Here is a 70,405-nt window from a genome sequence, read left to right on the forward strand (position 1 = left end):
TTTCTGCTCCAACACAACTGGAACTTCCTTAGAAATGGATATGGAGTATGCCATGATCGAAAAGTTGACGTGCAGGCCAAGGTATGTGATCGTACACAACTGAACAGAGAGAGATGTAGAATTGAATCATATACCAAGAAAGATAGCCCTACAGCATTCGGTTGATGAGTTGTTTTTATTTCTCTATCAAGAGAGGGATGCAACTTTTTGTCAAGGTGATCAGATTATCGTTGCATTGCCTTCTAATACTTCCAACTAACTTCTGCTTTATATATCCGAAAGACATAGAACAAGATGCACGTGATGCACTCTGGACATATTTGCAAGCTAGAAGGTTTCCACGATCAATATTCCCAGAAGATATAAGGGACAGGAAGCGATGCCATTCCCAGAATTAAATCTCAAAACACCTCCAAATATTTCCATAAATATGCTCTACTGATTATCATTATCTGACACCAATCTGTACAAGTGCCTCCTCACCAAAACATATAATTTAAAGAAGAAAGAAAAAGAGCTGTATAGAGAAAACTAATGCTAATCAATCATCACTCTGAGACAAATGACTACGTATAGCAGTTGCCTACAGCATGCTTGTACTGAATCCTTTCTTATTCTTGGCTAACCTCAGCCTTTGCAAAGAGGGCCGATTCAACCGCAGCAAAACCACTTCTTCTGCGTTCAAATCCAGAATTGCAGGTGTCAACAAATTCGGCGTCTAAGGGGTTAACTTAAATGGGGCAAAGTGAAATAACAATGTGAGACAATACCTTAATGGAGTACTTGCGTTTATCGTTTTCCTTACAGGAACCACCGTACTTGCTCTGTGAAGTCACACTCTCAGCTGATCCTCCACCCTTCTTCTCCTCTCTAGCCTTGTTGAATATGACAGTGAATCCTTCGGCTGAGGCCGGATCATTCACGTCCCACTCCCCAAATTTTGGCAATGGCCGTCCCTCCTCCTGCTGCACATGACACAGAGAAAATCAACACTCCGCCTTTGCACATTACAAGAACTCACCAGGGGTTTGTGGAAAAAAAAAAAGAAACAGCTTTTTTGACAAAAGAGCATATTGAGGAAAATGTCTGCACTGTTTACAAGAAAATGAGCCCAAGAAATGTTCTCACTTGCATAATGCGCTATGGGTATCTGATGAGATCATTATATATTTTAAATATCCGCGATTCCATCATGTGCATCAAAACATCAGAATTCAGCTGAATCGAATAAATAACTCGATAAATTTTTAAACCCTGATCTTTCCGGTGCCTCCAAAACAAGTCGCAAGTGCTTAAAACTTACCCAGACAAGAGAAAGCCACGATTAAACACAGAGACACAGGCGTTTCCACTCTGAACTTAGAAATCGAAGAAATTGCAGAAAACAAATCGTAAAACGAGCCGCATTGCGAAACCCAATTTGCAATCCCAGCATCAACGAACCTATCCACCCCCGGCACACTCCGAAAACCCAAAAACACACGCGAAAATCGAAGAAACTGCAGAACCCAATTCGTTTCGGATCAAATGGCGACGCGGGCACGGATAAAAGAGAATCTTCGTACCGCAGACATGGCTGGAGATTCCTAGGCGAGTCGAGTACAGCACGGAAAAAGGACGCGAATGTGTACGGAATCGAATCGACCGACATGATCGAAGGGAGGGCGCGGAGGGAGTCGATATAAAGGCGAAAGCGGAGGGAGATTTCGCGTTCCCCCACGACCTGCACTCGTCTCCTACGCGGGGAAGGCTGGGAGCTCGCCCTCGCTTTTTCGGTTTCATCGTCTTCGTAAAAAATGGAAAACAGACAAAAGAAGGATGGGACGTTCACGAATGGGTTTTACGGAAAACTAGAAAGTAGAAACGATCCACGCGGTGATGGCACACGATGAAATAAAGATAAATCTTCTTCATAGGTGGAAATAAACGTAATTTAAAGAAGTGGTCCCTTGAATTAAAATCCATTTTAGTTTCGTTTCGTCAAGATATACAGATGATTTAATGAAGTATGTGGGTTGGGGTTTTGTTTTTGCATGTTGCGGAAAAGGAAATCCTCAAATAAATTCACGTATATGGACACTTCACATGTTACCCCTGATTATTACTACTCTGTAGGAAATGAAATCTAATGATACCCATCATCTGTGTTAATTTCCTTTTGACAAATAAGTATTTTAGGATGCTGGGCGGATCTACTTTTTTTGATATGAGGATCTACTCAAGAAAGTCATTTTAAATCGTTAAAATATTGTAGAATCGCATAAAGGTAGTGAAAACTAAAGTAGAAGGGTTTAAGGGTGCATTTATTTCATGAAAATAAATGAATTAAAATATATTCACCTAAAATGATTATTTATATTATTTATAAAAATATTTTATTATCCACCCAAATATTTAGATACAAATTATTATTGGTAATGAATATATTTCATATTTATTAACTATTTCAAGCAATATAGGTAATCAATTTTAGAAGAATATTTTACAAATCATTTATTTTTCACCAACAAATGGAACCAAGATTAAAATTAACAAGGCATGGGTAAAATTGCAAAAGTCACCCAGCCATCTTCATTTCATATTCTCCCTTCATTTGGGGTTAAAAATATACTGATTGTTAATTAAGTCACTTGAGAAATCAAGCATCATGTAAGTTCTTCTATGGGTTTGCTTCAAATACAACAGATCGTTTCCTCCGAAATTTGAGATGATAAAGACAATATTTTTGAAAATTTATTAACAAGTACGGATTATTTCTCGTGATAATATTTGTATATTGCTACATAAAGATCAAAGAACAGCTAAAAAGCTTCAGAAAAAATTAAAAATAGAAGTCAATCCAAATAGGTTAATTAAATGAAAGACAAAGCTAGTCTCAAAATGCTATGCGATATCAAGAAGTTTTGTTCCAAAGATTCTTGGGAAAAGTAATGCAACTCCAGACAGGAAGCCAGACCGTCCTTGCTCGACACAATCCCTCTTTTTCTTTTCATTCAAGCAATGTTTGGAGCAGGGACGAGAAATAACTGACTCTTTTTCTGTCTGCCAATTGCAATGCAATTGAATGAATCAAGGTGATTCAGTTTGAGGAACAAAAAAGTGACCGAAGAACAAGTGCGTAATTCTGTATAATGGTGTTAACATTATGGGCATGAATCTAAGGTACAAGAGTGGTGTCTAGAAACAGCAAGACAACCAAACTGATACAAATTTGCCAATAGCGAAGCGTATATTGCAGGCTCACGGCCATATCTTGCAGATATTCTACACTGTTCACTTGGACATCGTGATGACTGCCAGGATGTATCTTACCGCAGCGACTCTGACTTTGAGTAGCGCCATATCATCCCTCCTACCAGATTGTTCAATGAATGAGAAAGCATCGGCACGACAATGCTCGAAGAGACCACGGTTGCAGAACCGTACATCAGTCCGACAAAGGTTGCCCTACAACAAGTTGAAAAGCCAAACGTAAGCATATAGCCACGGGAAAGGACATTGTTCAAATCACATACCAAATTGCAAAGGAAAACTTGGTGTCCACTGCCCAAATGTAGTATCCCAAATAAGGCAGCAACAAGCAGGACACTGGTCCAGTTGTTTCCAGTCAGTGGGAGCAGTGTACCACGGAAAAGAAGTTCCTGGACAGACAAATTCCAAATACAACAATAAGCATGAAGCATGATTACTAATTCAATAGACTGAAGGACAAATAGATAACTAAGACATACGATTTGTGCAGTACCTCACTGATTCCAGGGAGAAATGAAACTACCAAATAATCCACAGGTTCAAGCGAGGTAAGAACCTGCACATTCAAGGAGAGATTGTACTGACTAAAAAGGTTGCACAGCTTAGATCACTAATTTGCAAGTACACATGATATGTGACACGAGGTTGAAAAGAAAAGCAGCAGTCCAAAGAACAATAGGCCACAAAAATACCCCTCCAACTATTTATGTATATCTCTTTTTTTCCTGTAAGTAACAATGTATGCATCAAGAAAGCCAATCATTCATGCATGTAAAGACCACTACATACAAGAGGTGAAGGGCATACTACCTGCCGATTCGCTGCTTCACTAGACTCTGCAAAGTCTGGCCAAGTCCTCAGTAGCAAGTACCGACAAGATGATATCAGAATAACCAGTCCTGTAACCAACTCAAGATGCCATGTCTCAAAACCAACTGTAAGCAAGGGGAAAGAATGATTCTCTTAAACACGTTTTATTTATCAAGCCCAATCATCATCAAGAGTAAGTGACCAGACACAATGGCAAGTCTAAAGTTTAATAAGGAGTCTATGGACTCTTAAATTGTCCAGTTCAGAAACAACAATTGGGAGAGATATCTTCATTATTCAGATTTAAGGGGGAAAAAGAATGCATTTAGGATATGTAGCATCTAGGCTAACAAGAAGTGTAACGGTGAACTTTCAACTAGTATCAAATGGCTATTGTAAAATAAAACCAATTCAATTGACACTGTTATCCATGCTTCTGTAAAAGAAGCCCTTAAAGAAAAAGGGGCAATTTGATTATGTACGTTATTAACATAATACAAGAAAAAGCTGTCAATGCAACACGTAGGATCAAACTCACTTAAATTATGCACAACCCAGTTGTCTAACCTTTTTATTGGATGTCAGTCTGGAAGTACGGTTTAGAAAAGGTATTAGACAAAAGAGAACTATAATCGAATTTGTGGCATCATTGTCTTATACGAAATAGCCATACACCCAGCCAACTTATGTTATGAAAGGGGTCATTCATATGGTTCTCATCAGTTCAGCTCTCCTTATTTTAAGTATGTTATCCCAGCATTAATACACGGGAAAGATTTCAAAAATGTATCACCCAGCAACCACCGCCATTTTTTAGTTGCGAATCCATACATGATATTTCCTTTGTACAGTCAATCACTGGCAATCCTTCCATGAAGGCAACGTGAGATGCCTGCAAAGTTTGGGTCGAGATTTAGAATCTGACAGGTGTAAAGTGGAAAGACAAATAGCTAAAATTCATACCAGTAAGGATAAAATATTACCACTTAAAGAAGGCAATTCAGTAAGAAATGTAATGATAAGAAAAGCAGATCAAAATTTGTGTTGGCATCATGATGACAATGGTCCTTGTATAACATCCAATGTGACCTTGGACATTACCCCGACACTAGAATATAAGTTCACAATAAGCAAACAATATGATGACCGAGCCAGTGATCCTGAAAGCAAGGACCCACCTCTCTAATTATAGCACCAAGAGCAACCATTAAGCCAGAAGTGACCGTACACGCCTGAAGGACAGTACTTCTGGAGGAAATGGATGTGGTAGAATTCATGGAAGAACTGTTGGAGGAAACGTCAATACTTGGAGCATTTTCAACTGTTGAAGAAGATCCATCAGTCACATTTGTATTGGATGAACTCTGGTCAACTTTCAGATCAAGATCAACACTTTTCTGCGGTCTTCTATATCTTGATCTCTTCACTGAGCATCGAACTGAACCACGACTCATGCTTACTCTACATGCCTGCAGAAGGAAGCAGAATCATGTTAGTTGAAAAAAATCAAAACCACACGTGCTTTATGACTTCATGGATATAAAGGGGGAATTCGAGAATCTTACCCTGCAACAGGTGGCATGAAAATGCTTCGTTGCATCATTGAGGCCAATAAACTCCTCACCTAATTGAACATGCACCATACAATTAAAAGCAGCCCCTTGTAAAGCATACGGTGTCAGCAGACCCAAAAAAGACTAAATATGATAGAACTGTCAACATGCCCACTAAAGTTGTATTCAACAGTCTTAGCTTAAAGTTTGCATTGTGAAGTGGGCCAAATTCTTGAGGTAAAGCAATGAATGAAGTCTAATAGCTAAAGCTCGCATTACGAAAGAGAGCAGTCACATGAGATCAGAACCTTCAATAATCAAAACAAAGAGACAGTCCCTAATGCCAGAAAGTTACCCACAATCAATCGACTTCCACAACATAACAACAAACCCCGGTGAACACATACCGGTATCGCAGCCAAAGGATACGTTCCATATCAACTTTCACAACTAGTAAGCAAAATCCGAGCAAAAATCATCACTTTCTTTTTTGTCAACTCCCGCAAACAATTAAGCAGTCACCGATCATTCCAAAACAGGGTATCCAAAAACTCCATCCTGACAGTGAAATCGCCGAACCCAGAAAAAACAAGAGACAAAACTCCGAGCTATTCATACAAAATCGAAACCAAATGCTTCGAACTAAAGAGAATGCAACCACGTGCCAAACAAACTGACCCTTGAAGACTGAAGCACCGATGAAGCGAGTCGGAGAGGTACCGCCAGCTTGAGCCCAGCAAGCATCGAGGGTGAGCAGAGGCATGGCCGACGAATGACGACAGCCTTCGAAGCGTCAGGCCGTGGCAAACTTCGAACTAGAGAAAGCAAAAAACACACGGGGGCTTCGAGACAGAATCTGCCGAGCTTCGCTCTAGGCCGTACGCATTTTTCTTTTTTATTTGCGGCGGCCGGAGCTTCGATTTTTGCTTGGATTTTCAGAAGATTTATTTTGACGCAAGACATATCTTTCTGTTCGGCCGAAATTAGAAGATTTTTGAGTTTGACTATTGTAGTGCGTGTAGGCCTTAATTTCTACTTATGGACTGAAGTTCGACTCCATGTGTCGGTATTAACATGCTTTGAAGACTTTGGTTTATAAAAAAATAAAATAAGAATTAAATTATAAGAGCCAAAATGGTAATAGATAAAATACTCCGGATATGGCACGTGGCATGTTTGGGAAGGTGGAAGAAATTACTTACTAGCGGTGATACATATCATACCTATAAGGCCTCCGCTGCGACTTTTTCACGCGATCAGGATGATCTTCCTTTAGACGATCCATGTCCGTTATCATTGATTTGAATAGCCGATCAATTTTTCCAATCATAACTACCCAAGTGAACAATGATGTGTAAGGATTGCGTAACGAACAGATTACCCAATGGGTCCGAGGTATTAATTTCATTAGGATGGACCAATTCAGATGCGTGTATAAGCTATCTTTAACAAAATATATAAGGTGAAACATATATACCCACATAGCTGGTGAAATGTTCTTTTCATGAGGATTCGGTGTATGACCTAATGTCAAGGGAGGAAAAAAGGAGGAGAGAGATGATGAGCCTCACACCAAGTAAACCGCTCAGCAAGAAAACCCCTAGCCATTTCCTAGCATATGCCTAGTACTTTACTGCTGTGACTGTTCTCTTACCTCTCCAATGTAGTATTCAAACCTGACTGTTTCCCTTTACAAAATTTTGTTAGAATCGTTATACAGAGTTGTAAGACAAATTTCAAAAGCTCTCTACACTCTCCATATTGGATCATCGGTATGCAAGCTACAAGAGTCGCCCGGCCAATTTCCAGAAAGTATTTGCTTGCTTGTCATCATCTGGCAGATGGGACTATGCAGCCATTCGACAACTCGGGGCTTTCGATTTCGAGAAAGCTTGTCAGCAATGTCTTGCGAGAGGATTGAGCCTCGAACTGCTAGGAGAGTTTTTCAGGCGGCTCTCTGCGTCTTTTCTCGATCTTGGTAGCATCTTGTATGGCCAATATGATCTCCTGCATCCTAGGGCGGGAGACTCCATACTGCTCGACGCATTGGAGAGCTACTTCCGCGACTCTCCACACTGACTCAATCTTGAAGCTCCCTATGAGTATCGGATCGACTATGCTCATCACATCCCCTTTGCGAATCAATGATCTTGCCTGCAAAAAGGAGTGTAAGCAACATGGAGACGATTGTCCAAACAAACACTGCTCCTAGATGTTCATGTTGGTGTAAGGCTGACAGCACATTGAGAAACAGAATAATTTTCCAATTATATGTCTGAAAGTGCTGTTATAACTCCCTCCCTCCCTCTTTTAATCACCGGATTCTGAACATGGTGCAGTACATATTACCAATAGATGAGGACAGGCGGAATCGGGCTCTCATCGTTCAAAATCCATCAAGTTCATCAATCATTCCACCTAAGTATTCATGATCAATGTAAACACCCATTTCATGTCTCGTCATTAGTGAATCTACAGGTACATCGATAACTCTGCATCCTCTGGATGTGCCGCATGCAGGGTAAGCACAATAATCTTATGTCTCAGGAACATACAAAAATTACCTTTTACTCCACCTTCGAATCACATTTATTGTACGTTAAAGAATGCTCTTACGACATCAGTTGACTTTTCCTAAAAGCACATATGGTACTTTCTGACAGAAGTACATGATGCTTCTATTGACCAAAATACGATGCCTTAGCACCTGTCTTGTCTCAACTAAGTTATCTTTCTCTATATATCTTGCATGACTTCTGAATCTTTCATTGGCCTCCTAATCTCTCATTATGCAGCACGTATTTTTTCTTAGTGTTTTAGGTGAGAATCCAGAGGAAGGTAATCTTGGCAGTCTCAAAAACATTGCCTAAAGCTTTTAGCAAGTAAAATAATGGAAGAAGTAAATCTCATACCCAATGGACAATGTTCCAGTCAGAACCATAATCTTCTTCTGGCGACACAGGCTTTCTTCCAGAAATCAGTTCCAAAAGGACAACTCCAAAACTGTACACATCGCTCTTCTCTGTTAATTGTTGATTTCCATAATACCTGTGGGACAAAATATCAAGCTATCTGATCGTGTCCAGGAGAACAAGAATGACAGACAGATTGTTAGCACATGCTTATGTATGGCTTACTCTGGATCAAGATACCCTACAGTTCCCCGGGCTACACTGGACACATGGGTCAAATCCTCTTCAGCTTGCCTTGAAAGCCCGAAATCCGATACTTTTGCTCTCATGTGCATGTCTAGCAGAATGTTACTCGCCTTCACATCTCGATGAATGATGCCTGGGTTACACCCCGTATGCAAGTAATCAAGACCTGTGTACACCTAATTAGTCTTTTATGCTAATTGCACTTGAAATACTTCCTTGAAAAGCTGCGTTGCATGTGAACAATAAGATTAGTTTGCAATTTAAACCTTTCGCTGCATCTTCTGCTATACTGAGACGAGTAAGCCAGTCTAGCTCCTTTTGCTTGACAGAATCTGCTACAAAATCAATGATTAACCTGCCTCTTAGCCAACTCTCAGATTTGAGGAAAGCAGGAAAAACAAAAAGAACATTTGATGAGATCAAACCATGTATGTGATCACGCAAGGTTCCATTGTGCATGTACTCGTATACTAAGATGCGTTGGTGCTCTTCTTCACAGTACCCAACTAAAGGAACTAAATTCCTATGATGGATTCTTGACAAGAGTGCAACCTGCAGGCCCAGTACACTGGTTAGTAAACACTAAGCCATAGTGACCATCTGTCAAATATTCTCACTTCTTGAAAACGTTGTGATACGGTAAGATGGACTTTTGAAAATCCAGTCAAATACTTTCACAATGTCACTCTTCCGCCAAGACTCCTTCGGCCAATGCTGGAGATAAACAAATTTGCAGGCAAGACTTCTAGCCTAACCAATTACAACAAATGACGGAAGTCTGTGATACAGTTTTCTTACTCATGTTGGTCATCCATAACCAACAATGACTACATTCCATGAGCTGTAGGCTCTACACCATGATCATTTGGGAGCACTCTACTGGTCCATTAAATTAATGGGAATGAGATCAGGTTTGAAACCCTATGACTGCAAGTTTACACAACCAGAAAGAGGAAGAGAGAAAAGATCAAATAAGACACAGAAAGCAAGAGGATGTTGCCAATCAACAATGCTCTGTTATTATGTTCTGCACTGGTCATTCTGAAGATGAGCTTCAGCAAGTTTGACACTTAATAGCCACTTCTACAAGAACCCGACTGCCTGACAGTCAAGATCTCTTTTTCCATGAGAAAAAGAAATTGTACTTTCTGCATGTCCAAGGTTTACACTTTAAATGGCTGGTTTAAACGATGATTCAAGTGAAATTTATGAACCCTTGTTACATTAACCTATGGCACATTAGTTCCTCAACTACACGTATTAATGCTTCCCACAACACATCTAACAAGTGAAAGCTGACTGTGTGTTCACAATAACAATACGTCTCGAAAGGCTTAAAGTGAAAGTACCTCAGTCACAAATTGCTGGTCCCCATCGTTAGATATCTCAGCCATGATCTTTACAGCCACCTCTTTTCCATCTTTCATTCTTCCATAGTACACTGACCCGAAGCTACCTTTACCTATTTTCTTTGAAAACCTATCGGTAGCTGATTCCAAATCAGAAAGCGCTATATAATGTGAGCCTTCTTCCCTTAAATGGCCATCTCGAACAATTGAATATGCAGCTGAAGTCTTTGTGCTAGTACGCAATGAACCACCTGAATGGCACAATGCAAATATTTAAGGAACACAAACCCAATCAAATCAATATGAAATGCAGCTAAATGAACCTATTGATGTGAACACCTTTGTCATTGCTTTTCTGGCGGGACTTCCTTCTCCGAAGATTATGCAAGAGTAGCAGACTGCCTAGAAGCAACAATATCAAAACTGCAAATACTCCAATTGAAGCTCCAAGTATCCACCTGAACTGCATCTTTTTCCTTGAGTGTCCATGCAATCCAATGTTATTCCCATATCTGCAATACCACATAGCCATCAGATAATTTCAGATACTTCAGCATTTTTCATAGCTTCCACCGATGTATAAATAGTGAATAGTATTGCAGATAAGTGAGTGGTCGGCATGAAATGGTGCTCTTTGTATATGATATGTGCTCCAATCACATCTGCAAATCTTTCAAGAGCTTATTCTGGCATTATTATTTAAGTTGAATTGCCGTTTACAAGTTTATAGAAACTCCCATTACTTGTGTCTTTGACGATACTTCAAATTAGTTTTCCATGTACAAGATTAAGCCGATTCGAATTGCTTTTGTCTTTGAGGATATTAATTCAAATATCGCATTGATGCACAGTGTGGACAAAGATTCATGTGCACATAGAGATGCACCATCTGCCAAACCAAAAGTCGACCACATGCTATGGGATGTAAGAGTTTCTAATCACCTACTTCAGGTTCCTTTTTGCAGATATGAAGTCTTAGCAGCAACCAGCAACCAATTCACACTACATCAAATTGTACGTTTTAATTTTGGAAGTGAGCAAGGGAACAGGAAAATTTCAAGCTTTGTACCAAAGAAGTCACCAGCTGAACAATATTCGTGACAACCTCTTGTTGTCAGCACTGGCAAAAGAAGAAGTCTACTCACTTGAATTTAATTTTTGCACTTAACAGTTGGGGAGGAATTTCACCAGTGAAAGAGTTGTTTTCGATATTCCTGTCACATGTAGAATCATACTGTTACAACATGATTCATAGCATCTAGGAAACAAATTGGTACCTAATTTTTCACCTCAACAACTAGAACTTTGTCACATCTAAACCAAATGTCAATGAACAAATAGTGAAGAGCGGCTAGTTGCCACGTACAGTTCAATTAAATTTGGCAAAGTACCAAGGTAAGGAGGCAAGGGACCCGTCAATTGGTTGTTCTCTAAATGCCTGCAAGTTCACCCAAAAAAAAGGCAGGAAATGGTTATTTCAGATATAAAAAGAAGCATCACTCAGGTCATATCATGTACAGAGAATGCACGTGAGCTTAAATCTTGAGATCATGAAAAAATAGCTTACACAATCTGTAAGCTGGTGAGGCCGCTCATATCAGGGAGTTTGCCAGAAAATGAATTTCCATCCAGCCATCTGATAAATAGGAAAGAAACTAACTGAACAAAACTGGGTATTCAAAATGAAAAGAAAGATTTTTGCAATTGTTAATGCACTTACAATTCCGTCAACTGCACCAAATTATTAAGCTCAGAGGGGATCATGCCCTTTATGCCTCTTCCTGACAGGCATCTGCTCAACAGATCAGTCCATTGTATTAGCTATGAAACATTAAAAATCTTAAAATTGAGAGTACTAGATTTGTTTGTGGATTAGGTCCGAGGAGCAAATGAGTGAGCCTTCTGCGTGCCTGTTCATGCCCGAAAAGAAATAGGCAATTTTATGGAAATAGCTGGACTAATTTGAGAGCAAAGTTAAGCCTGATCTCAGGCCTGGGCCCAGCCATTTGGGCATCTCTATTGAGCTACCGTATAAAGTAGAACAATCTTTAGATTATAAGCTCTAATAGTTCAATATAACACCAGTTGGATCAGCCTTCTCAGCCATGAATTGTCCAGAACTTTGAATATTATCGATATCGTTAGTGCCTCTCATATTCTATAAATAAAACCGTCAATGCACCACTTTATCAAGTTATTGAGTAAAGATATAACCTTTGAGTATTTTCCCTCTTCCTCTCTCTTGAAGATCCTAAATACATTGAAAATTCCTATAGTCTGACTAGCACAATCAGTAGGTATTACTTAAGGGACAAGCTCATATAATACCCCACATCACGAGACACACTAAAGTCAGAATACACAGCAGAACCCAATAAAGAGTTGCATAGATGATTAACAACATGAGGAGCTCACATTTTTGTGATCCTTGGTGGCATCATCGAATTACAAGTCACCCACTCCCAAGCAACCGGAAGGCATGGATCACCTTGATCTGTGAAAACATTTTCACTGGACATGGAGTGAAGGGCATCAACCACTGTCACTGTTCGTGCCAAACTCTTAATCAGCAAGAGTCACGACACACTAAAGGCTTCAGAAATTATTGAGTAACAAGAACTAATCGACACTATTAAAGATAAAGAACCAGTGAACTCACGATCTAGCACATCCGTCCTTGAAGCAATCTGTGCATATCTGCTAATTTCAATGGCATTCAGAAGTGGTCCTCGGGTAGAATCTGAGGTCTTTTGAAAGGCGAATGACAGAATGAAAGCCAAAGACACGTTCATGTAGCTTGGTTCATAAAGTCGGTAGCTACCATTGGCATTCTCAACAATGTTCACCACAGCATTGTTGTAGTCACCGAAGTCAGGCTCCGTCAATGTGAACTTCCGGGTCTCGTTCGGCCCTAAGTCTTCGATTTCGGCAAAGTATGCATAAGCGCGGGCATTACTTGGAAAATCTTCCAGGTTTAGCCTGTAGGTAAGCAACCCTTTCGTGCCAACAACGGCCGTTTGCATCACTTTGACGGGTGGGTATTCTCTGGTACTAACATCTACATTTTGCGACGTGTTGATTCTCTCTGTACCAGAGGCTACACCAACCAGAAAATTTTGCCTCTTTTCAAGGTCCGAGTCCCAAATTCTATCATAAGGATCATCCGGGTACCTAGAGAAAACTACAAACAAATTAGCCATCGTCATGTTCATCACTATTTACGCTTATCTTATCAATTGCGAGAATCCAGTGGCAACCAAGATTCGCAAAATTCAAAATTTGCTGCTGGCTTCAGCTAAACATCTACCGCAAATAAAAGACAATTTCTTTTCGGACAAGAGCCTTTTACCTCAAAGCCTCCGGAGTCAGAGCCCCGAAGTTGACCCTCGCCGCCACCTCCAAGAAGAATTTATCCTCGAAATTAGTGGCGTACATCGAGAGATTCAACGGCCTGAGCTCCAGAGTGGAAATGAACGGAGCCCCAGTCGTCGCACAGCACAGGCACACATCGACCGATTCGGAAGGTGCCCGTATGATCATCTCCTTCACGTAAACTCGGGCTGCGTCGAAGATGGTCACGGTCGTCCACTTGGTCGTGTCCAAGTAGAGCTCGAACTGGGGGAACGTCGCTCCGGTGTCCGGGTTGCCGTACAAGAACGTCGTACGGACGATGTATCTCCTTCTCTCTTCGGTCCGGAGGGTGTAACAGTACTTCTGGCCGTCTATCGGGAAGTCCCTGCGCGTCGAATACTGCACCGAGCTTACGTTGGGATTCTGCACCTTCGAAGACTGGCCATAGCTCATGAGACCCGTGTCCGGGATCCATGCGAGCCCTGTTGTCGGGTCTGTGTAGTTGCTGGATCCTCCGCAGTCTATGCTGACGAACTCTGCATGTGAGAAAAAGGACGAATTGCTTCAGCTTAGCGAGCCAAAGGAACCAACTTTCGGTGAACACTCGTTCATGTAACACAAGAACAAGAACGAACTCGAAGATGGAGTTTTTACCACACAAGAACAAGAACGAACTCGAAGATGGAGTTTTTACCAGTAACTTGGCACAGAGCAGACGGCGCGACCGCCAGAAATATGAGAAAGACTTGGTAGAAGAAACCCATCACGAAACAAGAGAAGCAGGAACTATAAATCGTTTGGTATCGTCGGAGACTCTGCCTAGCTTAGGATTTCTGCCATTGGAAGAATCAAGAAAGCGTGAATTGGTGCGCTCAGTTCGAAGTTCGACATCACTGTCCTCCTTTGCTGTTTTTCTCCTTCTTCCACTTTTTAGGCTTTTGCTTTATGGGAGGGATGCGCGCTGTAATCTATGCTCTCACTCCTCACATGGTGGTTCCATCTTTAGCTTTTCATTTTGGAATCTCCTTTGCTTTTCCAAGAGAAGACAGCTTTCAAATTCACCTTTTTTTTCTTTTTATCTCAGCGTCGATTGAGATCGCAATTCCATGGACCGACGGTTAATATGTTTGGCAGAAAATACTAGGATTCTTTTTCTTTTCTTTTTTACAGTAAGATTACAAAATTCTTGCTCAGACTCTTGCGGAAAAGTAATGAATAGGTGGTACCATACATGACGTGCACAATTTAATGTGATCGTTTTAGATTTCAGATGTGTGTTCAGGATATTTGAGGTGGTGGGGTCTATGTGACCTGACGGTCTGCTACATGCACCCCCACAATTATTTTGAATGCCTCTCGCTTTTTGACCATTTCATAACTTAGAAAGTGAGAAGATTCTGCGCGTTTACAAAATAACGTAGTGGGGGCATAATGTCTTTCCTTTAAGGGTGATTAGAGTTAAACAAGACATTAAAAATTGGACAACAGCTAAGAAGAAAGATCTCTGAAAGGATTATAACTTCCTATGCAACTTTTTTTCTTAGATATGTAGTCTGTTCTATTTACGACACAACGAATTTTTCTAATAAGAATTTGAGATTGATAAATTAGTACCTTTCAATGTTTAGCACAAAAGGAGAATATGGGGTTGCAACTCAATACACACAAATGATTTCTCTAATTATATTAATACAAGGGGTTGTTTTCAACCAATAAGAGCCTCTTGCACCTCTTATCTAATGAGGCAGGCTTTCCGGCTGTGTTCCTTGTTTTTATGTGATGGAGTCTACCGGTCCTACTTCTCCCAATTCCCCTTTCTATCTTTCTCTTCCTCAGGAGGAGCTGATACCCTCTAATCACTTTACATTTTGGAAGTTCCGAGATTTGAATTGAATAATGATAAAATCTTTTAAGAACTTAAATTCAATTCTTATGAGAAAGCCCCTAGCCACTAGCCACTATATTTATTGGGGTGTGAAAGTTGCCTCTATCTCATAGATTTAACGTTGACGGATGGCGATCAACTTACTCGATCATAGGGCAAGTCCCATCATCTTGCGGTAGGGGCATGGAGGGTGCGTTTGGATGGGCATTTAGAAAGCCCATCCAAGCCCCAAAGCCCTTTCACCCTAAAATAGGGTGTTTGGCAACCATTCCCAAGGGGCTTTCAGTGAAAGTCCCTTGGGAATGCTATAAAAAATTTCTTCCTAAACTACCATCATTCATTTTTTATATTTCCGTTATTACCCTTGTATTTATTTATTTTTTAAATAAAAAGAGCGACCCCTTCGGGACCGGCGAAGGGCGACTGGCCGCCGGTGAGCGAGATCTCGCGTCGGCGGCGGCCGAGGTCGCCCGAGGTTGGGCGACCTCCGCGAGGGTCGCGCGACCCGCCCGACGGCCGCCGGCACCAGATCCGCTCGCCGGCTGCCGCAGCTCTTCACGGCCCGGCGAGGGTTTAGCCTGAATTTTCAAAAAAAAAAAGAAAAAAAAGAAAAAATAATACCCATCAAAGCCCATTGTGAAAGTTTTTTTACCAAATACACATCCAACTCAAAGTCCATTTGCAAAATTTTTTACTAAACACAACCGCATTTTCTCCAAGTAACTTTGAGCTTTCAAAGATTTGCATTGGATTCAAAGCCCATTGCAAATGCTGAACCGGAGAATCCCACTCGAAAGGGATTCTACCCACGTTTTCTTGTAGGTCTCTTTAAAGATTTGTCTAGGTCCGTCGTCTCCGTATTTTATGAACATAAAAATTTGGGGGGCAAAAGAAAAATCCATAGCATAAGAATTGCAAATGGGTTATTAAAGAAAAGAAAAACAAAGCGCGTGGGGAAAGAGTAACCTGGCCATGCCATGCAAAAGCATGTACTGGAAAGCAAGGGAATTAAATTATTGCTGAGAAAAGTACTACATGATCAACTTTGCTTTTTGCTTGTTCCTAGTTTTCTATTGCTTTTTAGCTTTCTATTTGGTATTTTTTTTACTGGCTGTGTGCTGCTCTTTAAAGGTCCAAGATGAGGCGCCCCACTTGCTAAAGGCCTGTTGAAAGGACGTACACAAGATCATATGGTCCCCATTCCATCCGTGTGGCACAGTTTTTTCGGGGTTGGCATTCTTGGACTGACTTGGATTTCAGAACACGAGCAAAGCCACTGTCCATAAACCGGGTCAATGAAGTCAGGGAGAAACTATGGCTCATCACGAGTTGCGATCTACAGCAGACCACCATCCATAATCCGGGTCGAAGAAGTCAGGAAGAAACTTTGGCTCGTGCTCCTCACACGAGACTACCTCATTATATGAAAAAACAAATATGCTAATGTATAAATCAAAACAGCCCTCGGTCCATGTTAGGGACACTCGAGCATCAGTACGAAAGCGTGTTGGTCAAGTAACCTCGCCATTTTACAAATGAAGATTGAAACTTACAATTCATAAAGTCGATTGGTTGATTTCATTAGTGAATTATGTAGGCATCGAAAGCACCGGGACAACAAACAAGCATACCGAGGCTAATGCGCATATTCATTATCAACCCCACCCATGGGTACTAGAAAAAGGACGATTGCAGTGATTTCAACACGGCCGTTGCTGATAAATTAGTCATATTCATTGTTTATGGTTTACTAGTTTATGATTTGGCCCTTCTGATTTCCCCAAACCTCATTTTCACTTCTTCCACCAATCTTTGCATTTCAACGAGCCCCATCAATTCCTATGACTGTCGCTCGGCGTTTATATTTCGGCAATGGAATTATTTCTCTGGCTTGTGGAAGGTGAAGTCAGCTTCTTGACTTTATAGCCAGGTTCGTGCATAATTGGCAGGTGAGACATTCTGTCACTCATTATTATTCCACAATAATGGTCCTATTATTATTTCCTCTCTGAAAATTCAGTGATCCATTATGATTTTCAGGCTTAAATTAGCTTGGTTTAGAGTCATAATTCGGAGGCAAATGACAGCCCGTATTCTATGCTGGGTCGTGTCCAAAAAGAAAAGAAAAATAAAAGGATAAGATCAAAAGAAGATTCATGAGAAAGTGAAGTCATCCCTTTCTTTCCTTCTTAGTCTTGCAAATGTTTAAGCACTAAGCAAACTCTCCCTCTCCCTCTCTCTCTCTCTCTCTCTCTCTCTCTCTCCCCTCCGTTCCTCTTTTTCACAACTTACAATCATCACTTTTCATTTTCTTTCTCCAAAATTCTCCCCCAACAGAACCAAAAGGAGAGTCCCTCCAAAACACCGGAAAGAGGAAGGGAAAGAACCCAAGAAAGGACCAATCTTTTGCATCATCTCATTCTCACGTCTTCCCCCGCCTTGTTTGCTGGTATCAAACAATGTGGCAAAAGCAGCCGAGCACCTCCTCCTTCAGAGAATCCATCAAAGCTCTCGAAGCTGATATACAACATGCCAATAGCCTGTGAGTCCTCCTGTTACCATAGTCATGATTTTTGGTTGATAATGTTTATAATGATCGTGTTCTGTAGTAGAGCCCATATAGATGATGAACTGTAGCTCTAAGAGTTTATGAACTGGTTCTGTAACAAATTTCTTTTTTCTCTTTTCCGGGGTTTCGTCCATGGACCTTGTTCTTCTAAATGGGTAGTTAATAGGCACTGTTTCTTGGTAGTTGGTTAGCTTGAGCATTGGCATTTTGTATTTGCAAGAAAATACCCCTGAACGGGAATTGGGGTCAACAACAACAGAAAAGTTCTCATGTGAAAATATTAAACAAAGAGGAAATTAGGCTGCAATACTCAATGTTCTTGATTCTTCATCGTTGTCGTCATTTTCCTTGCACACGGAATGCATGCTTCGTAGGAGGTGTTGTTGTTCTGTTTTGTTATTGCAATACTTGTGTTTCAGGATTTTGCTCATTCTGTGTTCAAATTTTCGCTCTGTCAATCTAATTGCCAGGATTGCTCGCTCAATTTGGCTTCCTTAAACTCTAAAAGCTGATTAATTCTCTCTTTCTTTCCATTTCCCCTAAATTTCTGACATTTTTCACAGAGAACTTGTTTAGTTCCTGCTATCATTGGCGCTTCAAAGTTTCATCCTTCTCTATTTTACAGGGCAGCTGGTTTACCAAGAGATTATTGTGGCGACAGTATTCAGATGAGATTGTCATACAGTCCTTTTGCACCGTTCTTATTGTTTCTGATTGAATGGATGGACTGCCTTTGTACAGATTCCATCCCAAGTTATTTAGGCCTTGTTCAGATCATAATATACCAGGTAAACTTATTTTTAAAAGTGCTGGATGTCTAGTTCATGAATTTCCATACAAGGTTTTTATTTTATTTTATTTTATTTAATTCGTTTTCAAAATTATCTAGGTTTATGTTGACGGCATGCCGACAATGTCTTCGAAAGAAAGAAAAGCCTCCCTGAGGGAATTTTACGGTATGTCCTTTTTTTCTCTTTTCCAAGTTCACGAAAGAAATGGCTGAATCCTGCATGCTACTATATGTAAGTTAATCAGAAACTTTATGCAGCTGTCATATATCCTATGTTGAGGCAACTGGAAGCCCAGTTTATACTAATTGAAGATGACAAGGACAAAAGAAGCCAAGCAGAGGATGTTTCAAGCAGAAAGCGGGCAGAAGACAAGAGGAGAATTGGCGATGAAGATATTGACAAGGAAGATGAATGTGCCATATGCATGGACCGTTTTAATAAGATGGTACTGCCAAGCTGCGGGCACTCGATGTGCATCAACTGCTTTCGTGACTGGTAAAGGGAATGTTAATGTTTCTTTTAAATACAGAAATTCGTAATTCAAGTCAATCAACCTCCGGCACTATATAGGGACATCTTTTCTGTTAAAAAAAACCTGTACTTTTGCCCTAATCCAAAGTGTTTATGCTCTTGTTCATGTTTCTTAAATGTCGATTCACCACATGTAAAAGAACGGTTCACAACCCTTTTGTACTTGATCCCCATGCTTTAGGGGCAAAATGTGCTAACTGTACGGTGCATTTAAACTTCAGGAATGGTCGATCTCAGTCCTGCCCCTTTTGTCGCGACAGCCTTAAGAGAGTTGGCTCAAGAGATTTATGGGTCCTCACGGGCGGCAACGACGTGATTGATGCTGTTACTCTAGCAAAGGAGAATCTAAGAAGTTTCTACCTTTACATTGAGAGCCTGCCTTACTTAACACCTGAGACCCATGTCATTGTTTTTGATTACATGATAATCTAATAGTGAGCAGGACTGAAGAGTTACACCGTCATTGTAGGTAGAGATGTTGCTAGCCTTCCATTATTAGTGAAGCCTAGGTACATACATGAATGTGGAAGCTCAAGCAGAAGCCAAGGTAGCTGTGCGTAGATGAGTTCATTCCTGATTTACCAACATTATCTTGGAAATTTGGGTGAAATCAGGTGGATCAATATATAGTCCTGCATCGTCTCCTCTCATCGTGGAAGCAATTCTCAAGCTTCTGCAAGAATGAGAGCTAGATGAGTGTATAGTACAGAAACAGGGCATTGATTGGCATTCAGCCCAGCTACTTTGTACCTGACCACTGGAATGCAAAATGTCACGCTCTGGGAGGTTGGTTGATGTTTATAGTCCCGCTAAAGGGGCCTCTGGCATTAAGCCTGCTGATTATAAATGGTACAGGTGAAATAATTTATGACGAACTTGAAAGTTAATCATCTTTCCTGTGCCAACTCTATTGCAATGAAGCATTAAGTTGAATTTTAAAGGAAGTTAGATTCACTTTCGTTGTACTCTTCAGTTTTTATGGTGCATTCATTCCCAGAAGCTTTGTAACTTAAATGAAAATTTTCTTTTCTCCATTATCGGTTCAAGAGCTCGTTATGGTGCATACATTCCCAGAAGCTTTGTATCTTGAATGAGAATTTCCTTGTCTCCATTATCGGGTTAAGAGATCAAGCCGTTGAGTGAAGGCTGAGGAGTTGACAGGAAATAATGCTTGATTTCTCCTAGAAAACGGCAAATAGTGGTAGGTCGTTACCTGTTCCCTGTCGATTGACGTGGTTGCTCAGCTTGTTTGATTATAACTCTGCTGTCCCATAGCATGATTAGTTGGATATCTGTCATTACCCCCAAGGAAAGATACTGATTGAGTACGGAAATTCCATCTTTTCATTCATCTCTTGGAGGATTGTCTTACGCATGTACCTACCTCGATGATTACTCATGAATTCTAACTTTCCCAACAATTGCGCCTCATGCTTCCTAATTAATCTTTGCTAAAAGTTCCCTGTCATCCTTCACTGCCTCGTATATTGCACGAGGTCTCTGTTTCCCTTTTGCTAGACTAATTTCAGGACGGTTTGTACATTCAGCCAGAAAAGAAGTAAAAATCTAGAAGGAACAAGTTTGTGGGAAGACATTCGGTGTTACCGTTGTTCTGTTTTCTCTTATCTTTTATTTCCACCAACTTTTGTAGGGAAGAAGACTTCTTTTATTCATAACAGCCGAACAAAGAACCCCTTTCTATGAAGCAGAAACTAGCCTCATGACAAGTAGCAGAATCTATACAAGTGCATGCTATGGATCCTTCACATGAGACTAAGATTGTTCAACATCATTGATTATATATGTCCAAAATTTCAGAGATCTGGCGGTCATGAAAGGTTTAATCACCTCAGTGTTGGCCGCCATGAAAAAGCTATTTTTTGAATACTGCCCCTGTTTCACCTGCTTACACCTGGATGTTTGGAGAAGCATTTTCTTGCACATTCTTCTGTGGTAAAAACGTCTGATGATTGGTAATACTTCGGCTAATTTTGTGGTTCACATGGCTGGAGCTCTCAGCATTGATCTTGATACGTTGAGAAGGCCGAGATCTTGTGTTTTGGCATTTGTCAGGAGTTGGCTGACTTTCGAGTTTAGAGAGTTGTGGTCTAGGAGGCGAGCACTGCAGTTAATTAAACAAACAGTCAACTCCCAAAAATAGCAAAGCAGCTTTAATTTGGATCTCTTACTCTTCTTCACCTAAGTGAGAACTAGAAAAATTTAAATGTCAAGAATATCAGACTCTTTTCACAACCCTTTTTGTATTACGGACAACCGGAATACAGTCTTAGAGGGTACTGTTAGCAATTTAAATAAAGCAGTCCGATGATAAGATTAAAGTATAAGCCATTCTCGCAGACTGCAAGCAGTTATAACTAGTGCTATAATGAGGAAAAATAGCACTAATATTCATATTTATGAGGTACCTTGCTCTTAGTGCATGGTGATTGAGATCCTTGACATGATTCATCATTCTTGTTTGCTTTGAAACCAAATCCATACTGTAGTTTTCTGATATTTTGCTGTGCTTTACCCTGCATTGACAGATAATTGGTAATTGCAGACTCAATGGGGCAAGGAAAAGAAGTAGGCCAAACTTATGGAATTCATCTGAATGACAGCCTCCTTAACTAGGCCTGACATTAGAACCATGGTAAACTAGTTCAGCCAATGAAGTTCTTTTTACTTCCTAGAATCTGTAAACCCCAATGCAATTATTTCCTAACTACTACTGCCGATTGGTCGCAAAATGTACCTTGTGTGTTTGCAGTGGCTGCACTTCTGCCTTCATAACTGTGTTCTTCTCTTCCAGCTTCTGATAAGAATGGCAACACAAGAAAGAGATTCATAATCTAGGGAACTTAAAGAGGTCGACAAATTTCCCTCATCATGCTAACTTATTAGGTCTGGATGGAAGATTTGACGGCATCATCATACCTCCTTTCTTTTTGCAGCTCTTTCTTCACTCCTGAAGCTAAAAGGCGAGCACACAGTTGTTGATCGAGCTTTGCTTCCATTTATACTAGAGCGTTTCAAGCTGCCATGCGTTATTAGTGTTAGTGACAGTTCAAACATGATAAATCAAAGATAATATACTGTTTTTGTGTGCCAAGTGATTTGAATGCTTGAGCTTGCTAGAGTAAGAAAAGATGTCTGGCTAAGAATATTTGCATTTAGTTTTCACTAACAGATACAAAACATCACAACAAAAAATGCACGAGAAACTCTACATAAACTTCATTTAATTAACACAAAAAACTTTTACACTGAAGGGGAATTTGATTCATCATCTGTTGTTAGTACTCCTCAGATTAACTTGTTAAGTAGGGTTTTACTCCCAGCCCAAAAAGTATATGAACACACCGAGGATGGCATATAGCTTAGTAGCAAAACTGAAAGAGACAAACCATTAAAGGCAAAATACCTCTTATCTTGCGATGCAGGAACAGTTGCAGAACAAACTGACTTCCTTAGAGATGCCTGCAAAGTGTTTAAAGGTCATGACAATTTAGAAAGGATACTTCAAGCGCAAGTGCTAATGCAAGTGCTTCAAATGAGAGCAAGGAAGACAAAATGTATAGAAAAAGAGACAAGCAGTACTCGAGTTTGAGCTTGCTGAGCAACTGAATTGTCTTTCTTGATTTTCGGGGAAGTGGTGCACTCTTCTTTTTTCCTGACTTTTAGAGACTGCGGAGAACCCAATTTAGTGCTACTACCACCAAGTGAAGCAAAATTGATTGACATGTGGAGAGATTTCGAAGGTATTCTATTTTCCTTAACTGAGCTTCTGACTGTCTGAGTCTGACTGTTCAGGACAGCATCGTTTACATGTCTTGGAGCTCTTGGTTGCATAGACATCGTTGCCTTTGCATGTGGAAGTGGCAATCTCGGCGCTCTGCTTCGAGTTGCTGACTTCGAGGAAGAAAGCGCTTGCTTTTTATCACACGAAGTTAAAATCTGCTGAGCAACAGGTGCCTGCAGCAATAATAGGTAGAACTGATAAGTAAAGAAAGGCTAAGCATTGAAGGAGAAAGCAGGACCAAGCAACAAATTACCTTATCTGGCACATTGTCATTTTGGGAAGTCATACTCTTTGCAGTGAACTCCGGATTATCAAAGTGATTCTGGTCTTCAGATGGAGACAAGTGCTTTTCATCAAGCTCAGATTTTACATTCTCAGGACCTGCAACCTCTGCTATCTCCAGTTTGCTTCTTTCATTGATCGGATTTAATTGATTTTTATCACCAGAGGAAGCTGACATAACTTCAACACTATCTTTCTTCAGATTCTCATCATGGGCATCAAGAGCATCGCCTTTCACCGATCCCAATTCCCCTGTAGACTCATCCCCTCGTGCCTGGATATTCAACTGCCCTGGAACATCAAAGTTTGGTTCTCCCACCTCCTCAATCTGTGATGCCGCTTGTGCTGCAGCCTTCTTCTTGTAATGTGCTTCAAAATAGCTCTCTTCTGCGCGACGGATCCTGGCTTCGAGAATTTCTCGACTTCCTCCAGGTAACGATTGTGAGAGAAGGTCGACCATTTCTCCCAAGCCAACGACTCGGACATAAATCTTCCAAGCGAGACGGACTCGGTGAGGGCGCGCATCGCGTCACCCTGGAATTCTCCAAATTCTCATCACTTCAGTAAGTTTATCACAACTCACTCGAATGAAATGTCAAATGCCACTTCGTCAACGTACAATCGAAGTTATATTTACCCACATAAAAGGAAAAGAAATGCAGAAGGTCCCGAGCATCATAATTCAAGCACTCTCCAGCAACTCAACCCCCTAAAGGCAACGACTTTCTATCTCCAACCGTCTCAAGGGTCCCAAAAAACCAGAGGGTCCTCACGCATTTTCTCTTCCACGAATCTCAAAATCCGAAAAATCAAGAAAACCGCGCAGCAACGGTAGCTGCACAGTCGACAACCGGAACAAATCCAAGCAAGAAGCCCAAACAAACAAAAAAAAGGGCTCCTTCTAAGCAAATTCTCCGTAGCCAAAAAAGATAAACAAACTGAGCCAACAAAAGGAGAGAAAAACCAAGACATCACTGGCAAAATGCGCGAGAAAAAAAAGAGAGTTCCGCGGCGAACTCACCAGCGCGGCTTCACGGGAAGCGGGGGAAGGATGAGAGAAGGACCTCCGGAGGCAAGCGGGTTCCCCCATTCTGATCTCTCTCTTCAGCGCTCCGCGAAGCGAAATCCCCACGATAAAAAAATCGCACCTTTTCCCGAGGGTATCGCGAGGCTCCTCGGTCTCGTTCAGGGAGAAACTCGATAATTCGAATTGCTGAGGACGAAGGCTTCTTTTTCCGAGCGCGAGGTTTTATACGCAGCTCCCGACGTCATATGACTTGCCACTCCAACAGGGCAAAAATAAGAACGTCGTCTTTATTGGGAATTTTCCTGTTGGTGGGGCTGGGGGGGCATAATGGGGATTTCAGAGGGGGATGGCCCCATTAAATTGGAATTAAAGGTCCGCCCCCAACGTCTAATTCCTTTTCTATCGCCTCCCGATCGGGAGGGCCGCATGGATTTAGACGTGGGTTGGTGAATGAGTGAGGATTATTGCCTTGAATTGTTTTTTGCTGGACGTTCATTTTGACCTTGCATTGCAACGGCTCTCTCGCCTTCAATTATCGGCGCGGACTCTTTGCTCTTTTTCTTTTTTTTTTATTGATTGTTCTGGGGTGATGGATGAGCTGTTGCTCCCCCAGCCTTTCACTTCTTGGGCTTGTCTAGTCACGGTCCCCACACATAGGACTAAAGCTAAGTCGGTCTGCCTGTCGGGGGACCGGGTGCGATGGTTCCGGACCCGGGTTCGACCTAGTGGCTTGCGCAATAGGGAAACGCCGGAACAAGGGTTCGACGATTGAGACCCAAGTCCGGTTTAGATCGCCTCTGTTCTGCTTGCCTCCGGGCTATTGGAGTTGGGTCTTGGGGGATTGGATTGGACCATGGGAATCAGGTTGAGCATCCAACGTCCACCTTCGAAACCTCAACAATCCATGCCATTGCTCGAGTAAAGCCTTGGGAGAATTGAGTGAAGACCCGAACACTCGCCTACAAACATAAGAGTTTTTAAGCTGGATCAGACAAGGTCGGTTCCCAATCAAGTGCAATCCATTTCTAGGTGGTCTAAGGAATAGATGGTGTCTCGTGTTTTTTTAAGAAGCTATAATTATGTTCTAATTAGAGTATATAAATTCTTTTTGTAGATACAAAGATTTCTTGCGGTAGAATTCGATAATCTAAGACTTGTATGTTTTCCTAGTATATATAGATTTCCTACTTAATGTGAAAACTTATCATGATCTCCGCATTCAGTATATTTAGTTTATTGGAGTTTCGATGGTAATTTTGGAGTTTGGCCCTAGATCTGAGCAGAAATTTCACAATACATATTGTCTCTACCCTCGCTGCGGCTTTGTTCTAGAAGAGAAAAACAGAGAAAGAACAACAAGGCATACCAAACAAGGAATCCGAAAACGGACTAATTATTAATGATCCCATATTTTAGGAACCACGGGGATTAGTTTCCGCGGGAACTGCCCGATTCGATTTGGTTCCCATATGAGACTAGGATTGGTGCTCACCCCTCATTGCGGGTCTAAGTTTGATCGTGAAGAATCTGGATTTAAATCTGGATTTAAATCTGGATTTAAATTTGGATTTAACCAGTGAGAGATCCGACCGTCGTCTGAGTTAACAAACAATCCGTACTTTTTACATGGTAATAGACTTCATTATTCTTAACCCATTTTAGTTCATAGACGGCTAAGAATCCATTTTCCTGCGGTGTTGTTTGGTCGTTCGGAGAGGGTTCTAATGAAATTGAATCCGCAGAGCTGAATGCGGTCGATTGCTGGGACATGTTGCCGAAACGAGAGCGAAGATGAATGATCCGATTTTCTTCAGCTTCTGTCAGTGCTCCCCATTGAGATCAGACCTCAGGTAATTGATCCATCTTAATCTATGGCCATCAAACCTTCAACCCAAAAACCCAGAAAAAAAGGAGAAGCGCATTCGCGTTTTCATTAGATAAGAACCTTGGTTACGGGTCGCGTGAAGGTCTTTTGCATAACAAAGGCGACACATTGAACGTACGGAGACGACTAATAGAAAGATTTATACACTGGTGGTGCTTCTGCTTCATGGACATTTTTCTGAGCTCGCGCTCAGGGACGAGGCGCCGGTGTCGGGTACCGTTGCAGAGTACGAAGTTCATGAGCTTTCGGTCCTCTTTAACCATCCATGGACCTCTCTCTTTTCAGCCCTACCTTCTGATTGAAGGATTTTGATGAACAGAACAATGAATGGAAGCAAAGAAGGAAAGATGATTCAGAGAGTAAAAATCGTCTATTATTCAACTGAGTGCTCTGTTTCAATGAATAAGAAGGTACATCCTCTTGCCTTTCTCTTATCAGCTTTTATATCTGCTGAAGTGCTCTAAACTGAATGAAAACTAACTAGCTTAACAAAGACTAACAAACTAACTGAATTAAAGAACGAGTTTGACTTTACAAATTGAAAATTGAAAACCGATTTCTCAAAGGTAAATCAATTTCACGAATTCGTAATCTCTCGTTGTTAACTTCTCTCTGTTTTCATCAGCTTTCTTATTGCTGCTACCGAACTCACTTTCACCTTCTTCCTTTCCTCTGTTCTTGAAGTCTTCTTTCTTCTTTCCTCTGTTTCTATCGGCACCCATATCTTGTGTTATACTCTTAACATCCCCCCTCAAATTGGTAGGAGGTAGTATACCGATACCCAATTTGATCCGTAGAGTAGAATGTGTGAGCCGTGTTAAGGCTTTAGTGAAAATGTCAGCAAGTTGACATTTGCTCGGAACATATTGAACTCGAAGAGAACAGAAGAAACTTTCTCACGGACAAAGTGGAAGTCGACTTCAATATGTTTGGTGCGAGCATGGAGAACAGGATTTGCTTTGTGAGTGAGATAGCAGACCGATTGTCACGGAAGAGAAGAGTTGGAGAATGCAAAGGTTGGCCAATATCACGGAGAACAAAACTAATCCAAGTTAGATCACCGTAGCCGAGGCAAGTGCTCTATATTCGGCTTCGTGGAGGAGCGAGAGACAGAGATTGTTTCTTAGCTGCCCATGAAATGAGATTTGATCCAAGAAAGGTACAAGAACCGCTTGTTGATCGTCCGGTCTCTACACGCCCAGCCTGGGCCCGCATCGGCGAAGCCATATAAATGCATAGAGCCGTGGGAACGAATGAAGAGGCCAAGATGAATTGTGCCTTTAACATACCGAAGGACCCTTTTTAATCGATGAAGATCGCCTATAGTAGGCTGTTGCATTTTTCGGCATAATAGATTTGTGGCAAAAGCAAGATCAGGACGTGTTATAGTCAAATATTGTAATCCACCAACTAAACTTCGATATTCAATTGGATTGGAGAGAAGGGTGTGATCGGTTTGAGGATAACGGTTGCGTGGACAAGGGAGTGGAGATTGGTTTGATCGACCATGTGTGCTCGTTTGAGTAGGTCAAGGGCATATTTAGTTTGACACAAAAACAAGTTCAGAGTGGTACGTTTTGCTTCAATTCCTAAGAAGTAGTGAAGATGGCCAAGATCTTTCATATGAAAGTGAAGACCGAGAGACCGAATCGATTATGTAGTAATGTGTCCGAGCCGCCAAATCAAGATAATGTCGTCCACATATAATAACAAGGACTATCTCTTGGCCATTTCTCAATATAAAGAGAGATGGATCCGTGGTACTCTGAAGAAACCAACTTCAAGGAGGAAGTTGTTGAACTTATCGAACTGGCACGTGGTGCTTGGCGAAGCCCATAAAGGACTTCTTAAGAAGACAGACATGCCGAGATTTGTGTGGATGAACAAAGCCGGAGAGGTCTGCCGCATATAGACTGCATTTCATTCAAGTTGCCATGAAGAAATGCATTTTTCACATCAAGTTGATGGATCCGCCAATTCTCGTACTATTGCAACCGAGAGCACAATGCGGATAGTGGCATGCTTGACAACAGGGCTAAATGTTTCGTAAAATCCACTCCTTCTTCCCCGATGAAAGCCCTTGGCTACTAACCGAGCCTTTAGACGATCAAGACCGCCATCTCGGTGCAAGTTTTGTCTTGTATACCCACTTGCAGCCAATAACATTCATCGGCTAGTGCGAGGAACTAGTATCCAAGTCTCGATTTTCATCTAATGCATCCATTTCATCTTTCATGGCTCTATACCAGCCTTGATCGCTAGTGCAGATTTAAGTGAGCGTGGCTCAGAGGCACTTGATATTCAGCTGCTAAGCGTGCATATCGAGGATTGATCTTTACAATGCCAGATTTGGATCTAGTTTGCATAGGATGAGTAGATGATATGTGTGATGAGATAATTGGGGAAGAAGAAGTTCGAGCAACAGTAGGATCACCTGGTGATTCAGTGGTGGAGAGAGGAGCTCCTGATTCTGCAGAGTTAGTTCGAGACAAATGATCCAAAGAAGAGGTTGAGGAGGATGCTGAATTTAAAGAATCAGCAGATGTTATGGGCAATGGAGATGAAGACAAGGCTGAATGTGATTCGAACTAGGAGAGTCCCGTAAGTGAGCTGCAAAGTGATGATGTTGTTGTTCGTAAATGGTTTGTATGTTCAGATAATGTGGATTGTTTGCCTTCTTCATTTGGAGAGTTGAAGAATTGAGCTTCCTTTGTCCACAGTTGATATAGTTTTGTATGATGAGGATAGTCTGCTGTCAATTTCTGAGTAAATGGAAAGAAACTTTCATCAAATACAACATGGCGACTAATGTATATATGACCAGTGGTGGGAATAAGACACCGATATCCCTTATGGCGATCACTGTAACCTAAGAATACACAAGTAAGAGATCTTGGATCAAACTTGTTTTGTGCATAGGGTCTCGAGACATGGATAGCATGCACACCCAAAGATCCCGAGATGATCATAACTTGGTTGTTGTTGATATAGCATAGTGTAGGGCGACTTCATTTGTAACTTTGGAGTGGGAAGTAGATTAACCAAGTAGTTTGCTGTTATAAATGCATCAACCCAAAACTTTAAAGGAAGTCTTGCATGATAAAGCATAGCCAGACCAATCTCAATAATGTGTCGATGTTTTCTTTCGGATATGCCATTCTGTTCAGGTGTGTAAGGACAGGACAGACGTTGTTGAATTCCACAATTCTGTAGATGAGACTTGAATTTGTGACTGATATATTCTCCTCCACCATCACATTGGAAGACCTTGATTCTACAATCAAACTGATTTTCTACTAACTTCTGAAACATGAGAAAGACATTATAGAAATCGACTTTAGTTTCAGCGGATAAAGCCAGCTAAATCGAGAGAAGTTGTCCACAAAAATCACATAATACTTGAAGTGCTGAAATGAATTAACTGGAGAAGGTCCCCAGATGTCACAATGAATCTGTTCTAAGGGTCTAGAAGCTACAGAGTCTGATAATGGGAAGGGTAAAGCAGTGCTCTTAGCTATTTTACAACTCCTGCATATAGACTGCAGCTTTGTATTGCAGTGAATTAACTGCTGATTCTTCATGTACTCCAAGACCTTCAAGTTCGTGTGGGCTAAACGTTGGTGCCACACATCTTCTCCAACTGTTCTGTGTTTTTGAGTAAAGAGGACTTCGTAACACGAGGGTCTACTCGGTAAAGTCCATTAACTTTCCTTCCGAGCATCTTGATTCGCCGGATGAGTGATCCTTTATATATACACCGATTTTGTCAAAGACAAACGAGCAAGGATAATCATCGGTTAATTTTGAGACCGACGTAAGATTTTTCTTAATTTCGGAACAATTAACACATCATTCAAAGGTAAAGTATCCTTTTGTAGTAGGTAGTAAGGCATCACCAATATGAGTAATAGGTAAGCATAAGCCATTACCAATCATAACAAGTATCATTACCAATGTGTTTAGAGGAATTGTGAAGAATACCAAAGATTAGCAAAGTGATGTGAGCCGTTGCGCCAGTGTCGGGATACCATTCACTACCACCGGTTCTTCAAGATGCATTGTCTTGCTAGTGCTGTTGGTATTTCCTCGCCTTGATAAGAGTTGTCGAATCTATACCAACAAAGTGAAGAGCATCATGTCCAGACGTTTGCAGATCCCGACACTCTAATCGAGTGTTTTCGTCACTCTATTTTCCTGCAGATTTTTATGAAGGGTTAGATTTGATGAGTTAGAGGGATATGTCTTGATATCGGATTTCTTTGTGTGGAACCAGCATACGGTCTAAAAACCTTGACCGTAACCAATGCCAGGGATAGTGTTGAATTGCTTGAACTGTTGTTCCCCTTGATCATAACTTGGATTATTCTGTCTGTAGCTTATACTTCTACCAGAATATCCATAGTTGCGATATCGATTATTAAATGGACGTCCTCTTCCATAACTCCTGCCTCCACGAATATATCCTCTTGGTCCTCCAAACCGACATTTTGTCTCTGGTTCTCTGTCAAAAACTCTCTTTGTAGAAGTTCGTTTTCCTTTGGCCATAATAGGCTAGATTAGGACCTGAACCGATTTGACGAGTAGTTATGTAATCTTGCTTCAAATCTCTCCAAATGTGATATCACCTCATCATATTCAGGTTGTGGTTTTAAGCAATATATTGTGGTCTTAAAACTTTCATACTGGACCCTAAACCTTCCAAAACTCCAAACAATTTTGTTATTTCATCAACAGTTTCCCTATGGCCTTGAGTTGATCACGGATAGACTTGTATTCCCTAAGATATATAGCCAAAGCTCGATCACGTTTCGACATCCTTGCAACTTCCCTCTTAACTCAAATTCTCTCGGCCACGACTTTTGTGTGAATCGGTTAAGTAGTGTCTCGCCAAACTTCAAACGCAGATCTAAACCAATTATTAGGCTAAGTATGTTCTCCGAGACAGCACCACTAATCCATGACGACACAAGTTGATCTGTCTTAATCCAATCATTGTAATCGTGGTTTATAATTTCAGTACCCTGTTCTTCTCCTTCAATTTGCAATGATTTGGCAGGTGGTGGACTTTCTCCACTAACAAAACCGAAGATCTTGACTTCTTAAAAACCTATGAAACCGAGCTTGCCAAAGAAGAAAATTTTCTTCGGCTAATTTGATGGTAACAAAGTTTGAGATGTTAACGTGAATAGGGAATGGATACTTCGCACCCTTGCTGCCATTTTCACACTCGATTCTTGAGGATTCTTTATTACCTAAACTAATCCCCCTACTGATTTTGGAACGTAGAACGAGTTGTGATTCTATTACCGATGATGATAAGAACTTGATTTAGAAGAAGAAACAACTCACTGTTCTTCTTTAGTATTGAAAACCGATTTCCGGATCCTCAAATGACGAGTACATACCACCATCAACACCGAAGACAGCAATCGACGAAGCTTCAATCTGCTGTAGATTCATCATCTTTTCATTGAGAAGAAGGTGGATTCATACTCTCGGGAAGACCGCCGATACCATGAAGGATTTTGATGAACAGAACAATGAATGGAAGCAAAGAAGGAAAGATGATTCAGAGAGTAAAAATCGTCTATTATTCAACCGAGTGCTCTGTTTCAATGAATAAGAAGGTACATCCTCTTGCCTTTCTCTTATCAGCTTTTATATCTCGCTGAAGTGCTCTAAACCGAATGAAAACTAACTAGCTTAACAAAGTACTAACAAACTAACTGAATTAAAGAACAGAGTTTGACTTTACAAATTGAAAATTGAAAACCGATTTCTCAAAGGTAAATCAATTTCACGAATTCTGTAATCTCTGTTGTTAACTTCTCTGTTTTCATCAGCTTTCTTATTGCTGCTACTGAACTCACTTTCACCTTCTTCCTTTCCTCTGTTCTTGAAGTCTTCTTTCTTCTTTCCTCTGTTTCTATCAGCACCCATATCTTGTGTTATACTCTTAACACTGATAACGACATGGTTTTCTCTTCATCCCTTGCTAATTAGAAGAAAAGGGAGATAGGTCAGCAATCAAGATCAGCTCAAGCCAGCAATTAAAAGCATTTGAACCAATATGCACGTATGCATAGAGACGTTGCTGAAAAAGAGCATTTCATTTAATTATTTGCGATGGCAATGATTCTGCCAGTTAATTCTGGGAATATTTAATGCTGTTGTGCCAGAAATAATGGTCAATGACGAATTTCATATCAGAGCGTTTGATTCTTTTTCCTCGGGATATTGTTCTAATTAGTTGATAATAGTAACTACCCGCGCATACAGCAAACCACGTAAGATGACGAAGGTTCGTGGTCCCCTTCAAGGTATAGCAAGCTTCACAGAGACATCAGTACAGGAGAGCCTGGAATCCAATAGCGTTGCCTATATTTGAAATGCAATCTCCAGCGTCACGTCCAGCATTAATTTGGCCCAGCACAAGGAATGGCACAAAATGGTTTGAGAAGAGGTGAGAAAAGTCAGAGCAATTCGACCTCATATGCCGATATGATGACTAGTAATAGCTGCAGAATAGCTGAATGGAGCTACATCACAAAGGACATCACAACATGGACAAGTAGGGGGAAGCAAAACAAAGTTCGGATGTCGAACCGTTATCTTTCCCCTTAAACGAGATTTTGCATGCAATCAGTGTCTGGGAGTAATTGCAGTGTAGATTTAAGAGGAAATTCGACAATTTTGGTACCCCAGACTCAGAGAAACAAGGATGCAAATCGCCACTTGAGGCATTGGCTAATTATGGATCGGGCAATGCAGCATAGAAATTGCCAAATCTGTGCAGTGCAGACAAAATTATAATGACAGTGGAAAGAACTAGACAGAGCAAATTCTCATTTAAGATTAAATCCTATAAGATACATCTTCACATCAAGGCGATGAATATGAACAAATGAACAAATCAATGGTGACTCTACAATGGGAGGAAAACGATTCAAAGAATGGAAACAATCATATCTCTGAAGAAAGCTTCAGCATTTGAGGAAAGAGATGGTGAATGCACCAATTGTCAAGATCTGAGTCCAGTCGCCATGTGCTTCTTCATGGACAAGCATATATAGTCAACCAAGCAAAGTTGTCTCACAGCTCTGCATCGGCCTTCCTGTCCATGATAATCTCCCTCCAATTATCTTTGTTTGCTTCGATTCACCTTACTTGCAAAATTTTCTTTCCTGACCAGTTCAGTAAGAAAACTCGAGACCTCTGAGTGAGATGTACTTCTTAACCCATATTGCTATATCCTCCGCACATGCTCGAGCTTGTGGCGTCTGAAGGAGCATATCCTTAGTGGCGAACTCGTGAACGGCGTCCTTATAGTCCAGCACGGGTGCATCAACATTGAACTTCCGCAGCTCTGCACAGTAAGTGATGGCGCGGTCCCGCATCATGTCATGTTCGGCCACTACCATCACGGTTGGAGGCATACACTTCAAAGGCACCGTTCTTGAGACAAGAGGGTTCACTGCTGGATGGTCAAGGCTGAACTCCTCGTCTGGTAACAAGAGCTTCAGGGCCAAGTTGCGTATAGCCTTGTCATAGAAGTAAGAGTTCGCAAGCTTGACCTCAGACTTTGTGGGGGTGCTCCCGGCGAAGAACGGATACATTAGGACTTGAGCCACCACTTTGATAGGGTCAAGGAGCTTCCCTGCCTCTACGGCCTTTTGACACACATATTCTGCAATATTGGCGCCAGAACTCACACCAAGGAGGACGCACCTGCTCAAGAATGATCGGTGCAACTTTAGCTGGCATTACTATCAAAAACAACAGAAAGGACTTGCAAATGGACTTTTGACAGTAGCTGAAGTAAAGCAGCGGGACTAACATAATTTGCCTGCAGCAAGAGTGATTTCAGACAGAGGCATTGTCCTAGAGAATGTTATGTAGCTTATGTTTGAGTTACCAGACAAAACTGGTGACTGGTGAGTAGGACAACCTGTGAGAAATTGAAGATCTCTCATAAAGGTTCTTATGAAATGACCAAGCGCGATGCTCGCAGAAGCAAAGATCATACTCAATCAGTGTCTCAATCAGTGTCTTATACATATTCATCTGATTACACCGATCATCAACATTTGAAGCCCGCATATCGTTAATTTCAGCACCTCTCAAGTCTCAAACTGTTCAACATGCATAATGCCTCATTTAGCTCCCTCTGAACAACATTCTATCCACCTATCAATCATTCTATCCAGACTATCAAAGAAAGCGTCCATCATATAACGTTATCTGCAGAAATTTAGTCTCGTTCCATGAATGGTTCTGGTACAATTGCCCCTGCACCTAGACAAAAAGGCCGATTTGCGCAGTCCCTCCGATATAATTATCTCAATGTCAATCAAGAATTGAATCGTCTACCCGAAAAAAATGCATACCCATTTGCAAATTTAAGGATCAACAAGAAACGTGATCAATCGCTGTTAACATATTCAGAATTCAGAGCTATTTGTCAAGGGAGCAAATAGTCACCTGGAAGGATCTCCGTGGGCGGCGAGCCACGGCTCGACCATCGACACGCCGAAACTGTCGAACACACGGCCCTCGACCCCGACATTCCTCCTCAGTTTCCCGATCGACCGGCTGCAGCCCGCCAAATTCGCCTGCTTCGCCAGCCAATTCAGCGCCTTGGCCCCGTCCTCGAACGCCGCCGGGTACTTGCTCTCGGGCGCTAGCCTGTACCCGACCGCCACCACGATCACGTCGCACGCCCTCGCGATCCTCCGGCAAAACCCGTCGTTCTGCGCCGAGTTGTGGCCCCCGTTCACGAAGCCGCCCCCGTGGAACTGCAGCATCACGGGGAGCCTGACGCAGTCCCCGGTGGAGGGGGAGTACCCGCCGTAGTTGGCGGAGCCGCCGCCGGGGCCGGCGCCGCCGGCCGGGGACGCCAGGACGGTGTCGGGGAGGAAGAGGCGGAGGGAGAGGGCGGAGGAGGGGTCGATGTGGATGTCCTTGGAGGCGGCGCCGTCGACGAAGGAGGGGTTCGCGGGGGCGGCGGGCTCGTCGAGGCGGGAGGCGATGCCGAAGGGGTCGGCGGGGCTCGGAGGGGAGGGGCAGATTGAGCGAGGGCTTGGAGCTTGTGCTTGAGGTGGTACTTGAAGAAGAGGCTGTACAGCTTCACCACCGCGGTCGGCATTTTCACAGAGAGAGAGAGAGAGATTGAAGTTGGGACCTGATGAGAGAGAAAGAAGAAGAAGAAGGTAGAGGAGAAGGATTACAGAGGAAGAGACTTGTTCAATTCAAATTTCACAACGGCGTGTCGAGAAAATGAGAGCCGATTTGGAGAAGACGAGGAAGACGAGGGAGAACAGCGGTCAGAGTAGAAGCTTCTCGTCGTTCGTCATCCTCGATTCCCACCTGCGATGCGAAATGTCGCGTTTTCGAAAACCGGACCGAACCGAACCGCCACCCCGGTTCGTACTTTGCCCGATAGAACTTTTTCGGGACCCTGTAAGATATTAAAAAACATCACCTATAGAACTTGCTGACGTAGCGTTAATACCGTTAATTATTTTCTAATGTGAATTTTATTTCTTTTTTTCTCGATTTATAGACTCCCTCTCTCTCTCTCTCAAATTCTTATTCTTGGGGCCTGCTGCTTTGAGCTCGAGGCTCAGGTGGCCATGGCCTCCGCAAGCTCAAAACAAGCTACCATTGCCATAACATCTGCAAACTTGAGCTCGAATGGCCATGTTAGTCGCAAGTATATAGCTTAAGCTTGTGACTATGACAATCGTGATAACCCGATCCCTCTCACTTTCTCGGCAATTTTGCTTTCTTCCATGTTAGACTAATAATGTTGGACCAATCATAGCATAATAAGTGTATTTTAGCATATGCATAAATAATTGTCAAATCAGAAAATTAATAAGAGATAAGATATGACGCGAGAATTAACGATGATATTTTATAGAAAATAGATAGACGTTTTGAACTAGATTTAAACGTTCTCTTGGGCCGTTTTTAAGCGTAGATACTTATTTATCTCGAATAATTATTCAGTCTATATTTGCAATTGAAGAAGAAAAACAAAAGAAGAAAGATGGATGCGAGAGAATTTGGTGGGTGGTGGCTAGCGAGGGAATCGATTGGTTCGCGCGACCGACGATCGACAGCGTGAATATGCGGTGGGATGATTTGCTCCTCGCTGGCGATGGAGAGAAAGGAATAGAGTCCTTCCCGGGTGCACGTGAGCTCGCCTTTTGGTTGGCCGGTGGGGCTCCCGGGCTCATTTCGATCCACGGCTGTCGATGCACGAGGAGCGTAGCATCGGACGGCGATGCGCGCGCGAGCTCGGTCGTGGAGCCCGTGGAGCCTGCCCCGATGGGTCCCGCCACGTCATCATCGCAATCGTGTCGGCGGCGGTTCGGTGGGTGACACAGAGACGGGAACAGACCGACCAACCCGCGAAAAGATGGTGCGGCTATTCCGTCATTTTCCATACTCGCCCTCGAAAAGGCGGAGGCAAAAGCGAAAGACCAGAGGGTAATAAAGTAAATTACCAGCGATTAAGATATTGTACCTACCTTTTCCTCGCGTTCATTTTCTACCTTTCCCGACAATACTTCTGGAGAATTTCGTTTCTTCCTCTCTCATATCTTCCCCATCATTTCAATTCTCTTTATTTTTTTCCCTTACTCTTATTCTCATTAATTGAGGGCGTTTCTATAATTAAGAATTTCTTCGTGCCATTAATGCTTCCTTTATTACAAAAAAAATTTGATTTTTTAAAATTAATCATCCGTTATTATTTAAAATAATTAATCAATAAAAATATTTTCATTATAGATAAAAGCTATGCATAAATGAGAATTATCGATATTTATATCCTCATCGTGCCCAAGGAAAATGCTCCATAACTTTTACATCATAAACATGGCATTTCTTTTATTAGTCAAGAAGAAAAATTCAGATGTCATGTAATAATATTAACAAGTGTCCTCAAAGATATAACATGATAGACAAAACATACATAGTCACATGATAAAATCCATTATCACCACGAATTATCGTGGCCATCCATTTTTGCATGGTGTTGTAATTCCTATTTTCATGTTGAGCTCTTATCCAACTAGGGGCATGCACAAGAACCAAGCCAACCTAAGAACGAAAATTATCTGTTTTGGGCGGTTCTCGTTCCAAATTTTTGGAATTGAGAATAATTGGTTTAATTCACAATTTCAAATGCAAAATCGAATCAATTAGACCAAACAAATATATTATTTTAAAATTTTCTTTTTCTTTTAAAGAATAAAGAATAGGAAATTGCTGAAACCCTAAGCCGAACTAGTCTAGTGGAATCGCCTCAACTTGGGAATCATCACCCCTAACTGCAACAACTAATAATAATATCATCGGTTTAACTTCTTTTTTTTGTTAAAAGAAAATTGTATTCATTTCTAAAAGAGATACGAAGTACATAGTTTTCATGATAAAACAAATCGAAACTTAACAAGAATACAAAAAAATGAAGCCAAATTTAGAAAACAAGGAAGATGAATGGAACACCAGTAAAGTTAAGAACATACTCATTCTCCAAGAACAAATCTATCAAATAAAATCGGTGGCCAATTATTGAATCCCGCGTGAAACTCCAAAAGCATTTTTATTAAACTTCCATATCTAAATCGAGAGGATAAAACCCAAATCTAGAACTAGATCATCAGAGTTTAAACTCTCAAATTGATAATTATAATGGGAGAATAAAGCTCCAAAATCTAAATCGGGAGAGAATTCAACATCCAATCCTACTAATGAGGGGATTTGGGCCTAATCGGTCCGATATTGGTGAGGGCCTATCAATATCAGGCCACCATACAACCCATCAGTGGCCGGATTCCTATCATCTCAGCCCACCGTTCATGGGCCTCAGGCAACGCACGGCTTCAGCCCTCCATACGGCCCACCGTTGAGCTCCACGGATTGATTTATTGACAATTTGTAACATCCATCTACATATACTCGAGAAAATATACCGTGCACTTTTCCATTTTAGGAGTTTATACGATTATCACGACGGATACTAGGCGGTAAAACTAGAAATCTGTGGAATCCCTTGCCATTCGAGAAAGTTTAAATAGACATAGCATATATACTTCCTGTTAAATTTATAAACGAAATTAATGATGGGTTCAATTATCTATATGGATAGAGCTTTTTACATTATTTCAAAAATAATTCATTGTAGATCCATTAGAATGTCCACCCCAAATAGAGTACTCGACACGTGTTAGATTAAGTGTGAATTTGGGAGGACATTTGAGTTAAGAGGATGTATAGATTGAGATTGGATGAAGGTCGCTTTCGAATGCACGTAGGAATCAATTGAATTTGCGATAAGTCACCGCCTTGAGCGTCAAGTAATCCTCGTTGAACGGAAAACGACTAAAAGAAGGGCAAAAGGAAATTAAATTATTATTTTCTCCAGAAAATTCAACATGGGATTCTTTTTTTTTCCTCCCATTTATTATTTTCATCATCATCATCATTGTTATTATTATGTAATCTCCTCGGACTTACCATTTGCATAATTAAATTATTTAGCATGGATTCGGGCAGCAACCTCGTAATTTGTTTGCTCGTAACAATCGTCCAACTTACAATTATATATTTTAAATAAGTTTAAGTTGTTAGACAAATGCATTGATTTAAAAGTATAAAATATTACATGAACATTTGATTTAATATTTATATATATTAACACTATCCACACGCATCGGCATGGAATTTTTTAATTGAGAAGACAAAGGACCTCCTATTCAATAAGTATAAAATTTTGTAAAATCATTGTCAACTATTTTAAAAGTTAAACTATTAGATAGCGTGTGATTTAATATTTATATTTTTCTAACAGAGTTGATTTATACTTTTGTGCCATAAGTACGGATTGACAATCTAGAGCATTATTTAAAGGCGATGAAGCTAGAATTGGGAATTATGAGTTTGGTCTGCAATTTCAGGTCTAGTCCTTTTGAAGGAAAACTGTTTTCTATAAATTGTTTTCTTATTTTTAAGTGTTTTGAATGACGGAAAACTAATGGATTTATGGAAAACCTTTTCCTATGAACTGAAACAACAAACTTAGATCGAGAGAAAATAACTTCTCTTTCTAATAAGAAGAAAATATTTTTCCTAAATCATCAAATAAATGAAAATTACCCATTTTCCTTGAAAGCGATTTTTATGAAAAATGCTTTCTTTTATTATAAAGTTTTTGTAAAATAAACGCTGGGGAAATTAATATGCACCGCAACAATTTGGTCAAGGCATCCAAATTTTATACTTGGCCTCCGATACTAAAGTCAACACCGAAAACGAGGGAAGTTTTAAAAGAATTCAAGCATAAAGATGAAGATAGTTAGTGGCGGTTCTCGCCAACCCGGATTTTTCTGATAACATCGGCATTCAATCATAGCCTGGCAAAGTCGTCCATTGCCTTTTGCAAAGTCAAAAATAAGAATCCAGCGCTGCTCATTTCTTTCGGTATTCCGTTTGACAAATTCGCCCCTCCCTTCATGAGGAATGCCGATTACACATATAATATCTATCCCATCAATTTCAGTGCAATTTCGTAAATATGCCCTTGTTCCTAAAAGATGGGGCTTATGTTGAAAGATACCTAAGTCAGCTGATAGGCGCCGGCCCATATGTTTGGGTGCCATTCCAGCGTTAAACTGACGAAGGGTATTGGCCGCTCCCCTGCCAAGAAAAACATAAGGGTTGGGTTAACAACCCATAAGACCAGACCTAGACAAGTCTATAAAAGGCCTATAGGGAAACAAAGGGGAGAACCCTCCTGGGGAGAGTGACCTCTTATGCCTCTGTTCCTAAAGGATGGGGCTTAGGTTGAAAGATACCTAAGTCAGCTAATAGGCGCTGACCCATAAGTTTGGATGCCCTCCCGGCGTTAAACTGACGGAGGGTATTGGCCGCTCCCCTGCCAAGAAAAACACAAGGGCTGGGTTAACACCCGTAAGACTTCTTTTTCATTAATAAACTTATAAGACCTTGGAACAATTAGATAGACCTAGGCAGGTCTCTAAAAGGCCTACAGGGAAACAGAGGGGAGGAGAGTGACCCCTTATGCCCCTGTTCCTAAAGGATAGGGCTTGGGTTGAAAGATACCTAAGTCAGCTGATAGGTGCCGGCCCATAAGTTTGGGTGCCCTCCCGGCGTTAAATTGACGGAAGGTATTAGCCGCTCCCCTGCCAAGAAAAACATAAGGGCTGGGTTAACACCAGTAAAAATTGGACTTGAGCAGGTCCTTAAAAAGCGGGGTGTTTCACCGGGGAAGGTCTGGAATCAGGGTGACTTCCCTACCCCCCGAAAGGGGGTTGTGGCTGGTAAGCTCGCGCATGATATCCTCCGTTAACCTAGGAGGGACATGGTTGAGCGAGGGAGCCTTTTAAGGACCTGCTTAGGTCCGTCTTTTTTACGTGTAGAACCCCGTGAGGGGCTGAATCACGGGACGTTTTGTATCCGTCCAACGATAGATTTTTTCACGAGGGGGATCTTCCTCGGGGGTTTCACCCCTAGGGACTTTGATTCCCTTGGTTTACTTCCCCTCTAGGCCGTTAGACTGCACCTGGAAGGAGCTTTTTAAGGTCCTGCTCAGGACCATTTTTGGCGGCGACGGTCGCCGCCATAATGCCCCTTACGGGGCACCCCCCTTCCTTTTCTGCGCTTCACGCCCGGGTGTTTCACCAGGGAAGGCCACTGGAATTCATGGTGGCTTACCCCGCGCGCGCGCGCGCGAAAGGGGGGTTGTGGCGGGTAAGCCTGCGCATGATACTCTCCATTCACCCAGGAGGGACATGCTTGAGCGGGGGAGCCTTTTAAAGACATGCTCAGGTCCTTAGTCTTACGGGTGTTAACCCAACCCTTATGTTGTTTTTCTTGACAGGGGAGCGGCCAATACCCTTAGTCAGTTTAACGCCGGGAGGGCACCCAAACTTATGGGCTGGCGCCTATAAGCTAACTTAGGTATCTTTCAACTTAAGCCCCATCCTTTAGGAACATGGGCATAAGGGGTCACTCTCCCCAGGAAAATTCTCCCCTCTATTTCCCTGTAGGCCTTTTATAGACCTGCCAAGGTCTGAAATCTTTTTTATGGGTGTTAACCCAGCCCTTATGTTTTTCTTGGCAGGGGAGCGGCCAATACCCTCCGTCAGTTTAACGCCAAGAGAGCACCCAAACATATGGGCCGACGCCTATCAGCTAACTTAGGTATCTTTCAACCTAAGTCCCATCCTTTAGGAACAGGGGCATAAGGGGTCACTCTCCCCAGGAGGGTTCTCCCCTCTGTTTTCCTGTAGGCCTTTTATAGACCTGCCTAGGTCTGAATTACACATAATATCTATCCCATCAATTTCAGTGCAATTTCGTACCCACACGCATTGAATCTTGTCATTTTCCCCAATATTTGATTAATTTAGTTGTACAATCAATATTCCTGAAAAATATTGAACAATAATAGGAAACAATTCACCAACTCGTTATATGTCATCAAGCGTTTACTTACTATTCATTAGTAGGTGACATGAATTTCGATGCATAGCAGCTTTTAAGTAAATGGAGGAACCATCCACACTTTGACAAGGACATTTTCATTAATAAATCCTCTATCGTATAATATAAAAAGAAAAAAAGGAATCAATCATGGTTGCTGTTCGAGTCTTGTTAATGGGTGCCGTAAGGAAAGCTTGGTAGGGCAAAAGCTATCAAAAATCCAAAACTATGCTTATTATGATATCTTTATCATCATTTTTTTGTGATACGAAAAATCTAAAATTTGTACTCATGTGACATATTTGCTATCCGTTAAAAATCTGTTAATGAGATCCTTAGAAATCTACCTATATGGATGCCAGAAAGCAAATACTATTGACAAGGCGTAAACATGCCTTAAGTGAAATAAAAATTGATATTATTTTGGTTAAAAAATCATTTAACAGAACTTTGATTGATGGTAAATGTGTCAGATACAGGTTTATGGTTTTTTATATCACAAGAAAAATTTTATAATAAATGCGTCACGGTGGGCATAATTTGAGATTTTTGATATCACAAAAAAATTCTAGATAAATGTGTCATAATTGACATATTTTGGGATTTTTGTGTGACTTTTTTCCTCTGTTCTCATTTTTAATGTATTTATAACACGAGAAAGACAATGCATAGATAATTTTATTTTAATCGAGGTGTTTAACAACTACTTAAAAATGAAATTCTTTATGAGAAGACAAGTACTTCAACTTATTACAATATTTAAATATTAAACCATATAATTATTTAACAGCTTAAATTTTTAAAATAATTGACAATTGTCGCACAAAATCTTTCAAAGATATCAAATTTGGACCCTGGCAGAAGCTTAACAAAAGCTGGATATTCATCTAAAAATCCCAAAAAGTTGCCATCACGTTCGTCCGAATTCATCTTTGGAATTTTTGTTTTCTTTATTAGAGGATAATATTTTGCAATCATGCGATTCGTTGACTATAATAATTCACTATACAGAAATTTCGTAAGCTATTACGATCATTGGCAATTTGGCAACTTGATGATATCAAATATGATATCAACTCTTAGCAAGACTCTCAAATCAATCAAACAACTCAACATTTTTGCAAATTTATCCTTACATTCACTTTTAGCAAATTAAATATCTTTCAATTCTTGTACTTTAGTCGTAATTTCAAATATCTCGCCGTCAATTATATTCAGTATCTCAGTTGTAATTTTCAAATTTTCGCCTTTGATTAAATTCCAATGTTTTTTGTTCATCACATTTTGTCGTCAATTAAATTCCGTAAAGCTTTTTATATCATGAGGTTTCATCGTTGATTAATGTATTCCATTAATACAATTCCCGTCTGGAATCGCTAAAGAATTCATCTCCTTTTAATAAAAATGAAAGAACGAATTTCGACATAAGATATTGGGTCGATGATGCGATTTCGATGAGACACATCTGTCGAATGAATTCCAGTCCTTCATCGAGCAATCCTGCAACCTAAGCAAGATGTTGCAGAAGATACCGCTTCCAAAATAGCTGACCAGCAGCTGTCGCGGAATGTCTTATTTTTAGAACTTAAAAAGAATTCTCCATTTTAACCATGCTTTGTTTTCATATACAGGTGATCAATCTTCTCAAATCTTCATAGAGGAATCCAGGTTGGCAGATTGATCGGGATGACATCACGAGATTTCGATATATCAAATATTAAAGTCAACTAATCGCATGGTTGCAAAATATTATCCTCCAATAAGAAAAGCAAAATTTTCAAAGTTGAATTCGGACCAAGGTGATGGTATCACTATCATATAGTGTCGCAACTCCCTGATTTCCTTCTCCGATTATTTTTTGAGCCGCTAGATACAAGTGTGACATAATTATTTAATATTATAACAATTTCTTTTATATGTAAATTGGACTTTGGCCTAAAACTTAATGTGAAAAGATATGACAAGCGATGTGAACAAGAGTTTTGAAAAGATTCGAACTCGGAAACCTCCTACTTTGATACTACATAAAATTTTGTAGCACCTCTATCGGTTATTAAAAACAATTTAAGCTGTTAGGTGAAGACGTGATTTATTATTAAAATATTATTATACATCGATTGGCTTTATTTGAAAATGAAGCCATATATGTCCCTCAAATTTAGTTTAACTTTCGACAAAAAAATATTAGTTTAACTTTTGACTAGGTACTTCAATTGAGGATTGTATTTTTTGATTTTGTTTGTATCGTGAAAAATAAATGATTTAAAAATATTTTCTTAAACATATTTACTTATATGTATTACTTAAAATAATTAATCAATGTAAATTTTTTTATTATCGACAACAATTTATGTTTAAATGTTTTTACAAAGGATGAAAATATTTTTCATTTATTTATTTTTATAAATGATATTTAAAAAAATACTTTTTAAATTATTCATTTTCACGAAATATCTAAATAAAAAGAACGTGACAGTACGGTGGAAGTAGTTTAGGGATGATGACTATTTTCGTCCACTCATTCCTTAATCATTGCACGTGCTGCAACTTGAGTCTCCCAATCCTTCAAAAAAATGGTTTCCTTCCAGCTGTTTAACAAATGGGCATCCCCCCAAATTTATTCGTGTGCACACTAACTAATAAAGCTAAAATTATTTACATAAATAGATTATGATTTCTGATTCCCATAAAAAATTATAAAACGACAACGTGTTTATGGCTTGGCTTCCATTCATGTGCGAAATAATTCAGCAAGTTGCCATTAAATTTATGATGACAAAGCCCAGTTAGGTTGTATTTGGCCTGGACGTTTTTATTCATTTCGAATATAGCTTATGAATTAACTTAAATTCTTTTGTTACATTCTTGATAAAGATATCATACTGACGATTATCGACAAAAGTCCATCAAATATATAACGATCTTTGGGTATGAGTATGTAGGGCTTTATGTATATTTCTGCGCATTAAAACAAAAGTAAAACACAAAAAAGAGAGATTTAAAGAGTCACACGTATTTTCTAAACGAAAAAGAACGTTTTTACCCCCGGAATCATTCACGTATTAATAGAACACGTAAAACAAAACCCTACTTTCCCGTTGACTTTTCTTCGTCTTCCCGCCTTCTATATAAATCCACCCGATATTGCGAGGGTTGGTTGTAAAAAGTATCGCCCCATACCTTCTTTCTTCCTCAAGCTTGAGCAGTCGCTCAGCACATCATTTCACACTCTCTCTAGGAGTTCGAAACCGCGAAGACAAAAGCCATGACGATGGCCGACGTCGAAGTGGAAGTCGTCTCCAGCGACACCATCAAGCCCTCGTCGCCAACTCCGGACCATCTCCGCCATTACAAGCTCTCCTTCCTCGACCAGATACAAGTCCCCGTGTTCATGCCCTTGGTCCTCTTCTTCCCGAGGGACGATGATGTGTCGCTCGACGAGAAACGTGGCCGAATCAGGCAGGCTCTGGCCAAGGCCTTGACCCAGTTCTACCCTCTTGCGGGTCGGGTCAGGGACAACCTCTACGTCGACTGCAACGACGAGGGCGCTTTGTACGTGGAGGCTAGGGTCAGGTGCGAGCTCTCGGATATCCTTGAGAACCCGGTCCCTCGGGTTCTGAATAGGTTCTTGCCGCGCCAGATCGACGATGTGCAGGACTTGGCTGTGGCTGTTCAGGTATAAAAATCCGGAAAATTACAGAAGAAATTATTTTTCGGAACGCTAACTTGAAACGAGTATCTGGATTACTTTTTTCTCCCTTGGCTGATACTTACACTGCAAACCTTCTTATTCTTTTGCCTTCAATTTAGATCGAAAACATTACCCAACATCATGCATCAGGTTGTATTATACAACAGTTTACTGCAGAACCAAACTTCTGACATATGCAATCTCGAGGGGCTCACAAGGTAGTTAGCTAAAAAAAATCACACACCATAGCCTATTTAAATGCGTTCATGTCTCTGTTATTTATCCAGGAATCTAGCTCAGGGTGGCAAGATAAAAAAGAACTGCAACACCTAGCTTAAGCGAGCGCAAGCTTTAGAAATTTTCTCTCGAACCTTGTAGATTAAACTGTAATACAAATTGCACCATGTAGCACCATGTAGCAATTGATCAAGAGGTAGATGGCCGCGCTAGCCTCCATGAAATCATCGTTACTTATGATCTTGTGTTGACTCTGATGTATTTTTACATGCATAAATATAGCCGACGTGGTAAATGGAGATAATTTTTGAATATCCGGGATCGAAAGATGATTATTTTGAATGGATTTCTGCGACTTCATATTTTTACTATCTGAACATGCAACGTCGTCACCCACTTCCGATGTTTGCGCTCTCTACACAGGTCAACTTCTTCGAGTGCGGTGGCTTAGCCCTCAGCCTCTTGATCTCCCACAAGGTCGCCGACGCCCTCTCCTACTTCACCTTCCTAAACAGCTGGGCTGCCACCGCCCGAGGCGACACAGATATCATTGATCCCTGCTTCAGCTCCTCCGAGCTCTTCCCACCCATCAACCTCTCTGGCTTCCAGACGTCCACTGGCATCGTCAAGGACAACATCTCCACTAGGCGCTTTGTTTTTGATGCCGCCACTATCGCCTCGCTCCGTGAGCAGTTGACGGACCTCAACAATGCTGCCGCTGCTGCCACCACCGTCGACCACCAGCGCTCCCGCCCAACCCGAGTCGAGGCCCTATCGTCTTTCCTATGGAGCCGCTACATGGCGAGCACACAGCCCATCGACACCAGAGGAGACAAGCTCTACACTGTGCTCCACGCTGTGAATCTCCGGACAAGGATGGAGCCGCCGATGTCGGGGCACCACTTTGGCAACATCAGTAGGTTGGCGATTACGGTGCCCACCAAGGACGCTGTTGTGGACGGAGGCCACAAGATAGTACACCAGGTGATGAGCACTATCAAACTGGGGGGAGCCAATGGCTCCCTGTCAATATATTAAGACTGATTTATAAAAGAGAAATATTAGACACATTAAGACCGGTTTGTGAAATTGATTTATATTGAAGTTTCGAACTATTTACTGCTAGATATAGTCCACCTGTTTAAAAGTCAATTTGCAGCCTGACGCAGAACTTATAGTAAACTATTTTCCCGGATCAATCTTCAGTAAACTGGCAAATTTCAATGATCATATGCCAACAGAAGATATGTTTCGTTTCTCAAACGAAAAATTCTCGGTGCGCCATTGCACAGGTGAGGGAAGCGATCAAGCAGGTGGACGGGGAGCACATAAAGAAGCTCCGGGACGGGGAGGGTTACCTGAACTGGCTAAAGGAGCGGTCGGCGAGGATCTCGCAGGGCGAGGTGGTGTCGTTCAGCTTCACGAGCTTGTGCCGGTTCCCGATCTATGAGGCGGACTTTGGGTGGGAAAGCCCACCTGGGCCGGCTCGGCGAGCCTCACTTTCAAGAATCTGGTTGTCTTCATGGACACCAAGTCCGGCGACGGCATCGAGGCCTGGGTCCACCTCAAGGAGGACGACATGGCCAAGTTCGAGCAAGACAAAGAGTTGCTTGCGCTCGTTTCGCCTTCCGTGAGCGTCAAAAGTTGTGCATTTTAGTTGGTGAAGTTGGCCAGAAAGGGTGGCCTTGGTATGAATAGGGACTCTGTTTCAATTAGGTTTCTTATTTTTAATCACAAAAAACCCGAAACTATGCCCACCGTCATATAAATATTCGGAACTTTTTTTCTATCACTAAAAATCCTATAATTACCAATTGTAACACAAATAATCCAAACTTTCTATGTCATAAAAATTCCTGAACTTATACTAGTGTGACAAGTATACCGAATTGAAATAAAGGATATATATAATTTGGGGTTTCTTTTACCAAAAAAAAGTTGGGGATATATGTGTCATAGTGGGCAAGCTTAGGGTGGTGACACAAAAAAATATTTGGAGTATTTGTATTGCTACGAACATAATTTGAGGTTTTTGTGATATTTGTCTTTTATTTTGTGGCTTTTCATGTGGATTTTTTTTTTTTTGTGTGAATGCAGTAATAAAGCTTGAAATGCAATTGTAGATTTCTGAAATGGAACAAAAAAAGAAAATACATAGAATAACCTTGCAACGTCTTTATGTCCGAAGATGTCCGTGGTTGGAGCTCGGAGTCATTATAGTTTTTGAAAGTGATATTACTTGATGCGAATGAAACATTAAATAAATGGATCATATCCATTCGTAAAAAGAGTCTTTGACCAATTTTTTAAACCTCTTCACACCACTCAATATTAGTCTTCAATTAGAATAGGAGTGACGAGGTGATGTGATGATTAGAAATGAGCATCGAGTCTGATTCAACTTGGGAACCAGATCGAATCGGATTTGTTGACACTAGGTGAAAGCGAATTGGTTCATAAGAGCGAGGGTATTTCTTGTCAGCTAGGCAAGATGCGCCGATCTTCATCTCAACGCCACCTTACCAGCTCATTCCATTACCCCTCCCCAAACATGTCCACCCAGTCGTTCTAGTCCGTCAGCATGGCGCTCACCAACGTCTCTATGTTGCTCACGTGCCACGTGAAATCCTAACCCATGACCTGACTCTAGCATTGAAAAGCTCCCTCATTGACTCGGTGAGTCAGTCTATGGAATCGCCCATTCTTCAGAAATAACAATTTAATGAGGAAAATTTGCTAAGAATTGGAGCTTGAATTGGGTTCGAGTTGCTAAAAATTGTATTATATAAACATAGGTCATATAGTTAAATGGATCAATTTGGATTGGACTATTTTCAACCGAACCAAACTCAAACCACCTCACCCGGTTAACAAGCCTAAATGTAGCCTAAAGAGTTTTTATTTTTTCAAAGTGATGGTTGTATTACTACTTATATCCTTGTGTTTGGTGAATCAATCTAACAAATTTCATGAAAGTTCAATTTTCTAAACTCTCTCATTGATTTGGTTAGTTAATAAACAATGGTTAATACCATGAAAAACTCAAATTAGTATACATGTGACAAAATTATCTTAAACTAATATTTTATTTACGAAAAATCTCAAACTTGTACACTTGTGATAAATTTAAAATTAATAATTTCATTCCCTACATTAGCTTTATGATGAAAAATTAGGGAAGGAACTGAAAGAGTAAATCAATGACAAAAAAGATAAAAGTATAAAAATTAATGTATATGATGATCAAGACTAAAGTCCCTTGACTATATATAGACTGCATCAACGCGAAATGCTCGTGAATGATATTGATCGAAAGTGATCCCATGGGTAGCCATTGTCATAGCGCCCAGCAGTTAGGAAATGTGTTTTTACATGGACGAGGCGGATCGCATATGATCAATTTTCTATGTCAGTACGTGTAAGAAATTCCATGCGCAATCCGATTTATCTTATTTTACTTTACCCTAATCATACAATTGTAACCTTCTTACGAGATTTTCACCTTTGAGTACTAATTATGAGATGGAATTATTCCAGTTGCAAGTGCATTTGAAGATTTCTTTTTCTTTTTTAGTAAGGCATTCGAGTTATCAAAATAAAGCCAATATTTTCCTCCAGCCCACGTAACTCAAAATTTGCAAAATTCTGACGTTCGGCCATTTTGATGCTCAAAGCTATACATAAGTGAGAATTATCGATATCTATATCCCTATCATGCCCAATAAAAAGATAAATAAGAATTATGCTCCATAAATTTTACGTCATAAACATGGCATTTCTTTATTAGTCAAAATAAAATGTTCGGATGTCAGGTTATAATGTTAATGAGTGTCCTCAGAGATAGAATCAAAACAAGTGCATCCCAATATGATGCGATTGATAGAATCAAAGCGCTCGTTTCGCCTTCCATGAGCATTAAAAGCTGTGCGTTTTAGTTGGTGAAGTTGGCCAAAAAGGGTGGCGTTGTTATGAATACGGAATTTGTTTCTATTAGGTTTCTTATTTTTGATCACAAAAAACATCAAACTATGCCCACTACACAAATACCTTCCCTGAAAACCCTAAAATTACCAATTGTAACACAAATATTCCAATCTTTCTCTCGCATCATAAAAAATCCCGAACTTATACCAGTGTGACAACTATACCTTAAAATGGAATTGAAATAAAGGGCATATATATCATACATATATAGTTTGGGTTTTTTCGTGACAATATAAAGTTGGGGATACATATGTCACAGTGAGCAAGTTAAGAGTTTTTGGTGACAATTTTTTTTTGGGAGTATTTGTATCACTTTGAACATAATTTGAAGTTTTTTGTGATAATTTTATTTTATTTTTTGGCTTTTCATGTGATTTTTTTGGTGTGAATGTAGTAATAAAGCTTGAAATGCAATTGTGGATTTTCTGAAATTAAACAAAAAAAGAAAAAGAAAATATATAGAATAACCTTATAACGTCTTTATGTCTGGGTGGCTGGAGCTCCGACTCATTATAGTTTTTGAAAGTGAAATTACTTGATGTGAATGAAACATTAAATAAATGAGTCATATTCATTTGTAAAAGAGTCTCTTCGCCAATTTTTTAAACCTCTTCACACCACTCAATATCAGTCCTCAATTAAGATGGGGTGACAAGGCGATGTGATGATTAGGAGTGAACATTGAGTCTGATTCAACTCAAGAACCAGATCAAACCGAGTCTATTGACATGTAGGTGGAAGTGAATTGGATCACAAGAGTGAGGGTTTTGCTCATAAGCGAGGCAAGATTTGCCACTCTTCACCTCATCGCCACATTTCCACCCCATTCCATTACCCCTCCTCGAACATGTCCACCCAGTTGTTCTTGCTTGCTAGCATGGCGCTCACCGACGTCTCTATGTTGCTCATGTGCCACACAAAATCCTAACCCACGACTTGACTCAAGCACTTGAGCTCCCTCATCGACTCGGTGAGCCGATCTATGGAATCACCTATTCTTTAGAAATAACAATTTAATGAGGAAAATTTACTAAGAATTTGAGCCTGAATTGGTTTTAAGTTGCTAAAAATTGTAGTGTATAAACATAGGTCATATGGATTAAATGGGTCAGTTTGGATTATATCATTTATGACCGACCCAAACCCAACCACCTAATTGTTCTTTGTGCATCGACACGGCACTCACCAACGTCTCTATGTTGCTCATGTGCCACACAACATCCTAACCCACGACCTAACTAGAGCACCTATGCTCCCTCATCAACTCGATAAGCAGGTCAACGGAATCACCCATTCTTCAGAAATAACAATTCAATGAGGAAACTTTGCTAAGAATTGGAGCCTGAATTGGATTCGATTTGCTAAAAATTGTATTGTATAAACATAGGTTATATGAGTTAAATGAGTCAATTTAGGTTGTACCATTTTCGACTGACCCAAATCTGACCACCCCACCTATTTGACAAGTCTAGACGTAGCCTAAAGAGTTTTCATTTGTGAAAGTGATGGTTGTATTGCTACATTTTTCCTTGTGTTTGGTTAATCAATTAAACAAATCTCATGAAAGTTCGATTTTCTAAACCCTGTCATTGATTTGGTTAATTAATAAAAATGATTAATACCATAAAAAATCCCAAATTAGTAGAAATTTGACAAATTTATCAAAAATTAACTTTTTAACTATGAAAAACCTCAAATTCGTACACCTCTAACAATTGTTAAAGTTAATCATTTCATTCTCTACATTAGCTTTGTGATGAAAAATTAGGGAAGGATCCAAAAGAGTATATCAATTAGAAAAAAAAGAGTATAAAAATTAATGCATATGATGATCAAAATTAACGTCCCTTGACTACATATAGACTACATCAATACGAAATGCTCGTGAATGATGTTTGATCGAAAGTAATCCCCTGGGTTGCCATTGTCATAGTGCCTAGCAGTTAGGAAATGTGTTTTACATAGATGAGGCGGACCGCATATGTTCAATTCTCTATATCATTATGTGTAAGAAATTCCATGTGCAATCCGATTTATTTTATTTTATTTTATTTTATTCGCATCAATCAATTGTAACCTTACGAGATTTTCAGTTTTTTTTTTTTTTTGGTCAATCTTACTCTATGTCTACTTTACACTCACTCGCAGACTTGTGCCTTACCTCTTGCGGGCGTGGGAGTCGCAACCCACTCGAAACTTACGCGTCCCTACCCCCCATCCCCCGAGAAGGTGGGGACTAACCTCACCTCCCCCTTCCAAGTTGGAAGGGTGGCCACTGGGCGAACCCCGGTGGTTAGATTTTCAGCTTTGCATGGTACTAATTATTGGATGGAATTAGTCCAGTCGCAAATGCATTTGTAGATTTCTTTTTCTTTTTTAATAAGGCATTCGAATTATCAAAATAAAGCCGATTTTTTCCTCCAGCCCACGTAACCCAGAATTTGCAAAGTTCGGGCGGTCGGTCATTTTGATGCTTAAAGCTATACATAAATGAGAATAATCAATATCTATATCCCTATCACGCCCAAAAAAAAAAAGTTAATGCAGAATTATGCTCCATATATTTTACGTCATAAACATGGCATTTCTTTTATTAGGTGAAAAAAATGTTCGGAAGTAATGTAATAATATTAATGAGTTTCTTTAGAGGTAGAACCGAAGTGATTCTGTCATAATATAATACGATGGACAGCACATAAATAATTACGTGGTAAAATCCAGTATCACCACGAATATCATTGCCATCTATTTTGCATGACCCTGTAATTGCCATCTTCATGTCGAGCTCTTATTATAACTAGGGGTTTGGCATGAGAACCGGACCAACCCAAGAACTGCCAATTCTGGGCAGTTCTCGTTCCAAATTTTTGGAATCGAGAATAATCAGTCCGGTTCCAAATCCCAAGCGTGAAATCAAACTAGTCGGACCGATTTATTACTTTTTTGATTTTCTTTTTTTTCTTTTAAAGAATAAATAATAGGAAATTGCCAACACCTAAATTGGACTGGTCGGCCTAATTCGGGAACCAATCGCCCTTAATTGCAACATCTATTAATAATATCATCAGTACAACATAAATAGAAAATTCAAAATCCAATCCATTAATGAAGGGGATTTGGGCCTAATCGGTCAGATCTTAGGTAAGGCCTATCATTATTAGGCCACGATACAACCCACCGTTCATGGGCCTCAGGCAATGCACGGCATCATTAGGCGATCTCGGAGAGAATCATGAGATCGGTTGCCCAAAACATTTGATGCGAGTCCACTAAAGTATACGTTGAGCTCCATGGATTGATTTATTGACATTTGTAATCGACCGTGATATTTTTATACAATTATCACGATGGATCCTGAGCGTTAGAGCTTTAAGCCCATGAAATCTCGTAGATGAGTCATAACTTTTAACTTTTTGATCGGTGCTATTTGCCATTCAAAAGAGTTTAAATGGACACAGTATACACAGTTTTCGTTGGATTTATACACGAAATTAATGGCTGGTTCAATTATCTCTTTGGACAGAGCTTTTTAAATTAGTCCGAATAATTCGTTTTGAATCCGTTAGAATGTGCACCCCAAATAGAGTACTCGACGTGTTGATTTAGCGTGAATTTGGGAGGACAATTGAGTTACAATGATGTATAGATTGAGATTACTTGACGAAGGTCGTTTTCAATACGCGTGAGAAGTGATTGAATTGCGATAAGATGGCTTAATTTTTAAGTGATTATAGGAATCTCAGAAAATTCGACGCGGGATTCCTTTTTTTTTTCCCCACTTATTATTTTCATCATCATCGTTGTTGTTATTATTTAATCTCCTCAGAGAATCTTCCGCTTGCCATTTGCAAAAGTAAATTATTTAGTATGGATTCTGGCTGCAACCTCCTAATTTGTTGCTTCGGACAAATTTAAGTCGTTAGATAAGCATGCATGATTTAAAAGTATAAACTCAAATAAACGTGTGGCTTAATATTTATATATTCTAATACCTCCCACATGCGTACACGTGAAAATTTGCAACAGTGAAGACAAATTGGAGCTTGGAAAGAATTTAAAAATTTAAATTTAGGACCTCCTATGTAGAGAAGTATGAGATTTTGCAAGACCACCGCCAATTGTGTTAATAATTAAACTATTAGATAACGCATTATTTAATATCTATATTTTCTAACAAAGTTGATTAGTACTTTTGTGCCATGAAAGCAAGGCTTGACAATCTAAAACATTATTTAAAGGCGATGAAGCTAGAATTGGGAATTGTGAGTTTGGTCTACAATTTCAGGTCCTGTCCTTTTTAAGGAAAACTATATTCTATAAATTGTTTTCCTACTATTAAGTGTTTGAATGATAGAAAACTATTCAATTTATGAAAAACCTTTTCCTACGAACTAAAACAATAGACTTAGATTGAGAGAAAATAACTTCTCTTTCTATTAAGAAGGAAAACGCTTAATTTAAACTATCAAATAAATGAAAACTAATTAATTTCCCTGGTGTAATAACAAGCACCGGTTTGACTTGGGTTGAAAATGATTTTTATGAAAAATGTTTTCCTTTATTATAAAGTTTTCAATGAAACAAACGCACTATTCGTTGGGGAGATTAATATGCACCACAATAATCTGGTCAAGGCATTCGACCTTTCTACTTGGGTTGGCCCTTCGCTATTTAAGTTGACATTGAAAATGGGGGAAGTTTTCAAGAGAGAATTCGAGCTTAAAGATGAAGATGGTGAGTTCTTAGAGAGAAGTGGAGAGAGAATAACCGAACCTTAAAAAAATATTTATATGTTACGTCGATGGGTCACCAAAATTGGATAAGTGGCGGTCTATAAATGAGAGTTGCTGAAAGGTCACGGCAAGTGACATTTTTATCATTTAAAGGTCTAATGCATGTATCATTGTAGGATTGCTTTGCGCCTACTGAAGTAACAACCTAGAAATTCTCGACAAAATATACCTTTCCGGTGATTATGTATACCGGTCGGATCGAATATTTATGACAGTCTGTCTATGTAATATGCATACTTGTTGACAAAGCAACCGCGCATGCGAGAGTTGGTTAGTTGGTCGAAGTCACTGTCATCAACGTGAACCTAATACAAATGGAAAGTTAATAGGTATTTTATTATTGTGTGGGATGTGGAGTAACGCAAGAGTTCAGGGATTAATAAGTCATTGCTGCCGCCGTCGCTGCCGGCACCGTCTCAACTAGTCAAATCCCGATTTTTCGCATTGGCAACCGGCTAGTGCAGTCGAGGTTCCTGCCGACCAGGTTTTTCCAACCACATCATTCAAAACTCTTTTACGAAAGCATTCATAGCCTGGCAAAGTCGTCTATTGACTTCTTCAAAGTAAAAAAATATGAATCCAGCGCTGCTCATTTTTCGTCGGTATTCCGTCAATAGATTCGCCCTCTCCGAATGACGATTACACATTATATTTATCCAGTCGATGTCAGTTCAACTTCTTATCCGCATGCGTTTAATTATTTCAGTCGTACAATCACCATTCCTCAAAAAAGAAATTGAAGAAGAAGAAGAAGAAGAAACAATTCACCAATTTGTTATACGTCGCCTTTGCGTTTACTCACTGCTCATTGGTGACACGAATTTCAATTGCACCTTCTACGGAATTGGAGGAACCATCTATACACTTTGACGAGGACATCTTCATCAATGAATCCTCTATCAATGATAATATAACTGGTTAAAGTTAATTATACAAGGAATATTGTTAATAGGTGTCTGAAGAATACTGGTTCAATTATCTTTCGTAGCAAATGTTCTCATTTTTAATGTACCCATTACATGAGAAAGATAGTACATTAAAAATGACAATTTTATTTTAATCAGGGTGTTTTACGAGATAATAAGCATTTCGATTGGTTAAAACATTTAAATAATAGATCATAGAATTATTTAATAGTTTAAGCTTTTTGGAATAATCATCAATGATCTAATAAAATCTTTCAAAATATCGGAGCAAGAGATCTCAATTTCGAAAATTTATCGCCAAGCAAGCATGTGGTCTAGTGGAGGGGACACCCAAATCCGGGGTTCAATCCCTGGAAAGCCTAAAAAAAGAAAGCTGATTATTCATTTGAAAATCCCAGAAAGTTGCCATCACCATCGTCAGAATTCGACTTTGGGAAATGTGCTTCGCCCCCTTATTATAAGAGAATATTCGGCAATGGTGCTTCTGGTTGACTTTACTAAATTCATATGCAAAAATCTCGTCAACCTATCCTGATCATTGGCAATTCGGCAACTCGAATTCCTCGACTTCATTGAAGAAGATCAGGTCCGTGTGTATAATCCTCCGATGCGGGGTGAGATATATTGAAGAACTCTTGTTTATGTCCTGCTTTGCAGTAGGAGCTTCATCATTCCATGTTTAAAGAAGATGACTGACATGGAAAAGAATGAATATTTTCATGCGAAAAACAGTGATTATCTGTCAAATGAATTCAAACTTTTCATCATCATCGAGCAATCCTACAATCTAAGTAAAGGTGTTGTAGAAGAATACCACTTCCAAATAAGTTGATGAGCATATCTATAGCGGAATGTCTCATTTGTAGAAGCTCAGGAAAAAAAAAATATTCCTTCACAAGTAATATGCAATTTATATTCAAGTTGGCATATTGTATGTGACTAGGATAGATTACAAGGTTTCAATATATAAGTTATTAAAGTCAATGAATCTTATGATTGACTAATCAAAGATGATTTAATTTTTGCACATTACCAGCCGGTCAAGAAGGAAGAAGGAAGGAGGGAGGAAAAAGAAAAAGAGAAAAGGAATGAATAAATAAATAAATTCAAAAATAAAATATTATTAAAAATTATCTATGTCAGTGTCAGTTAGATAGATTGAATTGATACAAATATAAAAGATTTAAAATTGAATTAACAAAAAAATAAGATTTAGGATTGAATTGGTGAAATTATAATAGTTTAAGTTACATGAGTTTAAACTCTTTTTTTTAGACTATAAGGATAATTATTGATAGAAGTGCAGTACGCAACGATTTTTGTGTATTAGTTTATGGGGTTATGGGTATATTTATGCTCGTTAAAACAAAAATAAACAAAAGGAGAGAGAAATTTAAAGAGTTACAAGTACGTTCTAAATAGAAACAAATGATTTTTCCCGTTGACTTTTCTTTGTCTTCCCGCCTTCTATATAAATCCACCTGATACTGCAAGGGCCGGCTGTAAACAGTATCGCCCCATACCTTTTTTCTTCCTCAAGCTTGAACTCTCTCGCTGAGCACATCATTGCACGCTCTCTCTAGGAGTTCCAAACCGCGAAGGTGAAAACCATGACGACGGCTGACGTCGAGGTCGAAGTCATCTCCAGCGACATCGTCAAGCCCTCGTCACCAACTCCGGACCATCTCCGCCATTACAAGCTCTCCTTCCTCGACCAGATACAAGTCCCCGTGTTCATGCCCTGGATCCTCTTCTTCCCGAGGGACGATCACCTGTCGCTCGATGAGAAATGTAGCAACATCAGGCGGTCTCTGGCTGAGGCCTTGACCCGGTTCTATCCTCTTGCGGGTCGGGTCAGGGACAACCTCTACATCGACTGCAATGACGAGGGTGCTCTGTACGTTGAGGCTCGGGTCAGGTGCAAGCTCTCGGATATCCTCGAGAACCCAGTCCCTCGGGAACTGAACAGGTTCTTGCCGCGAGAGCTAGACGATGTGGAGGACTTGGCTGTGGCTGTTCAGGTACATATACATCCGGAAATTCACGGTAGACATTATTTTTCAGAACATTAGCTTAAAACGAGTATCTGCATTACTTATTTCTCTCTTGGTTGATATTTACATGGGGTTTTGCTAGCATAATAATTCTAGGGTACTGTGAGAATAATAACTTATTGTGAGCAATAAATTTTGAAGTAGTGAATCCTACGATGCTTTTAAATTATTTGTTATTTGGTTTTTTGTGGTTTAGAATAGACTATTATTCTGATAGTAGATTAAAAATTATCACCCAATCATTGGAAAAAATGTTAAAAAAGTCATAGACCTTTTGGAGTTGTGCCAATTTAGTCATAAATATTTTGATTTAATAATAATTCAATCATTTCGACTAATTTTGGCCGATTTTGTTAATAGGGAACCAATCGATTGATGTGACACGATCGACACGACATGGACAACTTTTAATAATATTATAATATTTTTTGATTTTTTTTTTCTTTTTTCCTTCTCCTCCTCCTTCCTCCAACCGATCGCCATTTGGACCTCGGAATCGGCCAAACGTGACAGTAGGGTGAGGTTAAGGTTGACCTCATGGGCCTTTGGCGAGCCTCGCTGGCCCTTTGGCGAGGCTCGAGCCCTCGCTGGAGGTTGTGATGACGGCCTCGTGCTGGGTAACAAGGCTCGCCCTCACCGAATTTGGCAAGATCGAGCCTTAGCACCGAATTTGGCGAGATCGAGCCTCGCCCGGCCTCTAGCAAGGCTAGCTTGAGGCTACTCAGGCTACGAGGGTGGCCTTGTGGCCTTTGGTGAGGGGTTGAGCCTTGCTAGTTGCTGGCAAGGTCGAGGCCGATGCCGAGATCTAATGACCGGTTAGAGGAAGGAGGAGGAGAATAAAAAAAAAGAAAAAAAAAGAAAAAAGAATAAAAAATTCAAAAAATATTGGAATATTATTAAAAGTTGTCTATGTCACTGCCGATTGTATCACGTCAATCGACCGGTGCCCGGTCAGCAAAATTTAGCCAAAATTAATCGGAAATGACTGAATTGGTACGAGTGAGAATGTTTAGGATTAATTTAGCACTAATAAAAGTTTAGGACAAAATTGACACAAATGCAAAATGTTAGAATTTTTTTGACACTTTCCCCCAATCATTTCTCACTAATAAAATGGGGGAATTACTAAAAAATTCCTAAACTTATAGTGCAAATTCAATTTTAAACTCTTCACAATTGTGCTAATTTAGTCAATTTAGCCAAATTTGACCTGTAGGCGCTGATGTGGAACGATTTACTCTGGCAACCGACGCTTCTTTTGTTTCTTGGGTGAGCTCGCCTTGGCAACCGGCCAAAGGAAGAAGGAAGAGGAGCAAAAAAAAAAAAAGAAGAGAAACAATATAAAAGAAAAGGGAAAGAAAATAATATAAAAATTCAAAAACAAGCTGTGCCGGCTGACGTCTACATCAATGCCAGCCGGATGGACAAAATTGGCCGGAATGCGAAATGTTTATAACCTAACTTATATAATTATAATAGGTTTAGGATTTTTTTGGTTATTCTCTCCTCATAATACTATACATAGTAGCTCATTTAAGTGCGGTCACGTCTCAGTTACTTATGCAGGAATCTAGCTCAGGGAGCGCAAGATATAGAAAGTTTCTTCTCTCGAACCTTGTAGATTAAACTTTGATAAGAATTGCACCATGTAGCAACTTTATATTCTTTACTATCTGAACATGCAACGTCTTCACCCACTTCCGATGTTTACGTTCTTGACACAGGTCAATTTCTTCGAGTGTGGCGGCTTAGCCCTCGCCCTCTTGATCTCCCACAAGGTCGCCGACGCCCTCTCCATCTTCACCTTCCTCAACGCCTGGGCCGCCACTGCCCGTGGCGACGCTGATATCATCGATCCCTGCTTCGACTCGTCTGAGCACTTCCCCCCCATCAACCTCTCCAGCTTCCAGACAAAGACCGGCATTGTCAAGGACAACATCTCCAGCAGGCGCTTCGTTTTTGATGCCACTGCTATCGCCTCGCTCCGTGAGCAGTTCACCAACCTCAACAGTGCTGCCGCTGCTGACCACCAGTGCTGCCACCCGACCCGAGTTGAGGCTTTATCGTCTTTCCTCTGGAATCGCTACATGGCGAGCACACAGCCCATCGATGCCAGAGGGGACAAGCTCTACACCGTCCTCCACGCCGTGAATCTCCGGACGAGGATGGAGCCGCCAATATCAGGGCACCACTTCGGCAACATCAGTAGGATAGCGATTGCAGTGCCGACCAAGGACGCGGGCACCGACGGAGGCTACGAGATAGTCCACCAGGTGATGAGCACCATCAAACTTAAGACCGGTTCATGAAATTGTTTTATAAATTGATGTTTGGAACTATTCAGTGCTTGATATAGTCCGCCTATCTAAAAGTCGACTTGCAGCCTGACGCAAAGTTTATAATCTAATATTTTCCCGGATCAATCTTTAGTAAACTGGCACATCTCTTCATGAAATTATTACAGGAAAATTCTCTTAATCACTAGGTCCAAAATTTTTAATGATCATATGCCAATAGAAGATATTTTTCGTCTCTTAAACGAAAAATTCTCGGTCTGCCATTGCACAGGTGAGGGAAGCAATCAGGCAGGTGGATAGGCAGTACATAGCGAAGCTCCAGGACGGGGAGGGGTACCTGAACTGGCTGAAGGAGCGGTCTGCGAGGATCTCGCAGGGCGAGGTGGTGTCGTTCAGTTTCACGAGCATGTGCCGGTTCCCGATCTATGAGGCAGACTTCGGGTGGGGAAAGCCCGCCTGGGTCGGCTCGGCGAGCCTCACTTTCAAGAACCTGATCGTCTTCGTGGACACCAAGTCCGGCGACGGCATTGAGGCCTGGGTCCACCTCAAGGAGGACGACATGGCCAAGTTTGAGCAGGATAAGGAGTTGCTTGCGCTGGTTTCGCCTTCCGTGAGCGTCAAAAGCTAAATGTATAAAATGAACTTATACCATTGTGACAAATATATTATTCTGAGATGGAATTGAAATAGATGATATATTTGTCATATACTTATATATAAATTACGGTTCTTTTTTTTGCGACACAAAGAAAATGGAGGTTTATGTATCATAATAAGCAAATTTAGGGTTTTTTTGTGACAAAAAAATATTGAGGTATCCGTGTGACAGTAAATACAATTTGGGAGTTTTTTTTGTGGTATTTGTCATTTATTATTTGGCTTTTGATGTGAATTTTTGTGTCTGTGAATATGGTAATAAAGCTTGAAATGCAACTATAGATTTTCTGAAACGGAACTAAAAAATAAAATATACAGAATAACCTTGTAACCTCTTCATATCCAAATATGTCAGTGGCTGGAGCTCCGAGTCATTGTGGTATTTGAAAGTGAGATAGCCTGACGTAAATGAAACATTCGATAAACGTAACTAGAGGTGACGATGGCTCACGGACTCATGTTTCATCTCATGATACACGCCTGCCTAAGATTTCAAATATCGGTAAGGAAAGACGAATTAATGATGGGTTCTAGCGGGTTTGAAAAAGAACCCCTTTAAACCCGTTTCACCGAAGAATAATGCTAAGATCATCTTACCCTCACACTCTCTGATATAATAAAAAAGAAAGCCATCTATATTAGTTACTTCACTAACACGTATGACCGAAATGTCGATACATATTGGATATAAAGAATAAATATACAAGAACACTCAATTATAGGAATAAAGAAAGACGAGAGATTAAAGGAGCTGTTAATGTTGTAAAAGATATTTCGTGTATATAAAGCTAAAGTTATAATGGTCTTGATTTCCAACTTTCACTTCAATTAGATAAGATCGTTGTTCTTCAATATCTGGGTCAATTGGCTCTGCTTATGCACCGCTACTACTTCTGGTTGTCTCTTTTTTTTTTTTTTTGTGTTAGGGGCATCTTGCGACTGCCCTTCTATTGGTTTTCTTTTTCAATCTCCAATTTTTGGTGTTAAGGTGGAAGAGACAGATAAATTGGTAATGGAAAAGAAGACAAGCAAAAATGATCCGGTGCAGCGAAGGTAATAGTTACTGCAGTTCACCACCGGCAACATCGTTGTTTTTTTTTTTTTTTTTTGGGTCTGAAACAGCACATATATTAAGTTCTCAGCATAGAAGTTACATTAAGTTCAGAATACACAATATTTTGCAGAAAAGGAAGAGGATGAAGAACCCAATTCAGAGGGAGAAAGGAGGCCCGATGGGCCTTCGCAGCCCGGTCCGCAACAGCATTAGCTTCTCTATGGCAGTGTACAAGTTAGAGATTAGGGCATCGAAGCAGCAACTCTAGGGTTTCTTCGAAAATCAATATGAGTTCTCACGGCCGTCAGGCAGGATTATTGACGGCATCCACAATGGTCAAGTAGTAAGATACTAAGATTCCACAACAATCTTATTCATCTCTCGTCCCATCTGAAGTAAAAAATGTAGGGTGAGATTGAGGGTGATCGCCTCAGCTTGTAGGGTTGAGGAGGCGCAAACAGATTGCGCGAAGCCGTTGATCAAGAGGCCGGAGGAGTCTCTGCACACACAATTGTTTAACTCTGGTGTTTTTCTAATTGTTAAGCATCTAAGATATATATTGCAATTTTTCCCTTAATCTTATCTATATATATTTATATATACTAAATTATCACCGACACTAAGATGACGGTGACGGGGCAATGTGATGACTACGAGTGAGCATTGGGCCTGATTAAACTCGAGAACTAGATCCAACTAGATCCATTAACACCTAGGTGGAAGCGAATTGGATCACTGGAGTGAGGGTATTGCTCATAAACTAGGCAAGATCTGCCACTCTTCACCTGACCACCAGCTTTCCACCGCATTCCATAACCCCTCGCCAAACATGTCCACCAAGGTGTTCTTGTCCATTAGTGGGACGCTCGCCAACGTCTCTATGTTGCGCATGTGCCACGGAAAGCCAACACCTAAGCTCCCCTCACCAATTCGGCCAGCCGATCTATGAAATCACCTATCCTTTAGAGATAATAATTTATGAGAGAAATTTACTAAAAAATGGGAACTTGAATTAAGTTCAAGTTGCTAAAAATTATATTGTATAAACATAGGCCATATGAATTGAATGGCAATTTGGGTTTTAGAATATTTTCGATCGACCCAAACCCAATCACTCCACCCATCTGACAAGCTTAGATATAGCTTAAAGAGTTTTTATTCGTGAGAGTGATGGCTGTATTGCAAATTATTTCCTTGTATTTGGTTAATCATTCAAACAAATCTCATGAAAGTTCAATTTTCTAGACCCTCTCACTGATTCGGTTAGTTAATCAAAAAGTTTCACAGAATTAGGGAGCCGAACTGGTTCTTTCCGGAACCGGCCTTGAATTTTTCATTTCGGTTCACTTCCCAAGTTGAACTACATCGATGCTTATTGTTGAAAATGACAAACCTTTTTACTTTTTTAATCTAAATGTTTAACAATTCGACCAAAAAAATCTAAATGTTTAACAATCACTTTAAAGAAAATGCTTATACGAGAGGACGCGTACTTCAAATCGAAAAACATTCTCCTGTTTCCAAGTGTCCATGAGAATGAACTATGGACGAATGATAAAAACACTGACGAATTCAAGTTTTCCAATTTTTTTTTAATTTTTATTTTTTATAGAGGAGAATTTATTGCATTAACGCGATCCGTTGACTTTAATAATCTATAGATAGAAATCTGGTAATCTTTCCCGATCATTGGCCAGCTGCCAAGTTGAATTCCTCGACTTCGTTGAAGAAGATTTGTCTATCTACGATTTGACGTTTGATTTTCTTATCTAAATTTTATTTTGCTCCCCAGTACTGTTGCTCCTTTTTATTTTTCATCCTTCTTTATTTCAACTTTCTCCTTTTTTTTTTTTAATTTAATGCGATAGGGTGTCGCGTTGAATGTTTTAATTTGAAATGGACAATGCCAAATGAAGCCAAAATATGATATTCAAATTTAATTAAACAACTTTGAAGTGATAATTCGAGTTCGACGGACACAAGAATAATCTTTGAAGTGATAGCCTCACCAAATCAACATTGATTTTATTTCTACACATTCTAGAAATGAAATATATGACAACTAGATTAGAAAATAATTCTAAAAGTTATCTACATCACACGGCTGGCATATTCAATTAGCAAAACGTGAAAATGTTTAGAACTTAATTGGTATAATTAAAAATTTAAGACTGAATTAATAAAAAGTATAATATATTTAAAAAATTTAGACAATTATTCGCGGAATTAGATGTGAAGGTAGGAGCACATGTTGCTAAATTTGGACCTCCTGTACGGCTGGACATATGTCTTTTGAAATGAATGTACAAGTTGGTGAAGCAGCCAAATCCTATCTCCACGTAGTCGAAGTCAACGATTTGCGGTCCCTTGGATTTTGCCATTCAACATGGAAAATACATGAATTAGCAAAAACGCGTTGAAGCCATTAACGGGATTAGAACGAAAAGAAGAAGGAAGCTAGGGCATTTGAACGATGGAGCTTTCTACCTCGTTTTATATAATACAATAGAAAGAAAAAAGAACACAAACTCTCGGGCAAATTTTCAAAATTGAAGGAAAATATAGGGTCGGTTTCACATTAATTAATCGAGTGGGACTTGTTCTGGTGGTGGTCATCATCGTCGGTTCGATCATTTCGAGGTGTTAAAGATATTTAACGCAAGCCCCATTGACTCCTCGAAGCACTCATTGTCTGTGTATTTATGAGCGCAAATGTTGTGCGGAGATGTGGGCGGCGTTCAGCGAGACTTTTTGTCAAAACCCTTTAGGGCTCTGAAGGCCTTTTGACAGATTTTTTGGAGAGCTTTTCGAATATGTAATTGCAGTTCGGAAACTCTCTAAAATCCCTCACCCTAAGGCAAAGTCCATAAGAGCTTTGGACTTTGAGTATTTCGGGAACGTTGATACATCTTTTTTCTTCCAATTATGCCCTTGAAAAAAATTTCGAAATTCCATTCATGCCCTTGCTTCAAGACGACATTGTCGACGACTAAGTGGACCGCCGTCGAGCCTTGCCCTAAATGATTTGAGTTTTTTTTTTTTTGGTTGAATTAGCAAAATCCTTTACATTCTAAATAGTGTTTTAATCAAAGTTACTTTCCAATGCACTTTTGAATTATAGTTTACTAAACACTATTTACATTTTCAAAAAAAAAAAAACTCTTTAACCCAAAGTCCTTTACATTTCCCTAAACACTCAACCAAATATAACCATATTCACCTAGATTTGAATGTTTTCTTTAGAACTAAACTCATTTTTCTGTACGAAACCAGCTAACGTAGATTATCATTGCTTAATAAGTATGATTATAATGATGAATTTAATGGAGAACATGGCATATGTGAAGGTCTACGAATAGCTTAAGGTTATAGATCAAATGTCCCATGCGCAGTATGTTATACATATATTGTATTTTGACGGCTATATCTAATGAAGTTTAGTAAATATGACCATCTAATGCAATTTGGCTTATATAACACACTCAACCACATAAATTTCGCCATCGCCTGATGCTTTGATTTTTCATTGTTTACAAGGATCTATAAGGTATAGATGTATGTATGACGATGTTGGGCTAATAAATTCCAGATGAGAATATAAAAGTATGTAGAGCAATTATTGTATCATGTTGACTCACAATAAATCAGTTCAATCTTTTAAGAGAAGGCACAAATCCTCCAATATTAATGGGCTTGAACTTGAATATCTTTTCGGTTACCTCTTCAACTGAAAATTTCAGCATTCATGTTGCGGGTCCATCGATGGATTAAATTCGAAGTACAATTTGAGGCACGTACCGAAGGTCGGAAACCCAACATAACTCGCTCCTAGCTTTCGTTGCGATGAGTCCATCGAACGATCCTCCAACAGGTACGACGTAAGCGAGTGTCATGCTCCTTCTTGCACTAACTTCTTTCTACTTTTTCAGCGCCATCTTATCATCCAGCGACTTAATTTTAGCACGGAGTAAAGATGTGAAAATACGAGCACCCATTGCTGAATTTAGACATCCTTGTGTGGCCGTATACATTCGGTGGCGAACAGCCAAATTCCATATCCGTGGAGTCAAAATCGACGATTCCCTCGTCCCTTGGATTTTGCCGCACAACAACACGAAAGGTATAAAACGTGAAAATTATAAAAACGTGTTGAAGCCACTAACAAGATAGAAAGGAAGAGGAAGGAAGCTTGGTGCACCCGAACGATGGAGCTTTTCTAGCTCGTTTTACGCAATACAAAAAAAGAAAAGAAATGCAAGGTCTCGAGCAAATTTCCAAAATTAATGGATGATACGCTTCTGGTTCTGGGTCGGTTTTACATTGATATATGGGTAGACTTGTTCTAATGGTTGTCATTATCGCCGGTCTGCCCTGTTCATGATGTTAAAGATATCTAACGCATGACCTACAGAAACCGTCGTTGTCCCTGCATTTATTAGTGCAGGTCTTGAACCTTTTTTTTTTCTAGGGCTAAACTCATTTTTGCCTACCGAACCAGCCAATTCAGATTAGCATTGCTTAATAAGCATGACCGTAATGAGGAAGTACTTGATTGGAAATTTAGATTCGACTCAAGTTAATTAAAGTTCCTTTTGTTTTACGAGGAGTAGTAATTTAATTGATTTTAGATTTCATAACTAATTTTGCCTGGTTGATGAGGACAGGCCAATTATGTATAAAAGTTGGGAATTATAGTAATTTAATTTTTTTTTGACTTTATAATCAATTGGGTTCGTTAATGAGGAGAAGACGACTTTATTAATGCGTAGCTTGGCAATTATGGTCTTTTTTCTTTATATTATTAGGCAGACAAAACTCTATCTAACTAATTTTTATTGACAGTGACTGTTTTCTATCCAACTTACCCTGGATAATATCAGAGACATTTAAATTTGTGCTCTTAGAGATGCCCACAAGAAAGTACATAAGTGTGGTGATTTGCACCTAAATTTTGAGTGAGAGGACGAACATGCTTATCATTTGAGCAATTCCTTATAATTGTTTCCTTTTCAATTCAAGTCAAGAGGCGGAAATTGGTGTTATGTGCTCCGATCCACATCCCGAAATTCTACGATTATTCGAAGTATCTCAAATTTCAAGTGGCGAGACTAGGTTGCATATAAAATATGAAGGCATTAGTAATACTTTTGGAAGAAGAATTGGCTAATTATTCTGTCGTGCGGGCACAGTACCCATGTGTGGTTTTTTTTTTTTGTGGGTAAAAATGTGGTTAATCACTTGCAAATCGAGTAATTACACATTGCATTTAGACTACATTTGTTTGGCAGAAAATAAAAAAATTGAATTTTTTTCTTAAAATTGATTACTTATATTGCTTGAATTAACAAATTCAAAATTATATTTCAATATAAATAATATTTGAATTCTAATATAAGAAATTCAAAATAATAAAAATAAAATTTTATTTTTAATTTAATCTTATTTTTATTTTTATATTCCAATTTAATTCTATCTTATAATACAAAATTCAATATATAAACATTTATTTATATTTATTACTCATTTGATGTATTTTAGTATTTTAGGTGTATTAGTATAGTTTTCGATTAATAAAATTTTACTAGAGAATGATGGAAGGGAGAAAAAGAAATAAAAATAACTAAAAATACAGGAAAAAAAAAAAAAAACAAAGTTGACAAGAGTGTTATGAGAGATTTTTACTATCTCCATCTATAAAATTTGTGATTAATTTATATTGATATGCCATTTTAATCAAATAATATATATGATACGATGTAAATATATCCAATAAAATATATCCAATTTTATTGATATGACAAAATCTCATGAATTTTATATTCTATTCTATCATATCGTGATAATCAAATGTGACCTTAGGTTTTGAAGACTCATTTTTATTACATCTGCGTGTTCCTTTAAATAAAATTAGGTAAGTTGACTAACTCCTTTCTTGTTTCCCAAGAAGTTGACAATTCATTCCCTGAGAAGATAAAGACAGTTGACATATCCACGGATTCATTAAATACCGATAACGATGTGATGAAACGACAATTAGTCCATTCTTACAAGATAAGTTTCCGTAAATTATTTATTATTAAACTACTAATGACAGCACACGTGTGCCTATTTCATGTTAATTGAAAGCACAAAAGAAGAGCTGTGATAAGCAATGGAAATATACCAAATCAACCTCGTAACCTAATCATACTAATTCGATCTCAAATCTTTTAATATTAATAATATAATCTTAAATTTTTGTGTGAAATTTCAACATAATATCTTCAACTAATTTCTACTGAAATTATTGAGGTAACGATCAAATTATCATCTCACATAACACAATCACAAATTCTTTGGAATGCATGGTGAGTATCGAGGATTAGGTAAGTAGATATTGCCAAGGAACTTCTGACCTAAGGATTCTACGGCAACTTAGGGTAGACTTTAATAAAACTGTTGTAATTGACAATCTCGAAAGCATAACGGGATATTCATTAAACTATAAGAATTTACTTGCTGTCTGTCTCATGTAGCGGGTAATGATCTTTTGATCAAGTTTTTACCATGTACTTTCTCCAGATCATGGATTTCCCTATCATCGCCCGCTTTTTTTCCAGCTGGCAACTTGTACCTGCGGTTGATTTGGTCAACAATTCAAAACTTTCCAACTTTCCCCTGCTCATTTAGCCTCCCTGCCATTCACATTGAACCACGTCAGCATCACCACCTGCTCAACCCGTGTGGCCCCCACCACCCCTCCAGAAGAAAAAAGGGAAATAAACTAAACAAATGAAGTCGATCGGACAAGGACGAAGACGAGAAAAGGGGGGAACGAAAGTTCAAAGAACAGTGACAATATAGTGTTCAAGCACTGAAGCTGAACAAAAGCCGGTTAGTTCAATAGAAACGGCTTACATATCCTTTAGAGTATACGCGCATACCTTCCTTTTCCAAAATCATTCGAATAATAAAACACGTAGAATAAACCCTACCTTTCCCTTTTGACTTTTCTCCGCCTTCCCACCTTCTATATAAATCCACCCTGTATTGCGAGGGCTGGCTGGAGGTTATACTGCAACATACCTTCTTTCTTCCTCAAGCTCAAGCTCTTGTTCGACGCATCGATACTCAGTCTCCAGGAGCTCAAAACCGCGAAGAGAAGACCATGACCATGGCCGAGGTCGAAGTTGAAGTCGTCTCGAGAGACACCATCAAGCCCTCATCTCCAACTCTGGACCGTCTCCGCCATTACAAGCTCTCCTTTCTTGACCAGATACAAGTCCCCGTGTTCATGCCCTTGGTCCTCTTCTTCCCAAGGGACGACGGCATGTTGCTCGATGAGAAACTCAGCCGCATCAAGCAGTCGCTGGCCAAGGCCCTGGCCAAGTTCTACCCTCTGGCGGGTCGGGTCAGGGACAACCTCTACGTCGACTGTAACGATGAGGGCGCTCTGTACGTGGAGGCTCGGGTCAGGTGCAAGCTCGGATATCCTTGAGAACCCGGAACCTCGGGTGATGAACAGGTTCTTGCCATGTGAACTCGACAACGTGCAGGACTTACCTGTGGCTGTTCAGGTATATTTTTTTCCAGATTCTATTCTCGTCAAGCTATTAAAAAAACCAGAAATAGATATCTGAATTGTTTTCCCTCACTTGGTTGATACATACTTGCAAGCCTCGTTAGTTATTTTGCCTTCAATTTAGATAAGAGAACATTAGATACTATACATTAAATTGTAATACACCACGGGTAACTGCATAAACCAAACTTTTGACATACCTACCTCGAGAATGGGTGAGATACAGAAATTTTCTATGAAATTTTGTAAATTGAACTGCATCATGCACCAATTGATCAGGAGGGTTATGGTCCCTGCTAGCCTCTATCGATACATAGTATTTATGGTCTGGTGCAAATCCGATATATTTTTGCATGCACATTATGCATCCTTTCTTGGAATATATTTACTTATATATAAATATGGCCGATGAGGTAAATGGAGATAACTATGAATTCAAGTCCGCCTATGTTTGGCTATTTCTTTTGATGCACTCTACTCGATTTTTTTTTTTAAACACAACATATATATATATATATTGACCGACGATTTTGCGAAAAAGGGCCGATAACTTATTTTCCCATAATCTCTCAGGTGCAAACTTACTTGCAACTTTATATTCTTTACTATCTGAACATGCAACATCTTCCCCGCCTTACGATATTTACGTTCTTGACACAGGTCAACTTCTTCGAGTGCGGTGGCTTAGCCCTTAGCCTCTTGATCTCCCACAAGGTCGCCGATGCCCTCTCCTTCTTCACCTTCCTCAACGCCTGGGCTTCTGCTGCCCGTGGGGACCCTGGCATCATCGATCCCTGCTTCAGCTCCTCTGAGCTCTTCCTCCGATTGACCTCTCTGGCTTCCAGACGTCCACTGGCATCGTCAAGGACAACATCTCCACCAGGCGCTTCATCTTCGACGCTGCCACCATCGCCTCGCTCCGCGAGAAGTTCACTGACCTGAAAAAGGTCGCAGATGTGGCTGACCACCCGCGCCGTCGCCCAACCCGTGTCGAGGCCCTGTCGTCCTTCCTCTGGAGCCGCTACATGGCAAGCACGCAGCCAATTGAAGCCAGAGGAGACAAGATCTACACTGTGCTCCACGCTGTGAATCTTCGGACGAGGACAGAACCACCGATATCAGAGCGCCACTTTGGCAACATCAGTAGGCTGGCGATCGCGGTGCCGACTGTGGATGCCAGCACCGACGGAGGCTACAAGATAGTCGATCAGGTGAGGAGCACTGGTAGACTGAGGGGGCCAATGGCTCTCTGTCCTTTTATTAAGAATGGTTTACAAAAGAGAAAAATTCGGTTTAGCATGACCGATCTTTGGAATTGATTTACTAAATAATATTTCGGACCATTCGTTGTTGAATATAATTCACCTATTTAATGGTCGATTTGCAGGTT

General features: G+C 40.0%; 8 protein-coding genes, 1 long non-coding RNA gene and 1 pseudogene across 11 annotated transcripts in view; 5 read left to right on the forward strand and 5 right to left on the reverse strand.

The window, feature by feature from the left end:
- Positions 1–394: 394 nt before the first annotated feature.
- Positions 395–1,798, reverse strand: LOC104433461 (protein NOI4-like). Its single transcript, XM_010046213.3, has 3 exons — positions 1,566–1,798; positions 771–965; positions 395–675 (listed from the first exon to the last, which is right to left on the reverse strand). Exons 1-3 carry the CDS (start codon positions 1,572–1,574, stop codon positions 652–654), a joined length of 228 nt encoding a protein of 75 aa, XP_010044515.1. The 5' UTR covers positions 1,575–1,798; the 3' UTR covers positions 395–651.
- Positions 1,799–3,100: 1,302 nt separating this feature from the next.
- Positions 3,101–6,581, reverse strand: LOC120290216 (annotated as a pseudogene).
- Positions 6,582–7,200: 619 nt separating this feature from the next.
- Positions 7,201–14,506, reverse strand: LOC120290900 (probable LRR receptor-like serine/threonine-protein kinase At1g67720). Of its 2 annotated transcripts, none has more exons than XM_039307727.1 (15): positions 14,168–14,506; positions 13,472–14,009; positions 12,782–13,293; positions 12,538–12,667; positions 11,843–11,914; positions 11,690–11,758; positions 11,489–11,560; positions 11,268–11,336; positions 10,462–10,634; positions 10,123–10,373; positions 9,199–9,325; positions 9,040–9,108; positions 8,753–8,939; positions 8,528–8,663; positions 7,201–7,769 (listed from the first exon to the last, which is right to left on the reverse strand). In XM_039307727.1, exons 1-15 carry the CDS (start codon positions 14,235–14,237, stop codon positions 7,548–7,550), a joined length of 2,697 nt encoding a protein of 898 aa, XP_039163661.1. In that variant the 5' UTR covers positions 14,238–14,506; the 3' UTR covers positions 7,201–7,547. The 2 variants fall into 2 exon arrangements, with proteins under 2 accessions (XP_039163661.1, XP_039163662.1); XM_039307728.1 differs by having other exon boundaries at positions 9,040–9,105; positions 14,168–14,505.
- A 3,095-nt stretch (positions 14,507–17,601) lies between these two features.
- LOC120290865 (E3 ubiquitin-protein ligase AIRP2-like) lies at positions 17,602–20,214 on the forward strand. The gene is made up of 5 exons (XM_039307416.1): positions 17,602–17,900; positions 18,553–18,715; positions 18,817–18,883; positions 18,976–19,213; positions 19,471–20,214. Exons 1-5 carry the CDS (start codon positions 17,818–17,820, stop codon positions 19,679–19,681), a joined length of 762 nt encoding a protein of 253 aa, XP_039163350.1. The 5' UTR covers positions 17,602–17,817; the 3' UTR covers positions 19,682–20,214.
- A 642-nt stretch (positions 20,215–20,856) lies between these two features.
- On the reverse strand, positions 20,857–24,774 carry LOC104433457. Of its 2 annotated transcripts, none has more exons than XM_010046207.3 (8): positions 24,355–24,774; positions 23,305–23,867; positions 22,850–23,224; positions 22,674–22,729; positions 22,187–22,286; positions 22,005–22,061; positions 21,676–21,783; positions 20,857–21,371 (listed from the first exon to the last, which is right to left on the reverse strand). In XM_010046207.3, exons 2-8 carry the CDS (start codon positions 23,791–23,793, stop codon positions 21,156–21,158), a joined length of 1,401 nt encoding a protein of 466 aa, XP_010044509.2. In that variant the 5' UTR covers positions 23,794–23,867; positions 24,355–24,774; the 3' UTR covers positions 20,857–21,155. The 2 variants fall into 2 exon arrangements, with proteins under 2 accessions (XP_010044509.2, XP_010044508.2); XM_010046206.3 differs by having other exon boundaries at positions 22,005–22,064.
- On the forward strand, positions 22,209–23,497 carry LOC120290866. The gene is made up of 2 exons (XR_005548543.1): positions 22,209–22,304; positions 22,693–23,497. It is a non-coding gene; the product is annotated as an uncharacterized LOC120290866 (long non-coding RNA).
- An 8,292-nt stretch (positions 24,775–33,066) lies between the features above and the next one.
- Positions 33,067–35,598, reverse strand: LOC104433456 (probable carboxylesterase 16). Its single transcript, XM_010046205.3, is given in 3 exon segments — positions 33,067–33,973; positions 34,727–35,304; positions 35,307–35,598. Coding segments are annotated over 3 exon segments (1,197 nt in total). The 5' UTR covers positions 35,391–35,598; the 3' UTR covers positions 33,067–33,438.
- A 9,331-nt stretch (positions 35,599–44,929) lies between these two features.
- Positions 44,930–47,373, forward strand: LOC104433455 (stemmadenine O-acetyltransferase). Its single transcript, XM_010046203.2, is given in 4 exon segments — positions 44,930–45,437; positions 46,113–46,673; positions 46,982–47,153; positions 47,156–47,373. Coding segments are annotated over 4 exon segments (1,335 nt in total). The 5' UTR covers positions 44,930–45,026; the 3' UTR covers positions 47,347–47,373.
- A 12,160-nt stretch (positions 47,374–59,533) lies between these two features.
- LOC104433454 (stemmadenine O-acetyltransferase-like) lies at positions 59,534–60,371 on the forward strand. Its single transcript, XM_039307218.1, has 2 exons — positions 59,534–59,719; positions 60,015–60,371. The coding sequence occupies exons 1-2, from the start codon at positions 59,534–59,536 to the stop codon at positions 60,369–60,371; spliced, it is 543 nt and encodes a 180-aa protein (XP_039163152.1).
- A 7,989-nt stretch (positions 60,372–68,360) lies between these two features.
- The window catches only part of LOC104433453 (stemmadenine O-acetyltransferase), a 2,766-nt gene continuing 721 nt past the window's right edge, over positions 68,361–70,405 (forward strand). The window contains 4 exon segments of the mRNA XM_010046202.3: positions 68,361–68,921; positions 68,923–69,010; positions 69,676–69,829; positions 69,832–70,226. Of these exon segments, the coding sequence (XP_010044504.2) occupies positions 68,602–68,921; positions 68,923–69,010; positions 69,676–69,829; positions 69,832–70,226 (957 nt within the window). The 5' untranslated portion in view covers positions 68,361–68,601.

Source organism: Eucalyptus grandis, chromosome 2 (genome assembly GCF_016545825.1).
Source record: "Eucalyptus grandis isolate ANBG69807.140 chromosome 2, ASM1654582v1, whole genome shotgun sequence".
In the NCBI taxonomy this organism is placed as follows: Eukaryota; Viridiplantae; Streptophyta; class Magnoliopsida; order Myrtales; family Myrtaceae; genus Eucalyptus; species Eucalyptus grandis.

What these genes read in the sequence shown, in the direction of transcription:
- LOC104433461 (XM_010046213.3), bottom strand. An exon ending in AACGCAAGTACTCCATTAAG is followed by an intron (nt 676 to 770) that starts GTATTGTCTCAC and finishes ATTTGAACGCAG; the next exon opens with AAGAAGTGGTTTTGCTGCGG.
- LOC120290900 (XM_039307727.1), bottom strand. Translation starts at nt 14,237, where the DNA reads ATGGGTTTCTTCTACCAAGTCTTTCTCATATTTCTGGCGGTCGCGCCG. An exon ending in AGCAGAAGATGCAGCGAAAG is followed by an intron (nt 8,940 to 9,039) that starts GTTTAAATTGCA and finishes AGGTGTACACAG; the next exon opens with GTCTTGATTACTTGCATACG. An exon ending in ACTGGAACATTGTCCATTGG is followed by an intron (nt 7,770 to 8,527) that starts GTATGAGATTTA and finishes TCCTTTTTGCAG; the next exon opens with GCAAGATCATTGATTCGCAA.
- LOC120290865 (XM_039307416.1), top strand. Translation starts at nt 17,818, where the DNA reads ATGTGGCAAAAGCAGCCGAGCACCTCCTCCTTCAGAGAATCCATCAAA. An exon ending in ATACAACATGCCAATAGCCT is followed by an intron (nt 17,901 to 18,552) that starts GTGAGTCCTCCT and finishes TCTATTTTACAG; the next exon opens with GGCAGCTGGTTTACCAAGAG. An exon ending in ATCAACTGCTTTCGTGACTG is followed by an intron (nt 19,214 to 19,470) that starts GTAAAGGGAATG and finishes TTTAAACTTCAG; the next exon opens with GAATGGTCGATCTCAGTCCT.
- LOC104433457 (XM_010046206.3), bottom strand. Translation starts at nt 23,793, where the DNA reads ATGGTCGACCTTCTCTCACAATCGTTACCTGGAGGAAGTCGAGAAATT. An exon ending in CTCAGCAAGCTCAAACTCGA is followed by an intron (nt 22,730 to 22,849) that starts GTACTGCTTGTC and finishes AACACTTTGCAG; the next exon opens with GCATCTCTAAGGAAGTCAGT. An exon ending in CCTGCATCGCAAGATAAGAG is followed by an intron (nt 22,287 to 22,673) that starts GTATTTTGCCTT and finishes AACGCATGGCAG; the next exon opens with CTTGAAACGCTCTAGTATAA.
- LOC104433454 (XM_039307218.1), top strand. Translation starts at nt 59,534, where the DNA reads ATGGCGAGCACACAGCCCATCGATGCCAGAGGGGACAAGCTCTACACC. An exon ending in GCTACGAGATAGTCCACCAG is followed by an intron (nt 59,720 to 60,014) that starts GTGATGAGCACC and finishes GCCATTGCACAG; the next exon opens with GTGAGGGAAGCAATCAGGCA.